We start from the raw sequence: 72,089 nt of genomic DNA, 5'->3' as shown, positions 1-72,089 counted from the left end.
ACACACGAAATTAGCCAAGTAAATTCTATAATTAAGGTGAGAAGGGTAATTATATATGCCACATACTTCCTGCTGATGTTACATTGGAAACTGTATGCTGATGTTCGACACCTGTTCAATCCAGTATGAGTCTAATGAATTCAGAGACTGACATTACTTAGAAAAATCACAAGCACAGATTGCCTGCAATAATGTCATTAGTTTTAGAAAATGTCTCTCTAAAACAAGGCAAAGAATTAGCAATTGCACACACACTTAAATTATTCCCATAGCCACCAGTTCATTCCAAATTATTAATATCCTGTTAAATTGACATGAAAGAATTAAAGGAATTTCTGTGAATTTACATCAGTGTAATAATGGAGATCAGTGATTGGCCCATAGACAAGACTGAAGTATCTCTGTACCAGGCTGAGATACCACTTTTTGGCATGATGCACCTGAATTAGTATAAGCCTATACTTTGTCTGCCACAAACATGATTTAATTTCACTGATATGCAGCAGCTGTCAGTTTCAAAAAACAGGCTTAGTACAGCCACAATCATAACAAAACATGACCTTGGCTTACATACAGTAGCCATGGTAGCAACAAAAAGGACACTTCCCACAATGAGTTAGGGGGAGGGCTTTTCTCTCTGTTTCCCATGATTGGGCGTCTCAGTTATATAGCACGGCTGAGAGAAAGTGTCCTCTAATCAAATAAGGTTACTCTGAGACAAGCAGTTTTGTGATGGGACCAGCGGAACGTTGCTTATCTCATATCTCTAGGGAAGGTCCTTAGTTTAGAAATTACGGTTAAAGCCACTTTTAGCATCAGGAAATTGCATCACTTCATTCATTTACCAAAACAGCAGGGTAGCCTGATTATCTGGAATTTTTTCTATATTTCCTGTTGGTCAAAGCAGGGGACTAGGAGTCAGGTCTCCTGGGTTTTGTTCTCAGTTCTGCCACTGACTTGCTGTGTGGTCTTGGGAAAGTTTTTCTGTCCCTTTATACTTTTCTCATGTGTAAAACAGGGATAATGCTACTTACTTCCCTCCCACAGATGTTGTGAGGCTTAATTAATTCTCCTTGTGAAATGTTTAGAGATGCTTTTCTGGGGTTGCCTCTAGAGGGTGCAATAAATGGCTCCCTTTTCCAGTTTAAACTACGTGGCTCTTTTGTATACGCTTGGGGGATCCAGAAAGCATGCGGGAATGAGAAACAAAACCAGGATGTGATCAAACAAGTCGACTGCCCTCTCACTGGGTGAAAAGGGATATACATGAAGAAAAGAAATAGTGGCCTCTGAGGGAATGTACATACAGTGGCACACACTACTTCACAGCAGTCCCTTAAAGCCCAAGTAGGTGAAGAAATGGAGTGAATTCCACCCCCTCCCCCAAACCTTATAGTCAGGCCACAGTACAGCAGTCTTCACAGGCTGAGAATAACAGTCATGCTCATCTACATAAGGTGTTGGGGTCACTGGAGCTGTGTAGTTATGAAGCTCCTGGTGCCACCTCCAAATCAGCACAGAGCTTCCTTTAGCAGCACACTGTGCAGACATTCCCCAGCCTACCTGTTTTCATGCGATTCAGGCTTATGTTTAGGCTCAGCTCGGCAGTCAGCTTGAAGCAGCTCCAACAATGGGCTGCATATTCTGCTTCCAGTTTGGCCTGAGAGACTCATAACCCTATCCTTGCAACTAGAGCTGGATGAATAATGGGGTTTTTGATTCACTGGCAATTCCAAAACAATGGGAAAAAATTGTGTTGTGTTGAACTGAAAATGAAAGAATTTTTAAGTGAAATCAAGAAGTCATAAACAATATTATTTAGGGTCCAGTAAAGTATTGTTTGATTTTGATCATTTTTAAATTGTTTTTTATTTTAAAAAAATAAAATTAAAGGAAATTTTGAAATGAAAAGTCATTACAACCCAGAAGCGAAATGTTTCCCTTTTAAAAAATATCAAAATGAAACTTTTTTTTTTTTACCAAAACATTTTGGCAAAATCAACATGAATTTGCAAAACATTTTGGTGTCATTGAGTACACATAGGAAGTTTTTTTCAGCAAAGTCAAAAATTTTCACTCAGCTCTACTTAAGACCATTTAAAAGGCTATTCAGTTACAGAACTAATCATTAGTGCCATAGCTAATAAGGAATTTCAAGATCATCTGGGCTGGATTCCTTCATTGCCTCTCTTCTTGGAGCGATGATACTGCTAGCAATTCCCCCTCCCATTGGAGGAGCAAAGTAGTTGCTAGCTGGAAGTGAGGAGATGAACTTTCGCTCTGTTCTGTCTACCGAGGCTTACACTCTCCGTACATAATCTGTGAGTCCAAGGATGTCACAAGTCACTGGTTTGGGACCTTTTAAACATCCCTTAGATATTAAGTGTCCATTTAAGAGCTGCCCCTTTTAGCTCTGACCTAGTTGCAGTGTAAACAAGCACCTTCCAGTAATTCATTCTAACACTGCAAGCAATCAGGGACATTGTGTGACAGTGTGGAGGAGGCCCTCTGTTATGATAATTTCTGTCTGTGAGACATTCCCCAAAGGGTGACTTGGTGGTACCAGGTCACTGTGGTGATTTGTGCAGATATTTTCAGGTACATCTGATCAGGGCTTATAGACTCTTTCAGGCAACATGCTTTTCATTTACTGGCAGTTCTGCAGAGTCAAAGCAAAGGGATTGGCCCCATTCCTTATAGTGAAGTGCACAATGGTTATGTATTAATTGTTGTCATCACTTGCGGGTGGGAGGTTTCCTGAGAATGGAAGCTACATGGAATTTCCCATGTTTTGGTGACTGCAGGAAAAAAGCTCAAAAACATGAATCCTAAAGGCCAAAAACCAAAAGAACACAATACTTATTATTTTTTTTAAAATAGCATAATTCAGAACCAATCACATGACTTTTTAGATTCTGACTCATGATTTTTGAATGCTTGGAGCTGGCAATACTGGGTACTGCAAAGCAAGAGGAGCTTTTTGGTCTCAGCCCTAGCTTGAAATCCACCCTGGATTGGTAGTGGCCAAAAGTTACTACTACTAGTAACTTTGTCCGCAGTCACTGAAGACGGGACATAGACCGTATATGTATGCAGAATGGACTACGTGACCTCAAGGAAATAAATAATAAATAGTGACACTCCTCTTATGCCATAGACACTAGGCTCCTCTTCTGGCCCTTTTCCTTGTTCTTCTGCACTGTGAATCCAGTAACTTTCATGAGCAATTACATTAACTTAAAAAAGATTAAAAGAGGTGTAGTCCATTTCCCTAGCATTAGTAAGTGTTAACATGTCCTAATGCATTTTGATATAAACAAATGAAATCAATGTTTCATCTTGTTACAATGAAAATGTTGTATTTTCTCTATCTGTTTAATGAGAGAATAAAAGTAATGTGATTTAACTGTGAACAAGCATGCAGCATTCTAATCTGTTTGACTTGGAGTGCATTAGGCTTCATGGTAGCCATTCTCGGATGAAGCACGAAGAAGTTCAGAACTTGCTTGTTATTTCAGGAGCGTATATAAATTTCAATTTCCAGCTAAGTCACACATCTGTGCTAGCTTGCTATTTGACTGGAAAGTTAAATTCACGTACAATCATCAGGTGAAGGCTCAATGCCCAAGACCTAAACCTTGATAGGTCACCTATAGAAAGAAATTTTGCTCTCATTTAACACATAGTAATGAGTCAATCACTGATCCACACTTGGAAGAAAATATTGCGACGCTATCCAGTGTGACTAAATGTTTTCTCTTATGGGTTCTTTAGCTTTGTTTGCCAAGTGTCACTTTCAAAACAGGGATCTTGCCAATAAAGTATGTAGGCTGAAGGGATCATTTTAATCTACGGTTTTCTTTCATAGGAAGTAGCCTTTGTTTGCCATAGGTTCTAAAGGGTATCATGAGTTTACCATTACTAGCTCTTATATCCTCTATGAGCTGGATCCAGCGTCCACTGAAGTAAAAGGAAAGAGCCTATACATTGACACAGTGGGCAGGCAAATTCTCCTATGAGCCTGGGGCTATTAGATTTTGTGGAGCCCCTGAATACAAGGCTTTTTCCTGGGAGGGAGTTTGGTGCAGAAGGGGGTGCAGGGTCTGGGAGGGAGTTTGGGTGCAGGAGGGGATTCTGATCTGGGGCAGGAGGTTCAGGTAGAGGAGAGGGTGTGAGGTGCAGGCTCCGGCCGGGAGATGCTTACCACAGGTGGGCTCCTGGACAGCAGCGTAGTAGGGCTCAGGCAGGCTGCCTGCCTAAGTGCTGCCTGCCATAGCCCCATGCTGCTGCCGGAAGCGGCTGGCTGCTAGCACCTCTCTGTGGCCTGTGGGAGAGATGGGGACAGCGTCTCTGTGCACTGCCTGCACCCACAAATGCTGCCCCATAGCTCTCATTGGCCAGTTTCCAGCCAATGGGAGCTACAGAGACAGTGCTGGGGGCAGGGGCAGTGTGCGGAGCCACCTCTCCCTCCCACCCACCATGGGCCACAGAGACGTGCTAGCAGCCAGGCGCTTCTGAGAGCAGCATGGGGCCACAGCATGAAGGCAGCCTGCCTGAGCACCCTGCTGCACTGTGGGACTTTTAGCAGCCTGGAGTTGGAGATCGCTGCCTGTGATTTATTTCTGCAGGGCCCTGGACTGCAGCCTCTAGAGCTCCTGCCTTAATCTGGCCCTGTCAGTGGGCATCGCATCAAGTCCCAGTTCCTTTAATAAAAATAAGCAATTCAGTTTAAAATAATAATACCCAGCTCTTAGTGGAGGTGGGAGGAAGTTCTTAGCCTCTCTTTCAAATGGACCTACCATCCTCAGTAAAAATGAGGCCATGCTGTTGCTGTATATTCCTAAAGAAATGGATTTCAGGGCACTGAGGCACTACAGGGAGGGGTGTCAATGTAAAACCCTGGAGCAGACAGAAGGAAGGTGTTTTTAAGGGAGCATTCTGTCAGGTTGTCCTTTTCTGTGTAAAGAACATTGGATCTGACGTAGGTCCATCCTGCCCAATAGCCTGATCCCAGCAGTAGCCAGCAACAGCTGCTTCAAAAGGAAGGTGCAGGCAGCTCTGAGCTAAGCTCCACTCAGGGAAAGTTTTTAGCTCAGCCTCTGCAGTTAGAGGCTGGTTCATCCCCTGAGGCAGGAGGGTTTAGAGCCCTTCAAACACCACAGGAGCTTTTAAAATATTAAGTTTAATTGGATAGTCTTCTTATCCATCTCAATGTCTAATCCCTCTTAACTCCTGTTAAACATTTGTCTTCAGTGATATCTTGTGGCAGCTAGTTCCACAGGCCACTTGTGCATTGTGTGAAAAAGCATTTCCTCTGCCCAGTTTTAAATATGCTGCCTGCCTTGCTTGTGGCTCATGGGAGATGATGAATAGCAGTACCTGGCCCACCATTACATACTTCTTCTTGGGCCCTCTCCTCACTAAGGGAACCTTCATAGAAATCAGAGGGTAGCTATGTTAGTCTGGATCTGTAAAAAGCGACAAAGAATCCTGTGGCACCTTATAGACTAACAGACGTTAGTCTATAAGGTGCCAAGGGTCTCTTTGTCGCTTCATAGAAATGTGGCATTGCCTAACCAGGCAGGAGAGCAGTTCCTCTGAGGAACGCACTGCCTTCTTGCATGCTCCAAGAGGTAGCATGCACTGACCTGTGATGAAGTGTAATGTACTAACTCAGAGGAAGAAGTGACATGTAGAGTGAACACCTTGGTGGGTGGGTCTCTGCCTACAGCCTCACTGGACAGTAAGAGCTTTAATTTGTGCAGGGACCCTCAGCTGAGGTAGAGAGTTATTTGTGGTATTGGAAGTAAACAGGCAATATTTGAGACAGCACGCCCTGGAGCATTCTTCCTGGGGGCTGTGTATGGGAGGGACAGCCTGACTGAGAGTTAAAGGTGATCTGCAAAAGGGAAAGAAATACTGGGCTTCTGCCCCTTTTTGCTTCTTTCCAACATAGACAGACTGGAAGGGGATAAAAATAAAGATTTATTGCTCATTTCTTGCATTAGAAATTCAGGTTGTTTCCCCTGAAGGACTATGGTAACTGGAGAACTAGTGACGTGAGAAGAGATTGAAAGCCAAGCCATTGTTATCATACAATAGTCCAGCCCAACATGACACAAGAAGTTTGTGGTACTGCCAGGAATATAATAAATTATCCTGGGTTCCAGTCCAGTGCCCCAACCCCAAGAGAACTCCTTGTTCCTCTTGCAACACACTACCCCTCTCACTATCCATCTGGTGACTGAGTGAAGCAAGGGGCCTAGGGAAAAAGCAGTATGTGCTCAGGTAATTTAAAGACTACCATAGTGTATGCATACAAGGGAGCAGAGTTAAGATTGTAGAGGCACCCTTAATACAGGCATTTCCTAATTTATGAGTGCTTGACTCTGCAGCCTGAACAGTTAAAACCATTACACTCAATGAACAGTGTTACTGTCATAAATCCCACCAATCGGAATTTAGTATTTTAGACAGGTCAGAAAGGAGAACCAGGAAATTATTCACTTTGTTTTTCTTTGTGTGTGTTGTTTCTTACAGTTGACCTGTGGTCCTGATGTTTATTTCTTTAAAAGGAACCAAAATATAGCGAAGTTAGTTCAAGGTCATCAGCACCCTAATATAAACATCTCCTTCCGACGACATAATCTTCACAAAAGAGAAATTTATTTATTCACTGCCTAGTAAAAGCTTAATCATTTACTTTCTCTACAGCCTTTCCATATCCGCCACACTGTTGTACTACTTTGATACTTGATAATTCCTTCTAACGCTCTCATTTTTCAATTGTGATAACAGTTTAAGTTTCTGGGAGTTGTAAACCAACATATTTTTAATTTCATGCTCCCTTGCTTGTGTTTTAGGGTGTGTAGTGGGAAAAACAGCTAAGTATATTGTTTACCTACCTGCCTCTTTGAGAAATGAAGCTTATTATTTTTAATGCACCTGAAACATTAATCAATGGAACTCTAATTTATTTCCTGGTTCACAGTTCATTCTCATCCACTTGTATCCAAAATGGAATAAAACTGAAGTGAGGAAACATCCTGGTAATAAGCCAAGTGCTGCAGGAAAGCAAGATACCCCCCCAGAATCTATTCCTAGTTATATTGCTATAATTAAAGATGAAATGCACAAACCCCTTTGTGTTTGTGCAGTGTTTTCACCTCTGATTTGCTTTCCTCCGGTGTTGAAACTAGTTATTAGCAAGTCTGCACATACTGGGTGATCTCATCTCACAATGTAAGTTTCTGAAGCAACAACATATAAAAATGGAACTAAGTGATAAAGGTTGGTGTTAAATCAGCACATTTATTTGTCCTAAATATATATATATATAGAGAGAGAGAGAGAGGTACGCAGAGCACATATTCAACTGTTAATGTAAATGGAATAAAAGAGTGGTTCCAGTACTTTTGATTGTAAGAAATGCTGAGCTTAGCTGAAAGCTACACACTTTCTCTGTAAATATTTTTCTCTAGATTTCCTTAACATCGGTTTTTGTTTGTAATCATATTTTTAGTATATCTGTATAGCACTTGCTATGCATTTTTTAAACAGTGTATGTTTGATTAAACATTTAGCTTATCCTGTTAAACTTTTCTCAGACTTTACAAAATGTAACACTAGTTTCCATCTCAATAGCAATAAGTTTCCTCTTCTTACACAGAATCTTGTAACCTGATTTTATAATACTGTGAGAAATTTCATAGTAAAGTACAAGATTTTAATTTTTTTAAAAGCAAGGTATTTCTACCAGGCCTTATCCTTTAAGGTGCTGAGCATCTGAGAAGAGTTCATCTCCTTTAGCTCCAAATGAAGAATGATATTTTAGGGTACTTCACCCCTTGCAGGACCAAACCATCAAGTGTATTGCACTATTTACATGGGATACTGATTGATGAATACTGCAATATACTACAACTGCATCTGCTCCAACCCCTCAGACAGAGACCAACACCTACAAAATCTTTACCAAGCATTCTCAAAACTACGATACCTGCACGAGGAAATAAGGAAACAGATCAACAGAGCCAGACGTGTACCCAGAAGCCTCCTACTGCAAGACAAGCCCAGGAAAGAAACCAACAGAACTCCACTGGCCATCGCATATAGTCCCCAGCTAAAACCAATCCAATGCATCATCAGGGATCTACAACCCATCCTGGACAATGATCCCTCACTTTCACAGACCTTAGGTGGTAGGCCAGTCCTCGCCCACAGACAACCCACCAACCTGAAGCATATTCTCACCAGTAACTACACACCGCACCATAGTAACTCTAACTCAGGAACCAATCCATGCAACAAACCTCGATGCCAACTCTGCCCACATATCTACACCAGTGACACCATCACAGGACCTAACCAGATCAGCCACACCATCACTTGTTCATTCACCTGCACGTCCACCAATGTAATATATGCAATCATATGCCAGCAATGCCCCTCTGCTATGTACATTGGCCAAACTGGACAGTCCTATGGAAAAGGATAAATGGACACAAATCAGATATTAGGAATGGCAATATACAAAAACCTGTAGGAGAACACTTCAATCTCCCTGGACACACAATAGCAGATGTAAAGGTAGCCATCCTGCAGCAAAAAAACTTCAGGACCTGACTTCAAAGAGAAACTGCGGAGCTTCAGTTCATCTGCAAATTTGACACCATCAGCTCAGGATTGAACAAAGACTGTGAATGGCTTGCCAACTACAAAAGCAGTTTCTCCTCCCTTGGTGTTCACACCTCAACTGCTAGAACAGGGCCTCATCCTCCCTGATTGAACTAACCTCGTTGTCTCCAGCCTGATTCTTGCTTGAATATATATATCTGCCTCTGGAAATTTCCACCACATGCATCCGATGAAGTGGGTATTCACCCACGAAAGCTCATGCTCCAATACGTCTGTTAGTCTATAAGGTGCCACAGGACTCTTTGCTGCTTTTACAGATCCAGATTAACATGGCTACCCTCTGATACTGCAATATGAGTACAGCTTTGGATCAGTATTATGAACTCTTTGAATAAATGATGTGCTTCTCTGTGTTACTGGCTAACTCTATACTTATAGAAACCTTTCTGTTATGCACCATTGTAGTGTTTAGCATGTGAGGAGATGATCTAGACAGCTCTTATCCTGTTTCCCGTCCAGAAACCCATTTAAATTAAAGGGTAGGAGAAAGGAGTACACATACGAGACAAGCTTCTGGTTTAAAGCCTGTTTAAGTGCTTTGCTTGATCAAGGTGTAGCTGATCACTGGCCATCTCTTGATAATTCACTATTTTCTATAGTTTGAGATGACAGACTTAGGTTTTGTACAAATGTACACAGTGTTTATCCCCGATGACTGCTCAACCCTGTCATTATTAGTCAGCTGATTTCTTGGAGTTGCTGTGGTAGAAATGGACTTTTCAGGAGAGATTTGAATGCACGTTAGGAGACCTGGCGGCTAGAACTGACTTGCTGTGAAACTTTGGGCAAGCCATGGAACCCCTATGAACCACATCTGCAAAATGGAAATATGACTACCGCACTATCTTTGTAAAGCACTTAGAGCTCCTGGGATGAACAATATTATTTGCAGGATATGAGAACCAGATTTGATATGGAGTATCCTACTAGACCATATGCTAATTTGGGAGGACAAACATTTACATGTCCCAAGAAAACCAACAAATGTTTCTTTTATTTAAAGAAAAACAGGACTGAAGTTGAGGAGAACTTAGATGCTTCATATATATAGATTAAAGTCTTTCTTTCTTACATACCTAACAGGAGGGCTGTGGAGATTATTTAGTTAAAGGACCTGATCCTACACCGACTGAAGTCCACTGGAGTAGGACTGGGACCTCAATGTCTGCAATGCTTTGAAAAAGTATGGAAAGCAGGGATAGGTGGAGCATGGGCCAAATCCCGACCGCCAAACACTTTTGCACGGACCATGAAATCTTTTTACTTATTATCATTATTATTATTTTTGAATGATTTTCTCTAGAGTCTGGACCTTGACTATACTTGACCAAGAAATTTGGACCTTGACAAAAAATAATTGATTGCCCTGATGTAAAGTATTACGGCTACTTAGTTGTACTGAAATTTTCCTTTTATGGAGCACTCTTTTGAAGAGTATTAACTCTGACTCTGTTTATTTTTCTACTGGTGTGTTTTTAAACCAGTTAAGATTGATTTGCTCAAAGTCTTTTTGTTCACATTGGGCCCAATCCTGGTGCCTTCCTCTATCAGAACTTGCAGAGAAACTGATGGAAGTTCTGACTGAATAAGGCCGGCAGGATTCAGTTGTTTGTTAGTAAGACTATGTGCATGTAACTTTGCATATACGCTATGCAGTATTCTAATTAAAATTTTGACACTGGCTTTGAAGATGCTCCAGCTGTACCCTGCTGGATGTGGGTGGGGGATGGGTGGGCGGGAAAGGGGAAAGCATTAGCTTGCTGGCTCTGCCCTTGCTTTTGGTTTATGGTAATTACTTTATTATATTCTGGCATGAATATCTGATGATGAGAGTCACAAAGTACAGTAACTTGCTGTTTTACAAGACTTTAAAAGTCATTCTGATGGTCAGCCAGAGCTTACAGGTTGTACCCAATGCAGTGATACTGCAAGGTAGTGAGCAGCCTCAACTCCCCTAGAAGACAGTGGGAATTGCAGACGCTCAGCACCTCACTGGAGTGCTCAGCATCTTATAGGATTGAGCCCCATGTGAATGGCCTCCCATTAATGGTCTGATTCCCTCTGTGTTTTCTGATGTAGCCTTGTATGTGCACAATAAAATGGGGCCCTTGGCAAGTACGCACTGTGCTGACATAACTCTTCAGGGTGCTGTAGTCAAGCGCTTTGTAAAGTGAGGGAATATGTTACAGCTCACCAACTAGTGGCTGGAGGTAGATTTATGAATGGTAGCGAATATAGATTCTTCTAGGGTTCAAATGGTAGACTTGGTGTCCTTGTAAGCAAGGGGCCTTGCTTCAAGTCTTAGGAAGAATGGATTTCTCCCTGTGAAGAAATGAATTACCTTCATGGACTACATTACATGAGTGTGGCCTTGTATCTTATGTGGCAAAGTACCTTCTCAGTCTCCCCAGCCTCTGCTGTTTTTAGCCCTGGGGAGACAGGCTTGGGCAATTGCAGTCCCCCTTAGGACTCAGGGGAAGTCTGTTCCCTGTCTTCCCACCAGCCTTATTTAAAGTAATTTTTTTCCTGCCTTGTGGGAGAGCGTACTGCCGCTCCTCCTGGGGAGGCTTGCTACTCCAACACTCCTGGTAGCCAGGCTCCTTCTCTCTCTCTGCTTCCCCCCCTCCTTCCTCCCAGGAAGGGGTTTAAAAAGGTCTCAGGCAGCCCCAAGTTGGAATCACCTGGTCCTAATTACCTTCAGGTAGCTCCCCCTTAGCTGATTCTAATTTGCTACCTTGGTAACCCTTTCTCAGCTGAACCTGATTGACCTGTAGTTGTCTCTCAGTTGATAAGGAGGAGGGCCTTTTAACCCTCTGGGACTGACTCCTACCCCCCCCCCCCCTTGCAACTGTCTGTCCTGAGTTTATCACACTTAATATGTTCTAGGTTGTGCTATTAAGGCACAAGCCTGTACTAATGGCATTGTACCATATTAGAAGAGCAGAGCTCTTCGGCATGTAGGGGAAGTGTGGCATACATTCTCCTTTAGCGAGGTGTGGCATACATTCTTCTCTGTGGTTGGCCAGCTCTGTGGGTTGATGGGAATGGTATCATTGCCACTGCTGTGCTCTGTTTGGCATGGCTTGCATGCCCAGGACACAGTGCTTGCGCTCCAGGAAAGTGCTTGAACAACTGTGGCTACACCACATACAGCTTCCACGCCCCGTCAGCGTTCTCACGATCCTCTTATGAATTTGAGCAAAGGGCAACCACAATATGGCCCTAAATTTGTAACCATTTCTCTTTCTTTTTGTACAATTCCTCTTTCCTCATCCAATTATTTTCATCATCTTGTCTGTCCAAGGTGGAGCATTAATGGATCTTTCCATTTCCTTTTTGACTCAGCCCCAGCTGTGAAAGAGTAAGGACCTTGCTTTTTCCCATGGATTGCTGTCTTAGCGTCCATGGGGAATTTTTCTTGTTTAACTGTAACTATCCCACAGTGGCTTGTCCAGATTGTTTGCCTTTTTTTATTGCTGTAAATGTTTACTAAACATTAATAAAATGCATGCCAGAAAGAAACTTGAGAGGACATCAAAAGAAAGGGCCCATGCTTATTTATTGATTAACAATAGTCCTGCAGACTTTTGAAGTAACCTGCTAGCACTCCCTGATTAGAATTCCCACAGTGCCTGGCATTTTTTCTTTCAAAATGCAGCTGCTTAGTTACAGGCCCGTAATATTTTTCCTCTTTATTTTGCAGCTTCTTCTCAGGCATTCTTTCACTGCTTAACTGAGCCTGCCTGTCTCCCTCACCCATAGTTTACAACATGTAGTGAACTTTCTTTGTCACGGAATCTCTCCAGTTTCTCAGCAGCCTTTATCTTGACATTATGGTCATTTGGTACTTCTGTTAAATACTTTTGAGGGATTTTAGCAACCAAAATAGATTAGGACTTAAGTTGTGCTACCAGCTGCTGTATCTTTATTTCACTGTGGTCTAAAGCTTGTTCCAGTTGCTTTATCTTTTCATGCTACAGTGAAACTTGAGTAGACAACTCCAGAATCAAACAAAGCCTACAGCCACCCTCTCCCACTGGTGTGAGATCACTAAAGAGCTCCTTCGTAGAGCCCTGTTCTAAAATAAGCAGAAAAGAAAAAAGAAAAGGGTCTTATTCATTTTAATTTGACTTGGCATAGCCGAGACATTTCCTTTATATCAAATCACATTTCTCACATTCTTAAAAAAGGTGAAAAATGGGTTAGTTACAGCTGGCTCTGACAGTTGTAGAATCTTCCTGGCACACTGCTGCAGCTAAACTTACACCAAACTATTTCTACTGACGTTTATTTATTGATTAATAATTATTTACCACTGAATGTTTTGGCTGAGAGTACGTGAAGATATTATCACCATTATTGCACGCTGCTAACCACCAAAATGATGCTGAAAGGAAGGTGTTTGTAATTGATCTCTAACAATCCCTAATGTGTACAGTAGAATGAAATTTGATCATTCTAGGAATTGTCAATTTCTCCAATGGACATAAAGGGGGAGACTTGCAAAGACACATGTGGGAGCGAGACATCTTTTCATATAGACTATCCATAGATTATACATTTGAGAAATACATTAATATATAGTTAAATATAGTGGTTTATGAGCTACTGTATTATTAATTATTACATTAATATAATGTATGTATAAAGTGAGAGATTTTTGGTTTGGGGCTTTTTTGTGAGTAAAATATCTTAAATGGATGTTCCATGAGAATAATACTCTATTTGTAGTTTGGCAAGCAAAGCATATAGCCAACCATTTGTGGCAGACCTTGTATGTGGACTTCCAGTTGAGTCAGATCAATGAATGTCATTAATGTGCACACACATAACATGATGTTTCTTTTTCAAAAGGGTTTCTTGTTTTGAAAGAACAACATGTATTTTGGACAGAGTTAAGGCTGTGATATAATATAGATTTATTTGTACTTGGTAAGATTAATGGCCAACATTTTCAAACTTGGGTTCCTGAATTTCAGCTTTAAAGTAAATGTGTCTTGCTTTTCAAAGATCTTGAGAACCTCCACTACAATGGGATTTGTAGATACTCAGCAACTCCGATAAAAAAAAAAAATCAGGCCTTTACTTAGGTGCCTTGATATGGATCTGAAAGCCTAACTTTGAAAGTTTTGGCCACTGTCCTTATCTTATGTGGGAAATTTAAAACTGATTAACTCCTTGACTATTCATTTCCTTGTTCTTAAGTGCTTGATTATCATAAGTGATACGATAGGCAAGTACATCATCATCACTAAGGGACAGATTTTAAAGGCATTTAGGCACCTAAATTAATGGTAGTTAGGAATCTAGGTGCTTTTGAAAATGCCACTAGGTGCCTATTTGCACCCTTAACTGTCTAAATGCCTTTAAAAATCTGGCCGTTAGAGAACATAACTAGTTTTTGAAACAAAGTGTTGTGATTTCAGAATTTCTGAAGTTTGTATTTACTTATTTATTTTAAAACAACCTTCTGTGAGTGAGTGTTGGGGTGGAGGAAAGAATAGGTAAATGAAGAAACATTTTCTAGCCTATGTGGCAACCCAGGACAAATGGCTACAAAGGGAGGGGTAGTAATTAGTCCCAGGGAGTTAAAAAGCCTCTCCCTATCCACTGAGGGGAGATAGCCATGGGGAAATAAGGTTCAGCTGGAAAAGGAGTTACCAGGGAACTAATTAGGTTCAGCTGGCCTCAACTGCTGGAGACCTTTTTAAACCCTCCCTGGCAGGGAAGCAGGGAGAGGAGCTGCCAGCAAGTTAGGGGCAGTAAGGCTCTGATCTCTTCCAGCAAGGAAGGCTGCACTCTGTCCCCCAGAAGGGGAGAAAAACAGCACAAGGGACTGACTGAGGGAAGGATCAGCCAGACCCGTGCTACCTGGAAGGATTTGCCTTTGCCCAAGCCTGTGTCTCCAAGGCTAAAAAGGACTGAGCCTGCTGAGGAGAAGCAGGTACTTTGCCACACCCTTTACGGCAGCTTTGCACTCGTATCTGGGCACACAGAAGCTGTAAGGCTGGTGGAACGGGCAAGTGCCATGGTAGCACCTTCTACAGCCCATAACTCCTACTGACATCAATGGGAACAGAACCGGGCCCAAAACTGTCACCAAAAATTGTTAATACTTTGGGGAAAATCTATGATTGGGACATCTCCAAGTATAGTGGTTACACAAATATTCAAGGAAATTTAAATATATGCAAAATCTGAAGGGATAGTAATCATCCATTTTAAATGAGATGGAGTCAAAGAAATAAGATTTGTTTTAAAATGATCTATAACTTTGTTTCTGCAAAGTCTGAAGAAAATTCCTTTGCCTTCAGAGTAAGTCTGGCAATTTTCAGGCTAGGTTAATTTTCTAAAGCAAAATTATAGAAGAGCAAATATAGGGCTGCATAATGGAAGCTGGCTGCACCCTAAACTATGAAGAGGTAAGAATATTATGGAGGTGGAGATACTGTGGACACCTCTGGCACCAATACTGTACTTGTATAGATATTGCCTTCCTAGCTGTGAGGAACATTAATGGCATAGTATGACAGTCACGGATTGTTCAATATAACAAGGGGGGAAATCTTTTAATAGCCTAAAGGAGAGTAACTCATCAGCTGTGGCAGTTTAATAGTTTCTGGGCCCTTGATCTTTTCTCTGTTTTTGAAGCCAATTAGTAAATGTTATGGCTATTTATTTTTGTATTGAAGTTGGACCTCGGAACCCCAGTCATGGACCAGGACCTCACTGTGCTAGGTGCTGAACAAACATAGAACAAAAAGGCAGTCCCTGCCCCAAAGAGCTGACAATCAAAATGAACAGAATAAATGGAACTCTCCCTAATGATGTGATTGAATCAATGTTTAACTCCACAACTGCTTCCCAGAAACATTGTTTGTCCTCTAAGCAGTACTGGTCTAGGTGTCTGACGGTGGTGGGGGGAGGAAGGAATCCTCCCAACGAGCCATAGATTAATATTTCTAAAATAGTCCTCCAATATAACATTCTGTTTCTGCTGACAGTCTACACCTCTTCTCTGCACCTTGCCCTGGACTCTGCCACGCAGGGAGCTGTGCAAAGCTAGTAGCTAGTGACTCAAAGGTTCACACATCCCTGCACAGCCCAACCAGTCTAGTTTGTCTTGTGCAGCAGAAGCACACCAATACCGTTGAAAGGGGGAGCTCTGCAGCTGCAAATAGACGGGCTGGATTCAGCATTAAATAATCACATAACTTCCTACAACATATTGTACTTCTGCAGAAAAATAATGGTCTTGAAGCATGACCCTTGCATGTCTGTTACTGGTGAGACTGTTGTGTATGATGTTTCATAATGCTACTGAGGATATTAGGCAAGGTCTTGTTTAATCTTTCATCACAGCTTTCTTGATAAGAGATGTCAGCACATGCAGTGGTCATTCTCATTTCTTGTAGCAAAACTCATGCCCAACCCCACAGTACTTCCATACCAAATTTATAATGAGCACGTGAAAATTTCAGTACTACAGGCTGCCTGAAATAAATTACTCAAATACACATCTCACCTTCTTAAAATCAGATTATCCCTTGAGGCTCAGTCTTCCTGCTGTTTTCTTTTGAAAAAGTTACTTATTTCCATGGTGCAAAATTACTAGTTTCAGAGGCATTAAGCTTTTCTGCAGATCACACTGAGAGCTCCATAACTATATGCTATTTGCTAGGTGATTACACTGAAGTGTATTTGCGAGCATTACTTAAAGGTACACTTAATACTTTCCATAGTACTGCCTTATAAAAGCAACACAGTCTGGTCCAAAAATTTCAGGAGCCTCAATGGGGCCTTTATCTGTGTGAGCACTTTTATATAAACCTTATGAACACTAACATCTACACATACAAACCCCATTTGTCCAAATGGGGACATGCATTTTGCAGATGTGAGTGTGTGTAGATGTATTTGCATGCTCAAAGTTGCAAATGGAAGCCACTGTATGAAAGCACACCCTGCATTTTTACTTGAATCTTCAGTCACAGTCTGTTGATTAATCAGTTTATTTCTATAAATGAAGCAACACCGAATATGCACCTCTCTCATACCAACAGGAGCACTCCTTACATCAGGACTGTACTTGGTAAGGGCAAAATTTCAGAAGTGTTGATCACCCACAAATCCCAGTTTAAAAAAAATAAAATTAAAAAAAAGACTGAAGAAATTCAGGTGCTAAGCACTTTTCAGGGTTTATCCTACCGGCCCAGTCCAGCTCCCTTGAAGACAGTGAAAGAGATTCCCAGGGGCTTCAATACGAGTTAGAGCACATAGTGATTGTTATCTCATCTTAATAATAAGTTTTCAGGACAGCCTGAGGTCTATACCGTCAGTTATTGGTTATTAAATAATAACCATGGAAGCTAGATTTGGTCAGTGGCTACAAGTCACATACTATTTATTCCTAAGGAAAAGGCAAGAAATTGGAAGATTATGCAGTTCCTACAAATCAAAATTAAAATGATGGCTGTTCCTCCTATAAACGAACCTACTGGCCATACAAGTCTGCCTTCCACCAAGTATCTCAACCAGCATCCAGAAAGCAGATAAGATACAACATACTGGATCACCAGTATCATGTAAATTTCCCTCAAAGTAAAAAATGAAACCATGGACTATACATCCTACAGGTCTCCTTGTTTTACGTATGCTTGCTGTCGGAAGTGCGACATAAGGAATGATCCACTAAGGAAAGAATTATGACACACAAATACCAGAGAGGCATAGAGACAAACCTACCACTAAAGGAACAGAAGAGACCCTTCTGAGAGAGTCACAATAATATAACATAACTTCATGGAGGGAAAAAAGAGTTACAGGGTGAAACAATGTAAGAATTTAATAAACTGTAACCAGTCTGCTCAAGTAGTCCTCCAGAGCTGAGGGCCCTGCAGCTCAAATACTTCCATATCAGGTCTCAGCATCAGAGAAATCCTCCCCTTTTTCTGGATCCTCTCTCTCAGAGTTCTCAGATACTGTTACTCTGGCCTTAAGTTTTTCTGATTAATCTAGTTACTAACAAATATAAGACTGTGCTCCAAAACAAGCTCTCAGCCATGCTGATATAGGAATGCATAACCTAAATCCAACTCCTGTGGTTGCCCACCAACTCACTTGGCAGTCAGGAAATAAAGAAATTCTGGACTTGCCAAATGTAATAACTCCTTTGTGCCATGCAGCTTTATTCCTTATTCTAAGTCATCTAAAGGTTTTGAGAACTGTCCAGCCTGCAGGCATTTCAGCTTACTTCCTCAGGAGAAGCTGCCGGCAGATTCCAGTTTAATAGACCTATTGTTATTCCCTATCCCTGGGGGTCCCAGCAGCTTTTAAAAGATAATATTTTAACATTTATATGGCAACTTTCATCCCAATGTACTTTTAAAACCTCCTACAAACAGCACCATTGAAATGTAGTTACTTCTGGGGTCAGCAGATGTACCCAACGCAACAGCAGGGGAGGGAAAATTTTGGCATGGATACTAGGACAAATCCCTTCTCTTATGATAAATGCCATGATATCTTTAATATCCAAGCTGAGCAGACTGAATATTGGTGTTTAAGGTTTCGCCTGAAGGCCCTAAACACACTGAAAATGATGGAGTGTATTAGGCTGGATCCTGGGTTGCCTCACTGTTCCATGGTACAAAGCTGCCTTAAAGCTGGTACCAACGGCCACCAAACCCCAGAATAACTGAGTGGAGTAGAGCTGCCATAATGGCTCTGACACCATCACTTCATCCTGTGGCCAGGGAAAGTGGACATGGCTAGGGCATCCCTACCCCCCAGGAAGCCATGGTTGCTGTATAAGCCCCTTGCAGATATAGGCCGCTGGTTCAAATTAGAAGGCCTTTGGACAGCTTTAAATTGTGTTTAGGGAATTGGACTGGGGCCAGGAGAATACAAAGGGGGTCTGAAGCCACCTTCGTGTACCGTCCAGCTGCCACCCCCCCCCATCCAAATCGGCACCAAATGCTTCTCAGATGCAATTCAAGATCTGAATCATTTAAGTTCTGAGCCATTTTACCTACCTTTATCTACATTCAGATGGATGAACTGAGTCAGTCCTCTTGGAATTTGAACCTAAGACCCCCAAGCTGTCCAGATAATACAAACCAAGGTGAGCCTGAGGTCATATGGGATCCTGGGTGACCATTAAAACCATCCACAAAACTGGAGACCTCCACCACTGTAAATCCTGCCTCTATTTTAGGAGTCTCTGGGAAATAAAATCCCCCTGCAGCTCTAAGCTAGCCCAGATCCATACCTTAGGATTCCAGCATCCTAGGAAGTTTATCCTCTGATTATTTTCCATGTCATCTAATTGGTGGCTGTGCTTTCTCTGATCAGCTCCCAAAACTACAAGATCTTATTTCCCAAACCTAACTCGGACATTTCTGATTCATGAACAAAACTGTCCCCTAGGTTCCAGTGTCTGAAAGGTTCCAGTGTCTGAATGATCACTTGGTTGCTGCACATAATTAATTCCTTTACTTCTTACAGATTTTCCTTCAGCTGTAGGGCCTTTAAGGGAAGCTCTATGAGGAGCATGGAATGGTGTGATCCAGTCTTACACAGCACATACAACTATTTTATCTCACTTCAACACTGAATACAGTAAATGTTTGTGTAGCTGTGTTGGTCCCAGGATATTAGAGAGACAAGGTGGGTGAGGTAATATCTTTCATTGGTGAGAGAGACATGCTTTCAAGCTTACACAGAGCAGAAGAAGAGCTCTGTATAAGCTTGAAAAACTTCTCTCACCAAAAGAAATTAGTCCAATAAAATATATTACCTCACCCATCTTGTCTCTCAAATATTTACTTTAGCCCCACTTTTCTTTTTCACCCTTTGCCTCTGGTACAGAGCCTCACGTTGAGAGGCTTTTTCTCTGAAGAACCCAAAATCCCAGCTGGTAGGGAACTCTCCAGTTTCCTCTAAATGGTTATTGTGTTTTCCCGATAGGATCTCTTAGGGAACTCCCCTAAAAGATATCTGTGAGAAGGAAGACATTATATGCATGGGAGAGGTTTACACAGCAAAACAGGGTTGTTTTAAGAATGGAAAAAGTGGTAAGAACCATAGTAAAAAAGTGTAGCTGAAACATAGTGGCACAATTGGGGAGCTGGGAATAGAGCCTCCAATTTTCTTTATGTGGTTCATGTAAGGGCTGGAAAGTATTGTGGTCCTTGTGCTCAAACGAGTGCAGGAATTGCTCCCTAACTACTTCCAGGGACATATGATGCTCCGAAGTGGAACAGGAGTATTGGAAAGTCAGTGAAGCAAGGGCTCTGACCCCCACACCATCCCTACACCAGCCAGGAAAGCTGGCCATCCAGGTGGGGCCAGGGAGAGGATGCTGCACCCATTAGAGAAGTGCAGAGGTTTGTGCCCATCACAATGCATTGGTGACCTCTGGCAGGCATTCTGCTGCTGAGGTAGAAAGGCTCCATTGCTCCTTCTGGGGCAATGCACTTCTGCACTACCCCTCCCACCCCACCCCCCAAAAAAACCAAAAAAAACCCACGGCTGTGTGTCCAAGGCACAGTGTAATCTAAGTGTGTGGGGTTGTTGTTTTTTTTGGCATGAGTGCTATCAACAATGGAGGTTGTAGTGGAGAGAAGTCACAAGTGTTTTGCTATCACTCTGTCATCTAACCCTGCTGATAGACGTCCCAGTGCAGGAAAACACATTTTCTAGTGTAGATCAAACCAAGGTGATTCGAGAGCTTATAGTACAAGATGAAGTACTCACCTAGAAAAAGACTTATACAAACTGGACAGGTAGATAAGGAGATACTATGTGAGAGAATTAATGGGCTAAATATTCAGAACACTGTGCACACAATTATAACACAATATGTGTACATGAATGCATGCCTAATTTGCACATGTAATTACTATGATTATGTATGCATCAATGACCAGTTACACATTAATTGGCTATTTGCATTCACAAATGAGCACAAAATCATGATAATTACATGCCCAAATTAGACCTACAAATAGTCTTGAAAATGTCTCATCATGTAGAGACACTAGAGTCTGTATAGTTAAGGTGAAAGCTAGCTTCCAATTCTGTTAGATAACAGATTCTTTCTCTGGACAAAGTTCTAGGTTATCAGGTGTGCAATACTATATATCTTATCTTCTAAAGCCAAAATAAGAAAAAAAACCAATGCAGTCAGATAAACAATTCAGGCTAAGTGATGTGCACATCCTCATTGTACCAGCAAGCTCCAGGAAGCTTCTGCCTGAAAAAGGCATCTAGAGTGCTCCTGGTGGAGCAACATGGTACTGCATGAACCCCAGCTCAGGACAAAAATGAATCCCTGGGGGTTTAAGTCAGAATAGGAGAATATGTTGAGGCAAGCAGCTCTGAGGTCACAGCAAGCTATCGTAACAGTTGCTGTCTTTGTTAGCTTGCTTGCACACAGTACTGCACCAAAATAGTAGGGTACCTGATTTTCTTCTCATGCCAATTTTACATTGATATAACTCCTCTGACTCTCAATTTACCCAAATATAAGTAAGAGGAGAATCAGCCTCCAAGCATCTATCTACAGTGTATGCTCTCAAGAAAATGGACACTTTGGCATGGGGAATTGTACATGAACCATTTTTTGAGAAAAGAGGATGTTTTATGCACAACTGCAGTACCCATGAATTGTTCCCATCTGCTAAGTTAATTTAAGCAGGATTCTTATATTCTTTTAAATCAAGCTTATAATAAACTAAATCATCACAGCATATGTAAAAGGAAAATCCCATGTCACTCATGTTCCATAGTAAGAATCCCATTGACTTAACAGGCTGTAGATCAGACCCCTACTTAATTTCTTAGATCCTGATTTACTGTTTGTCTCTCATGCAAGCCACTACTTTAATCAACCACAAGTGCATGTTCCCAAAGGGCTATAGTTTGGCAGAAGAGTACAGTTCTTTGGTCTATGGGGTCATGTAAAACATTGGGACTTGGATGTTCTAGTAATAATGAAATACAATTCTCTTGACCCTATTGCATGATCCAACTCCACAGCAGTGACATAGTCATGGAAATAATGTGGAGGTATTTCTCGTAATATTTCAGTGTTCTAACTTACCATTTGGTCAGTTCCTGGTGGCAGTTTAGGGCCAGATTCTGCCATCCCTACTCATACTTATTTTCAGTGGGGCTATGCACTGGATAAACAACTATTCAGGGAAAGTATTGGGGCAAAAATTAGGCCATTAATGGTTATTCTAGTTTATATCAGAAATACATATGCTCTACCTTGAAGGTTTCCATTTATTATCATCTCTAATTACTCCATGATAAACTTAATTAAAACATTATTAACTAGATTCTAAGTATGTCTTTAAGCCAGTTGGCAGCACTCAACTGTGCATCCTCTGGCATGAGTTAGAGCAGTTTCCCTGGACCCACTTGTGAGATTCTGTACAACCCCAAATCCAAGAAATACTGAGAGCTATGAGCAAGTCCCTGCATCTCCCAATCTGATTTTATATAGGACTTAGACTGCCCCTGTATTGGATGAATTCTCTCCAACTCATTGAGGCCCCTTTGTGGTCCTTGTACACTGCCAGAATGGCATGCAGGGGCCAGAACCCAGCACTTCAGAGTGTGGTCCTGCAGTCCTTAGCCTTGCAAAAGTCCTATTGATACCTTGAAGTTTAAGACTTTGATGAGGGTTTTCTTTCTGACAGGACTGCAGGATCAGGACCTTAATGGAGAATACAGAATGAACAACAAACACAGTGGAAATTCTTCAAGAGCCGCTGTTACTGCATAGGAGAAGTTTGAAAAAAAAACACCTATTTTGTTCTGAAACAATTCTGCTTTTGTATTGTATATTTCCTTTTTTTCTTCTCATTCTCTATTACTAAAGATATTTTAATGAAAATAGAATCTTTGCTTAAGGGTTCATCTGCCCTTTCTACTTATTACCCATCTGGCATCCTAATCCTTTGTTTGTGACATCGCTGTAGGGCTGCTATGGAAATTATGCTGCCAGCAAGCAGAGGACGATGACTACAGGTAGAGAATAAACAGATCTCTTGAGAAACAAAGTATCAGAGGGGTAGCCGTGTTAGTCTGGATCTGTAAAAGCAGCAAAGAGTCTTGTGGCACCTTAGAGACTAACAGACGTTTGGGAGCATGAGCTTTCGTGGGTGAATACCCACTTTGTCGGATATACTCACCCACGAAAGCTCATGCTCCCAAATGTCTGTTAGTCTCTAAGGTGCCACAAGACTCTTTGCTGCTTTTTGAGAAACAAAGATCCTTTTTTCATCCAAATATTTTCATTAATAATGAACGAAGGAAGGAAAATATATGGTATTTTTCTGAGGAGTGGCTGCTCTTTTAACCAGGCTTTTGGCAAGAGGAAGTGTGAAAGGGCCCTGTCACTCTGGGAAAAAAGGTTTTTAAACACGGCTAGACAGTTTGCTCTTATGATCTGTTTGCACTTCTTGATCATTTTTATTCTTTTACAGTCTGCAAGCAACAGTGTCAGGAAGAGTCACAGATTGCCATTTACTGCACATGCTTCCTAAATGAGCTCCAAAAGGCTGTTATACCCCTGAAATGCCTCGAAACAGTATTGCCAATCACAAACATTCAAAAATCATGAGTTTTTTAAAAAAGCAACACATTTTGCAATATTTTGATTTGCCTTCTTGTTTTTGAGCTTTTACAGTACATTTAGGTCATGTTTTCAAACTTTTCTCCACAGTATCTAGCTCCATGAGGGCTAGATGCTAATTTTATTTTTTAAATAAAAGTTGGGAGTCTCATCTAATCACTTGATTCCAGGAGCTGCAGCTTTTAAGGAAAACCCAAATATGACACTCATGATAAGAGCTGGCAACACTAGTAAATATAGTTTTTCAGATAATTACAGGTTAGATTATGTAAATTACAAAATCAGCCAGTTTTGGAGACAGAGCAGAGTCAGACCAATCCAGGGGGAGTAAATGGAGGGAATGAGGGATAATTTCTCTCCAAATACCTGAACACATATGTTAAGTGTGCAGGCTGCATCTTCTCAGCTCTTCTAGCTGGTGCAGAAGACATGGTCCCACCTTCTCCTTTGGAGAGGATGAACTAGCAAGGGTGCAAAAGGGGAACAGTTCCTTTGCTTCACTGAATGTCAGAATTGAGAATCCACCTGACCCTTATGAGAAGTCCAGGGACAGGAAGGGTGGGTCACAGAAAGGGTTTCTTGCACCCTTCCCCCAGTACATTTGTGCCACAGCTAATCAGGGAGGGTAAATACTGAAACAGTGTTCTAATAGAGTATCTCTAGCAAACAGGTTAAAGAGAACTTCATAAGCATAGTTTGAGGATGAGTGAGAAACATTTTTTCTTTCATGTCATGATCAGGTTCTAATCACAAAAGTGTTGTATACTACTTATCTGTGTGCATTACCTAGCTAACAAAGAGGGACTTTGCTCTGAACAATGGCTCTGCAAAAATAAGCTTGTTTATTGTCTTTCATTGTTCCGTCTCACATATGCTCAGTTTACAAGTAAAGAGATTTATTGTTTAGAGTTTCTGGCAAAATATTGAAAAGCAAAATATTTCAGTTCTGAAATGCTGCCATGATGTCTTGTGGGACTTTTAGTTCAAATGCCACATGCTTCAATTCTCCTCTTAAGGCTGGGCTTGCTGGTTGGACTACATCTTCCATCATGCAACACGGTCCTCCCTCTTGGTGATGGGAGGTGGTTCACCATGTCAGTCATATGGTCACCCTGCAGCATAAGAGATTAAGTCCAGGTGGGAAGGTTGGCACATTAAGAAGAATGGGAGCCTGAGTTACCTGAACTACAGCTTCTGTGAGGCACTGTGATGGCATTTCAGAATCAGAAATTTTTTCAGTTTGAAATTGGAATTTTCCTTGGAATCCAGACAAAATTCTTCCAAAAAAAATATATAATTAATTGAAAATCCAATTTGCGGTTGAGAAACAGTTACAATTGAAATATTTCAGCCACCTCTACTAAACGTTTTTGGCCCTAAAGTGAATAGAAATGAATCGCTACACAAGTTTAAAAAGAAGCTGCCATTTAAAAAAAGTTTTCATAGTAGTACACTTCAAGTTATAAAGGCTGAAGACAATGCTGGTATTCTGGGTTTTCAGAAGAACAACTCACAGTGTTATTTTTATTGGAAATATAGCACAAAAAATTCAGTCACAGTATGTTTTTGTGGTGTTTTCTCAAGATAAATTTTCTTTATGACACCTCAAAAAAAAATCAATAAAAATTCAGTTCTCTAATAAAGGGACAGATCTAGGAAAAGGAGAAAATTGTCTGATGATGCTCATTATATTCAGGGGGCTTGATCAAGTAATGTTATGCTCTGCAGGGTAGAGGATGGCGGTGTTAAGTAATTTTGAATTGTTATATTATTTGAAGGCTTTTCCTCCAACTTATTTGTAAACCTTCTATTATTCCACATGAATATGGTATCCAGTCACTAATAAACTTGTGCATGCATTACTGACACTTTTGATAAAAATCCGCAAGTAGAGACAAATAATGCATTAAGTATTCTTCCTGGAATGCAGACTGCTGCTTCTAAAAACAGAACATAACAAACGTTATTTTAGATTAATGGGATGTTTGCTTGACTTCTACAGTATTTTGCAAAATGAAAAAAAGAAAAACTACTTAAATTCTAGTAGATTATGATAGCACCAAGAAGCCTCAATCAGAGGTTAGGATCACACTGCTCTAGGCACTGTATAAACAAATTAAATAGACAGTCCTGCCCCACATGCTCACAATCTAGGATTGTGACAAGACCAAACAGGCACATAAAGAACAAATGGGGTCATATTGGGTGGGAGACAAGATATAAGGAAAGATGGGTAATTATTTTTCTATCTCTAGTACATGAGAAACACTGCACTTCTTATTTACTACACATAGTATGAAGAGGGGACACAATCAACATAATACAGAAAAATAATAGATGGGCTGGTTACTGACCAAGATTATCTGAATCAAAATCATCCATAAACTGTGTCAATACACTGCTGAAAACTGTCGCCACAAGCTGGCTATTTTTTGAAGCAGAACTAAAGACTATTCACAGCTGGCTATACTCTATTACAGAAATGCAGATTAAGGCATGTTTGAAAGCATTATGAATAATGCATCATTTTAAAAGTACAAAGTGAATATCGTAATCAGCTGTCAAAATTCAAGAAGCAATTTTCAATCTATGGGCCAGATTCTTCCTAGCAGTTGCAAGGGATTTCAATTTTTGGAGTAGGGAGAGGCTGTGCTGGGGGAGGGCCTTCATCTCCTGGAAGGGCTGTAGTGGTGATAGGGAGGGCAGTTTTAAATTCTGTCTGTTGCTCCACAGAAAGCATTGAAACTGCACCTGCCTGGAGATTGGAGGATGGATTCCATTCACTACAACCCTCATGTAGTTTCATGCATCCTTTAACTCAGGCTTTGTACAGAGAAAGGAGGAGGGAGTGTGAATGATGGTGGTTGAATTTCACCCCTCAATGTTGCACACAGATCCAAAGACAAATAAATACCTGTCAATTGCAATAGGTCTCTGTTCCATTCATAAGCCTTTGGGCTCTATAGGAATTTCAAATCTAAACACTCCCCAACAGCTCCCATCTGTAGTTAACGGCAGTGTCCTATATTTGGCATCTTTGGTGACTAAATAAAGCCTTGAATGTTAGCAATATTGGAGCTCTAACAGTACTGCCTCACTCTTATCATTCATATCTAGTAAATATTTATTCACCACATAACTAGGAGATGCTGCAGTTCTTCCTCAGGGAAAAACTGCCCTTCTACTAAATTTAAAGGAAATTGTTCTTACTCAGGTAGAACAGAATTAGCCTCATACACCCACACACTTTTTTTGTTGTTGTAAATTTTGGAAAATCTCCTACAGTGTGTTCTGCAACGTAGCAGTGGCATAATTTGTCCTGTAATCATGCAGTTTGAAGAAAGTGAATCAGTGTTCTGGTTCTAAAATTCTACACATCTTTGTATTGTTCCTAAGATTAAAAACTGCAGGCCCTTAATCCATCGTGTAAATTACTATCCCTGTGGTTAGTCCCTGTGGTGAAGGTAACTATGCCACAATATGCCTCCAGGTATCTGGGGAAATAACAAGAAGAAAAACAACAACATTGTTTCTGAGTTAAACATTCTCTTTTCTGTGTACAAATATTGGTTTTCTTTCTCCAAGCTAAAACTTTATATAGCTTTTCAAAAAAAATATTTTGTGATGGCTTTGATGGATATGTTTATCTGAATAAACAGTGCCTGGCTGCAGTTTTACACACAAGTATTATATTCTGTAAGAGCACTAATATCTACTGTGTCATTGACCAGTCAATAATCAGTTGTGACAATCTCCTTCAGAACTTTACTCTGGGCTCTAAACTTTGCCAGATGATTCATTACGTAATTGGTATAAGATTCAAATACTAGCTAATATTGTTTAAATATAGTCTGGAGCCTTCAGTGTAAACAATTAGGAAAAAAAACATTACAAAGACTAAGGATTATTGTCTGAATTCACATAAAACCATGACAGACCACTTCTTGGAACACTGTACAAACAGGGAAAATACAATTTACCAGACACCACTGAATGGCATTTGGTTTCATCACCTTTATCTCCTTTTTCTCCCTAAATAGACAGTATGCAAAATTTCAACAGACATAATTATGGTATCAAGAGTGACAGCTTAAAAATGAGCCATACCCCTGATATAACATTCACTGCCAAGTATGATGCATGTTCAGAGAGTGTGAAATTTCATAAATGGGGAGGGATCAATACTGAAAGAGAGGGTTCTCACAGGGTGAGTCTATGTAAACAGATTACAAAGAGGACTTCACACACACACAGTTTGAGGAAGGGTGGGAAGAATTTTTTTTATCTTTACACTGTGATCATCAAGTTCAAGACCCAAGAATGCAGGCTTTTTACAGCGTTTCCCCCTATTATGTCTTCTGTAAATCACTGGAGATTAAAACTTCCCCTTATTTCTCTCTTTTTCTTTTTGAAAGAAAGTTGATGTTCTTTAGAAAATGACCAATTGTTCTTTCACACGCTCCCGTGCCAAGTTTAGAAATCACAGCACTGATGGAAAGCAAAGTCATTTCATTCCACCTTTTATTTTTCAAAAACATGAAACAAGAAATATCTCATTTTACTTCATTGCCCTTGACATCGACATTGTGCATGGAGAGCAAATGAAATTCACTGCCATGCAGAGAATCAGCCTAAGGCCTACGCACCCACTGCGATCTCACCTCAAATTCTGAAGTTACCCTTACTCACTTTTTATTCCTTATGCAGGGAAATCTCATCAACTCCCATTCTATTCTAAGAACTGAGTAAAGGCTTTCTGGGGAAGGATCATCTCTGGGTTATGAGCCTGTGTACAGCGTCTAGTACAATGGAGTCATGATTCATGATGAATCCTGGTCACACGCCACCTGAGGCATGTTGCGCATATGCTAAGACAACGACAATGACTGGGGCCCCAAGGCGCCACCATAATGCAAAACAATAACACACGGGACACAGAACAATTTTTTCTCAGCTCCTAGGAGACATTTTTACAATGTTCTCTTTATTTTGGTTGCTGGGTTTCTCTTTCCCTCTACCTTCCATGGGGAAAAAATGCTGCTTACAACCTGTACTGTAGGCCCCTCTCCTCAAATGGTCTCCATCAATCCAGACAGCAAGACCACCTGATTTTGGTCTTCCATTTTGTAGCTCACAGAACTGCTTCTAAGCATCTGGTCCATAGGGCTCTCTCCACATTATGGTTAGACTCAGCTAGCAAAAACTTTTAGCATGGTTACAGTATAGACAGGTCTTTTTTTTGGCTAGAGATTAGCTTGAAGTGAAGGTTGGTTAGCAGGTCTTGGGGAAAAATAAATTCCTACCCACCATGGTCAAGGGGACTATTTTAGCAACAACGTAGCCATTTGCAGAGTTTCAACCACAGCATGGTAGAGCATAACTCTCAAGTACACATGTCTAGAAGTGTCTGTTTACTATTGTTCACTGCTAGCTGACTTCATCCATGCATACAAAGCAATCCTCGGGGGTGTTCGGGTAAGCAGCCCCTAAGTCTTTAGTGTTATGAGAACTTTTTCCCGAACAAAAACTATTTTAACTGATAAAGTTTGCTCCTTTTCTGATGTGCAATCATGAGTGGGATATCACAGGTGCTGCATATTTGCAATACCTCCAGACTCTCACAGATGAGCTGAGAGGCAGAAGATTTTCTGAAAGCTGTTTAACTATTTGCATTCATGTCAGCAAAAAGTCGAGTATTTTCTTATCACTTTCTAGGGGAATCTCAGCTGCCTTAGGATTTAGGACTTTTTAAATTATTTAAATAAAAAGAGGGCTCAAAGACATTTTGCTGATATGGTTGAGGACAATGTTTTTGTGAATTAAAGTGAACACTTGATTAATGATGCATCTCTTTGGATTGTTTATGCTCTTTGGAAAGAGCAAGTTACCTCCAAGTCATCATGTCACCTGAGACGACTCCTTGCTGTATAAAGATTTTCACTGAGTGCCATCATGCCTGATGGTTAGGGCAGAGCTGGTCAGACCACATACTCCCTGGGTGCTGCTGAGCTCAATCAACAACCCACTCATTATCCTAGCAGATATTTCTGCTTCTTAAGGCCAAGGTAACCTTTCCAGACCTCATATTTAAAACAAAGCAAAGCAAACCAAACACACAGAATTTGGAGCAAATATTAATTTAGTGATAATAACGTAGGCACTTCATTCGTTCCCAGGAATAAATCTGCCTTTCATTTTCTTAAAAGATAATGTTTTCCAGAAACATTTGAAATTCCCCACATATTTCTGAAATGCAGAGACAAAAGGACCTGATTCAAGACAACATCCCTCTTCAGGAAAGCATGTAAGCACATACTTAAGTCCCAGTGAAGGCAATGAGAGAGAGAGAGCCACATGCTTAAGTGCTTTCATGAATTGGAGCCAGAATGGCTGTCTTACAATAGGTAGTCAACACTTCACCCCCTCCCTCTCCTGAGATTTGGCTTCAACAACAATACAAGAGTTCAGTTCAAACTTTTCCATAGGCCTGTATGCCCTCAGGGTTCTTATCTCAGGACTGCTCAGATTGCATAATTCCTCTCTGTCACCTAGACACTGGCACCTCCCTTACATTTGGGTGGGGAAAGAAACCCCCTGGCTCAGTCAGACAGCAGAACCCACTTAATTCTTTTCCTCAGGTTCAACATGTGCAAACAGGGGGGTGGTTCAGACAAACACTGACAGCCTATTCCAGAATCAAAGTAAATTATGAGTTCTGGACATGAATTGGAAGCTTGTTCTATAATTGTGGGTAGGGAGAACACCTGTCCTGTACAATCTATATTTTAGGGCATCCCATACTTGTGCCCAGTATCCTGAGATCTGTATCCAGTAAGAAGCCATTAAGTAGTGGTTGATCAGTGTTTCCAATGATCAAACATGCTGTGGCTCAAACACTGATACTTACTGTGGATTTTGTTCCACAAATAAATCACCTTTTGCTTGTGTTTCTTGGAATATATATGGAAGGGCAGGCCATAACCAAGGAGACTAGATTCCAAATGCCATAGTTCCAATGTTTTCCAATTTATGTGGAGGACAAGTCAATACATCATCAGGTTGTGGCCTTACAGAGCAGTTAGTAACATACAAAGAAAATAAACTAAAGAGGTTCTGGACAAATATTCTAAGAACCTTACAGGTAATAAACAGTACTTTAAAAGCAGTGTGAAATTTTTCCAGCAATCAATGAAAAGATTTCAGTGCCAGAGTAACATTCAAACAGCACAGGGTCCTCAAGGACACTGACACTGCATTCTTAGCAAATGAGGGTGTCTTACAGCATGTATACCTTTTAAAGAAACAGTGTAAAGTATTGGACTCCTGATATTTCATCCCAACCATAAGTATAGCTCTGCCACTGCACTACTGAAATTGTCAGTGTTCAATTTTTCTTTAGATAATTATCTATTTTATAGTTATCTCAGCTAATCCATATATTACTAGTTTCCATGTGGACAAACTAGGTGGAGCCATGCTAGCCAATTTACTGAAACATAATTTTAATAGCATCTCTCGCAGTATCATACCTCACATCCATGTAAATTATGTAGCTGAAAGCAAGCCTTTCACACCCCTTGTAAATTAGCTTTGGGTTGCATTGCACTGAAACTGAAATCCCCAACAATTTCATATTCTCAAGAAATGTGTAAGATTACCTTATTTTGCATAACTTTGCTCTGTATATATATGCAGTACTTTAGATAGACCTGTAAATATTGTACACTTACAGTTAAAAGATATCTGGAAGTAAGCCCAATCCCCCCAATCTATACTTGGAAAAATTACTAACATTATGCCAATATGTGCCACTTCTCTCATTTGTAAGAAACTGTAAGAATCAGTCACAGATTGATTACTAGCCAGGACTTAGCCAGGTCTCCTTTTTATTATTAGTCAGTTTAAATAAGTACTTTATGCTTGTCTTTTCTCAGGTTCTCTTTTCAAAGAAGAGTTATTAAACAGTATAGTAAGTACCATGGGAAAAAACTAAAATAAAATCAGGTGAGTATGGGTTTATGAGGATAAATATTTTTAGGTATAAAAAGCCTATTACAAACTCCCACCCAAATGGCATTCTATCCTAAACAAAAGCCTGTATCGGAGGCAAGACTTTCTCTGTTGCTCCAGATTTCCTATTGATATAGATACAGCATAGTATTAATGCCCCTCTGGATTCTAAAAATTTGATATATAGTGATTTCTTTCCAGTTTTTATATCATACCCTTTAGATATTCAATGAATGCAAATACAGCCTATGCATAGATAAATATAGTCCTAACCACACTGTTTAAGAGTGTATGCATGTAGCTCCCACTCACTTCACTAGGTCTATAACTGCACATCTCTCAGCCAAATTTAGCCCACAAATTTTACTATAAGATCACTGCAGGAGACAAAGGGCCCTCCCATGTTAAAAGCCACAGGAGGGGACTTTTTGCAAAAGAATCTCCAGGAGAATTCCCTCACAGAGATTAGCCTACATCATCCAGTTTTGGGATTGGAGTGTTTCTCCTCCTTCTCCTCACCATGGAAAAGCCACCTTCCAAATCTGGTTGATCCTCAGGCATCCATGATAGGTGATGGCTATGTAGCTTCAATATAGCCTCATTACCACAGAAGCTCCTGAGGACTCCAAAGGGGCTATGCAAAATAAGTTAATACATCCTGGAACCATGTTTCAAGGTAATATCTGTGGGGTTAGAGAGTGAGGACAAAGTGGACACATTTCCCAGCCCTGACCTGTTTCCTTTACCCTGGCTCACTCATCTCCAACTCTTCTCTAGAACTGATTCTGGTCTATGCAGAGAGAGTTCATGGGGTTGAGGGAGGAGATGGGAGGGTGCCATGGAGACACTTAAGCCACACTTATGCCGTGAGGCGGGGGGAAGGGTCATGCATGGAGGAGGGACAGATCTGATCCTGAAGTTCCTTAGCCCTTTCAACAAAAATCTATGAAAATTTTTAGACCCTCCCCAGTGAATCTGGGCCATGTTTTAAATAGATAATTTAGGGTTCTAAAATGTCTTGCAGAAGAGTTCCTTACAGAAACCACTTATTTCTTGATTATTTGCACAGAATGAAATTGACAAACAAAATTGAGCCTTTCAGTTAGTTTCCTGTTGTGCCAGTTTTATACTCTAGGTTTGCCTCCCAATCATTTATTTTATGGCAAACTAATTAAATAAGCAAATAAACACACACTTTTTTTTAAAGTTACCTTGATCTCAGACTGAGATCCTGGTCTGATCCGATTAGTTAAAATAATCACATTGAGTCTCCTTCAGGAGCCTCCCTCGTGTTGTTTAGAATACATGCCAATTGTGAATTCATCAAAATAATGTGCAGTCGGAATAGCAGAAGAATGAGAACAAGTTCAGAAGGGTGCAGTTAACTTTTTTTAAAAACTGTGCCTCTTCGTTTATTAGCTTCAGCAGGGTATGCAAGTGGAAATACCGAACTACCTATTTTTCTTCTGACACAGCTGAAACGAGGAAATCCTGGAAATCTCGTGAGACTCTACTCTTGTGAGAGTTCCAACTCAGCTTCCAAACCAGACACATTAGGAGAAGGATTCAATAAGCATCTGAATCCCTGCGCTGCTACTTCTGCCCAGATCCTGGACTGGTAGAATTCTGCCCAGCACCAATTTTCAGATTATTTTTCAGCAACTGGAACTGAAGCCAGCTAAGACTATTTCCTAACACTGCTGGAGTTCTTTAAATGGAAGATTTTAAACGCTCATTGTACATTCCTTTAGGCCTAGAGTAATGGGCACTGGGACTTTAAAATGCTGTTTCCCCAGATTCCTGAAATGTGATTTCACTAGAAAATACATAGAGTATTTACAGTGAAGAGAAGGCTAGTGGCTCTCCCCAAGGCAGTCAGAGCTGTCATTCAAATCAAACCAGAGAAAGCTCTTGCCACCCTACTCCTCTATTTGCTGTAATATCTGATGACAATCCTACCAGTTTTCTATCTGCCGGTAACTGATGGTCATGTCCTCAAGTTTCATGCTTTGACCTTTCTTCAGGTCTTCACCACCATGAGCTATCCAGCACTGCTTGCTGCTGATAGGTTGGAAATAATGTATTTGAGGTGGATTCACTAATCTCTTACCATGCTGAGTTCTTCTTTTCCAGGTCTTATTTTTGAACATTTGTTATAGGAAGATTCTAGACAAACTTAATTCAGGTCCTTGGCTGACAAGTCTGCAGCATACTCAGGAGCAAAGGGCTAGGATGGCCATGTAGCAATCTCATTCCCTAGGTCTGATTTAACTCCTATATTGCAGCTGGGGCACAGGAAAGCCACATTACTTGCATCTGCACCATCAGAGAAAATTCAGGCACTGCAGGGAGAGAACTGTTTCTCACCTCTGTCGCACAACTTAAGTTATAGCCCCAAAGAAGTATTCCCTTCCTTTAAGCAAGCAACATAGCAGCAAGAGCATAGTTTGTACCGGTTTTAAGACCATTTTGCTTCATCACTACATTTTTGGAGGGTGTGAATTTTTAAGCATCGTGCACACTTACAGCATAGCAGCTTACCACATAATGGGAAATTGCAGCCTGATATTTTCCCCTCAGCTGACACAACCTCAAACCCTCCTCCCCCTTCGGGCTTCTCCAGGAAGCTTGAAAAACAAAAACCAAGCCCCCAGATAATGAATAATTTTCAGATTAAAATATATATCAGGAAAATACTATTTCTCTTACTTTAAGTGAATCCAGACAACAATTAGTTCAACATCTCAATAACTTTTCTCCCTGTAACCAACCTGGGCTCTGTCTTCTCTGGGGCAGTGGTTTACAACCTGTGGTCTGCAGACCTGTAGGAGTCCGCAGACTATGTCTAAGATTTCCAAAGGGGTCTGTACCTCCATTTGAAATTTTGTAGGGGTCTTCAAATGAACAAAGGTTGAAAACCACTGCTCCAGGCTATTCAGCATCACTTACACAGCTGAGTTAACTTCAGTCACTATCATGGCCTCACTGAAAGTCCTGAGATTTTGGAGCCAGTCCTGAGAAATCACTCTTGGGCCAAAAGTCTGAAACTAGCTAGATATGATTGAAAACAGTCATGTCATAGGAACATAAGGGGGGTTATTCTATCATTTTTTTAATTCAGTACAGCAATGAGACCAATACACCAACATTAAACCTTAATGCATCCCATCTTGGGACTCAGACATCAGACTGAAAATTCCCCTTGCCTTCGTTATCTAGTTCGTCCCCAGCCTAGTTCATGGGTCCTGCCCTTTGCTGCTGGCTTCAGTGCAGTGCAAATGAAAAATCTCAATTTCTAAAATTCAAGGCCTTGTCAACAGTATGGATTTTCTGAAATTTTCCCATTGTTGCTCAAGAAGTAGCATGGCTCCATCAGTGCTAAAGATGGTTGGAGGGCTAGTGCAGACTGGCTGACGGTGTGTTTACCACCATGCCATCCCACCCTGCTCAGAGTGCGTGCAAACAAGTGGTAAAAATGCAGATGGCTGGTCTATATCTACAGCATTACTGCAAATCTTCAGCCGAAGCAAAGATCAGGAGTATTTCTCCATTGCCCAACATACCGTTCTGTGGGTGTTAGAAGCGATGAAGTGAAAATGAAAAAGGAGCAGGCAAGAGAAAACAGAGCAGGAGGCTATTAAACCTCTCCTTGTCTGAGCAGGCATCACAAAACATAGCTCAGAAAAGCTGGCAAGAGGAGCATATGCAACGGCTTATCATCTTTGTCAGATGTTTGATCTATTAACACTGATGAGTCAGTAAAATCCACTACATCTTACTCAAAGCTGGGGAACAGACTCGTAAGAGACTCATGAGTGCTGCGCTATTCTATTAAGTCTATAAATTCAAGGTTTATATTCTGGGCTCGTATGGCCTCCTCCAACCCCCGTTGTAGACAACTGAAAGATTCCCATTGACCGGAATTCAGTGGCTCAGCTTCCCAAACTGCAGGACAAAAATGTTGACATAGAATCATGGAAATGTAGGTCTGGAAGGGACCTCGAGAAGTGTTTAAGTCCAGCCCCCATGAACTGAGGCAGGACCAAGTAAACCTAGACCATCCTTGACAGGTGTTTACCCAACCTGTTATTAAAATCCTCCCTTGGAAGCCTATTCCAGAGCTTAACTGTCCTAATGCATAGAAAAATTTTCACAGCATGTTTTCTGAAAGTGCATAGAGGATTTATCACTTACTGGTTAGACTGGGAATCTTCACTCCTGTGTGTTTTCTTGGCTCTGGCACTGGCCTTCAATATTGTTGACCTCTGATGAGACAAGCAACGTAACATTTACTAGTTTGTCACATATCTGTTCTCAGTCAATCACAAACCAGGATTTTCTTCTTGTGAATAATAACAATTCTGTTCATACCGTATGTAATTCTCTAATGCTTGCTGCATGGTAATTTCTTGTGTAGCAAAAGTGCTTAGAATTGTGTTTTGTCACTTCTTTTAAGGGCAAAGCCTATTGTAAAACAATTTGCAGAAAAGGAGAGCAAGAAACATGCATGAGCTAGAGGGCAAATGGCTTTTCTTAAGTTCCACAAGAATCATTGTGGTTTTAGAAACAATAATACACTCATTTATCCTAGTAATGGGGCCAGAGCCAGCATCCAACACACATTTCAATACTTGGGTGATGTTTGGATTCAGATTAGAATCTGGATCTAAATTTCTGGGCCAAATGATGATCTGCCCCTGCACAGGTGCACAAGGATTATGGGGAGGGCTCCTCTCACATTTGTGTGACTCAAGGACAGATCACATTAGCAGTTGCTGTAAGCAGGAACTGCTTGGACCTTCCTCTCTCTGGGAACCAACTCATGCAGGGCCAATGTATTGGGGAAGTAGTCTGCACTATCCTGAGGCACAGTCTCTCCTGTTGCCCTCTCAGGAGGAGCAGGGTTCTGCACCTCCCCTACACAGAACTGTGTGCAAATTACACAATTTAGCCTCCTCTGATTCGAGCCCATCTCTAATTTTCACCCTAAATATATACTTAGCTCTAAATTCTCTCTTAATAGCCATATATGAATAATGATGCTAGCGGAAAGGGTTGAGGTTGCCAGTGGAGAGAAGCCCTGTAGGGGGCTTAGATCCACAGGTCTCAGGGCTGGTCTACACTACGGGGGGAAATCGATCTAAGGGCAGGTCCATACTCACCGCGCGGGTCGACGCGGTGAGTTCGACTTCTCGGAGTTCGAACTATCGCGTCTGATCTAGACACGATAGTTCGAACTCCAGAAGCGCCGCGGTCGACTCCGGTACTCCACCACTGCAAATGGCGGTGGTGGAGTTGACGGGGGAGCCGCGGAGTTCGACCCGCCACGTCTGGACGGGTGAGTAGTTCGAATTAGGGTACTTCGAATTAGGGTACTTCCCGTAGCTGAATTTGCATACCCTAATTTGAACCCCCTTTTTAGTGTGGACCAGGTCTAAGATACGCAACTTCAGCTACGTGAATAAGGTAGCTGAAGTCGAAGTATCTTAGATCGAATTACCTACCATCCTCATGGCGCGGGATCGACGTCCGCGGCTCCCCATGTCGACTCCACTACCGCCGTTCGGGATGGTGGAGTTCCGGAGTCGACAGGAGCTCATTCGGGGATCGATATATCGCATCTAGATGAGACGCGATATATCAATCCCCGAGAAATCGATTGCTACCCGCTGATACGGTGGGTAGTGAAGACGTAGCCTCAGATGTTTCTCAGAATAGTTTGACTGATATAATGTTAGCAGCAGTTTACTGGAAGAGATTTACCCTGAGCTCATAGGCTCTTTAATCATCCATAGAGTTTGAGTAAAGATTTCAGATCTGAATTCACTTTCTCTCCCACTCTGCATTTTACCACATAATCCTGTCAGAAGATCTAACATAATAATAACTCTTTCACTGTATATAGAAAGTGGCCTCTGTTGGCAGTAGATGTGAATTACTGTGTTGTTGGACTATTCTGTATAATATGCTGTTACAAAGGGTCATATATTGCGCTTAAGCCACATACAGAACTCCCATTGACATAAATAGGATATGTCACAGTCTAGCACAGTCTATTTTTACTTGAATGGTTTATTGTGTGTGTGCAAAACATTGGATTTGGAAATTGAAAGATAATAAAATTAGATTAAAAGCCTAAGGAGTTTCTAATCATTAACACAATTTTACTGTTATTGATAAGATGATATAAAGTAACCCCTACTTTGTGAAAACAGCATTGTCCATAAAAATAATATTTGAGGGTATTTGATTGGTGCTCGTCTATTCCTACAGCTCGTTCCTCAACTGAGATAATATTACTTTGTGACATCACAATGTGTTATCATGGAAAGGATTATGATATCACAAAAAGGATTATTACTTTAAATAAGGAAAAGTAGAAGAACAGATCTACTCCTAAGCACCAAAGACCTTCTTATGTAAGAATTTCTAATAACACAGAAGTTGTATGATCAATAACCAGAATTATCTTCAAAAAATTTTATGAGATGTGAATGGGTTTCTATGTTCCCAGTATCAACTCAGTGGGCCTGATTCTGCTCTGAGTTGAATCAGAGCAACTATTTTAGTCAATAGCTTTACACCAGTGTAAATCTGGTATGAGATCAGAATCCTATCCTGGTTGCTTTTTTGATTGGTGGTGGTGGGTTCCTGCTGTTGTTGTAAGGATTTTATAATTCTGCTCTGCAAGTTCATTCCAGGCTGAAGTGCGGTTTGAGCCCATTAGCAAACCTCCTGCAAAAGTTACAAACAAACAAAACAAAAACCAAAAACAAAACGAACAGTTTGTCTCCTCTTGAAAGTTATTGACGTGCCTGGGGCGAGGCATTGACCAAGGTTCTCTCTTGGACCCATTGTTATCTATGCCCTTACATCATTTGTTTTTTTTTATTTTCCCTTGTTTTCAAAAGTAGTGTTGAAAACTAAATGAAGTTAACACAGAGACCCAATGTGTTTAAGTAACTTTAAGATTGTGACACACACCAACAAAAGGAAGGATGATGAAAGCTGTTTATTACTTTCTCTGTAACCTGCTCCCAGTGAGCTTCAGTACTACTGTGGTATCAGAACGGTAAGTGATTACAAACACCTTATGTGCTCTACCACCTCATCTATTGCAAACCAAATAAACCTTCACTTTGGTCAATGCATTGTACACTTACAATTACATGTTTTAAATTGCCTTTGGGTGAGAATATTCAACATGAATTTTGCACACAGTCTGCAAAGCAAAGACGGCTATCAAAGTTCTGACATTTGTACACAATGAAATTTGCTCTGTTGGGCAGCATATTGTAACACAGGAGTGCCCCAAACTTGTTATGATGTGTTTTCATCATCCCTATGTGGAGGAGGCTAAATCCTGTAATAACCATGTTACTGAATGCTGCTAAAGCCACGTAAAGACCAGCAGTGTAGTTCATCAATGGCATAACCAGGCACAACTCCTTGGCCTTCAGTGAAGCTGCCCCAACTCACATAATGGTGAATTTTTGATGGTGAATTCACCCAGGATTTTGTATGGTTCCTTAAAGTGCTAATAACAGGGTTTGGATCAATCTATTACAGTCCACAGCCCAAATATGGAAATGTAGATGCAGAGTGGTCATAAATGAAAGCTGGGCACATTCTGTAGAATGCAATTAATGTTATGGAGCATTGCAAACACCTAGAAGATATTACGGTGATAAGTAACATTCAGCATGGATTTGTCAAGAACAAATCATGTCAAACAAACTAATAGCTTTCACTGACAGAGCAACAATACTTGTGGATGGGGGGGGAAGTGGTAGATGTGGTATATCTTGACTTTAATAAGGCTTTTGATACTTTCTCGCATGACCTTTTCATAAACAAACTATGGAAATACAACCTAGATGGAGCTACTATAAGGTGGGTGAAAAACTGGTTGGAAAACTGTTCCCAGAGAGTAGTTATCAGTGGTTCAGAGTCATGCTGGAAGGGCATAACGAGTGGGATCCCACAGGAACCAGTTCAATATCATCATCACTGATTTAGATAATGGCATAGAGAGTACACTTATAAAGTTTTCAGACAATACCAAGCTGGGAGGGGTTGCAAGTACTTTGGAGGATAGGATTAAAATTAAAAATGATCTGGACAAACTGGAGAAATGATCTGAAGTAAATAGGATGAAATTCAATAAGGACAAATGAAAAGTACTCCACTTAGGAAGGAACAATCAATTGCATACACACAAAATGAGAAATGACTGCCTAGGAAGTGTACTGCAGAAAGGGATCTGGGGATCATAGTGGACCACAAGCTAACTATGAGGCAACAGTGTAACACCATTGCAAAAAAAGTAAACGTCATTCTGAGATGTATTAGCAGGAGTCTTGTAAGCAAGACACCAGAAGTAATTCTTCTGCTCCACTCCATGCTGATTAGGCCTCAGCTGGAGTATTGTGTCCACATTTCAGGAAAGATGTGGACAAAATGGAGAAAGTCCAGAGAACAACAACAAAAATGATTAAAGGTATAAAAAAACATGACCTGTGAGGGAAGATTTTAAAAAAATGGCTTTATTTAGTCTGGAGAAGAGAAGGCTGAGAGGGGACATGATAACAGTTTTCAAGTACATAAAAGGTTGTTACAAGGAGGAGGGAGAAAAATTGCTCTTGTTAACCTCTGACGACAGTACAAGAAGCAATGGGCTTAAATTGCCGCAAGGGGCACTTAGCTTGGACATTAGGAAAAACTTCCTGTCAGGGTAATTAAACACTGGAATAAATTGCCTAGGGAGGTTGTAGAATCTCCATCATTGGGGATTTTTAAGAGCAGGTTAGACAAACACCTGTCAGGGATGGTCTAGATAATACTAAGTCCTGCCACGAGTGCAGGGAACTGGACTAGACCACCTCTCGAGGTCCCTTCCAGTCCTACAATTCTTGATCCTATGCTCTTTTTGAGGTTTGTCAATGAATGCTCACCTCCCATTTCTATAACAGTTAGGAGTACTGAGGAATAAATGCAAGTCACTTCACTCCTTTCAGAATGAAAGATTTTCTAGGAGACACCCGTTTTCATTTAAAACATACGAGAGAGCTGCCCTTGACTTGCAGACTGTGTTAGCAACACCCAGACACAGTGACTAGCCCTTCAGCAGCTGTCACTGCTTGAATGGAGTTTTAGCCATTTAATAGGGAAGGATGCCCACTTTATTTAGCAAACATTGTCAAACCGTTCAAACCACTCTGATAGACCTGAGTTCCTTCTACTCACCAGCACCACTTTGTCCATAACCAGTCTATTTCCATCTCAGTGGCTGGCTCCCTCTACACTGGCTTTTGTACCTTACAAGGCCTATCATCCCACTTTACTTCTCTCTGTGTTATACTCCACTCCCTGTCGTGCCAGCTGATCTGTTCTTGGGCACTTCATTCCCTCCATGGGTCAGTCTGTCCATTTCATTCCTGCATTTTCCTTCAGGCATAGCCAAACCTCAGAGTTCACTTTCCACCCTAGCAACCTCACAACACATTGTGTCATAACACAACGATCACTTTTCCTATCTAGAAATATTTGTGGCTTCCAGACACCCTTGCCGTAGGGGTTAATTAAGGACAGAGGGCAGTTTAACTAGGAGTTTCTTTGCTATAGCTGGTTTATTGCATTCTTAACATGACTTAAGCCTAGATTGCCAGGTGTTAATGTTACTATGGTTATACTGACCTCTAGGGGTTTAACTTTCCATCACAGAGAGTCTTTATCTTCTCCTTTAATTCCAGAACAGTGATGGAAGCTTCCTGCATAGCTTGTGCCAAGTCAACCCATAGCTTTTTCACTTCTCTAGCATCTCTCGGTTTCTGTAAATGCAAGAAAAAACATGGCATTAAAACAGACGCCCGAGGAAAGAAAAAGTACACACCTGGTATTAGAGTTGTGTTCAGTTCAATTTGCAAATAGCATCTCACTATGCAAGATGCAAGGGCACCTTCAGGAGGCTGAAGAAAGGCCTGTGTAAAACATGCAGACTCTTTGAGGGCTGTCATTTATAAAAAATGGAGAAAATACTGTAAAAATGTATTGGGTATAAATGCTCATATTATGAGTCTCATTCTTCTTGCTTCACTCATCGGACTAGTCCCTCTGAAGTCAGTTACAGCCCCTAAATTGTTTTTCAAAGATTTTCTTTCCCAAAATGGGTAAGAGACAAAACAATTGTCAGGGCTAAGGCATTTACCACCATTTTTCCTTAGCAACTTAAATTTTTTCAGAGATGGTGAGTTGCATGAAAAAATCTGGCAAAAACCTCAAATAAAAGTTTGGTTGCTTTAAGCAATGTCAGTGTTGTTAAAAAAGACAACAAAATATTTTTGTGCTCTCACAAATATGAAACAACTGTTCAAAAAAAATTAAAATGTTGCATTCCGTAGTCTTGATTAGGGAATTTAGGCATATTGGAAACAAGCTTTAATCGAATTACAGAAGCTATTGAACACATGCAACAAATGATTTCAACAAAAGCTTACTAAAAATTTTTTATCGTGGTGCACTGGCATAACTAGTAGAACAACATATTCCATTAATTAAAACATCAGCCATATGAAGAAGATAGATATTTCTCTGCCAAATTTCTATTTTCTACCCGTCAGCTACTTCCGCGCTAGAATATATTATTTTCCTTTCTCATATTAAAAAAATAAAAGTTTGCTCAAACTTTCCAAAAAAGTTTACTTTCAAGCAGAGACCAAGGTGAAAGTTTTGAAAAGTTATGAGAGTCTGAAAACCATGGTTCTAATGGAAATACTCAGACAATGGCTATTACTATAATTATTGCTGTCACTAGTCCCCCAGCTATAATCACAACAACACAGTCTATCAGGGTCAAAAACATACTGTCTAAATTTGGAAATATATGCTGGCTTCATGCCCTAAATGGAACTCCCCCATTACAGCTTTTGCTGCATCTGGAATTGCCAGATAATCAGGAAATCCGTAGGTGGGGAGTGGGAAATCCTATATTTCTAATCTGATTTGATAAGGAATTCCACTGTGGAAAATCATGAAAATGGCCTTCCATGGATAGGTACAACAAAGAAAATAAACAACAGATTTAAAGTGACAATGAATTGTTGAGTTGTATCTGGAGCTTCTGCCTCTTTGCTCTTATATCACAACCTTGTGGCATTATCTTCTTTGATTAGGTTTCTTTTTGTGGCTTAACAAATGTGCAACTCAGTTCAGTTCTGTATTTTGTCTTATCACCACACTGTAAACAAGCTGCTACTTTTTAGTTTTTTGTTCCTCTTAATTATTATTTAAAAATATATGTATAAAAAAATAAATAAGAACTCTGTTGGTGCTTCAGCACATTTTGTCTTATTGCAAAATTCTCCTCTTAAAATACCTTAGTATTTATCAGGAGTAAATCTATTGAGGTAAATGGATTTACACCAGTGTAAAATTGGCATAAGAGGAGAATCAGGCCCATGGTTATAGAATTAAAATTGAACATGAACTTTGCCAGTCTAACAATCAACATAAAATACACAAGAGACCCATTCTGTGCAATTTAGCTGCTTTGAAATATGCAGATAACTTGAACTGAATGGGCAACCAGCAATAGGCTCAGGTATGAAACTGGAATTATCTGAACCTCTGAAATTTGCAGAGAAGGTAATACAGTCTGGGGCCTCCTGCTGCCTATGCAGTTCCCAACTCACAGAGAACCCTCTGTGAGTTCCCAGAAAAGGGACAAATGTGCCATAAGGAATGGTGCCACTAAGGAAGTGAGTGACCTCCACATGGAGTTTGCGAGATCCATGTGCAGAAGGTCCCTGTAGTCGGCCAGCTCTCAGCCTGGGCTCAGCCATCATCTCTTACCCCTGGGTTCTCTCCAAACCCCTGCTCCTGGGCAAACTCACTGTTCCTTGCAGGAATTGGGCTCATTCCCAGGGTTCTTTGTGAGTCTAATTGTCACCTGTGGCCAGCTTCACCTCTTTAAGCTCCCCTTCTCCAAGCAGCGTATGCTCTGCAGGTGTGCCTAATTGGCACTACCTGAGTGCAGGGATGCTGGTTAGGTTTGCTGTCAGTGGGATGGTCATATGTCCTGCCACAGTCCCCTGTGTATAATATGAGGGACATAGAGCCTTAGCTTCTATTGGTTTGTATCACAAGCTACAATAAACTCCGGAATAAACAATTGGGGCTCAGTCCTACAGGAGTTCCATATGTTAGAGAGCTAACAGAATGAGGTCCTATATAAAAAAAATATCTAAAAAAGCCTTTCCTCATCAAAAGGCTGAAAAAGTAGAGAGCAGCACAAATGCAGTTCACTTAGAATTCACTTGATGTTTTTAAACTCTTGTCTGTAAACATAAGAGGAATTTAGCCAGTAGCTCTAAACATATCCTGTTGCTAGGTGCAGTCTAAAACCAAATCCCAGAGCTGCCTCAGCTCATATTAGAGTTAGCTGTGCACTGACACAGCTTAATGAGCAGCTAGGAAGCTGTTCTCCACTCCAGTTCCATTTTCCCTAGGGCAGAGAGCTATCTGAAATGCTATATGAAGCAATTTTGCAGTTTCCCAGCCCCGCCTTTATAAGTATGAGTTATAAGTTGCCCAAAAAAACCAAACACACAAAAGGTGAATTTAAGTGAGTGACAGGATGAAAGAAAACAAGATTTGAATACACATAATGTGCCTGTTATAGCTGGTTGTGAATTTTCTGACAAAACAGAGTTTCAACAGAATATGCCAATTCTTTGAACCTGAAATGTTTCACAGAAACAGCTTAAATTTGAAAAACTTTTCTCAAATCACAGGCGAGGAGGATGGTAGAACACTTCCTGGTTTCCTGGCAGGCTCTTAGGGATGCCAGGGTTTCCAGGGTCCGTGTGACACTGGGGCCACCCTGCCACGTGGATTGCCATGGGCCAGGGACCCCAGGGCTTGCAGTCTCCCAGGCCAGCTGGATTCCTGAGTTGCACCACTCTGGAGTGGAAGCACTGGCAGTTGCAAAGTTAAATTGAATGAACAGCTATGGTGAAACTGAAAAGCATCATGTCAATTTCAGACTGCAGTTGCTGGGATCCAGCAGAGAATATATGGTTTCAGAAACACTGTGGGTCAGTGTTTCCAAAAGGAAAATTTCATGGAATTTTTGGTTCACAAGAAATTTAAGAAATAATTGATTTTGGTCCAAATCAGAACAAAATCAAATTTGAAAATATCGAGATTTCCTGCAAACTGGAAATTCAGAGTTTTGGCCAGCTTCAGTGGCAATAATGAAAAATATTTTATAAAGTACTCTGCTCTTATACTATAGCATGATAAACTACGAAGTTCTGTTTTCAGATACACAATTAATCATTTATTTACTAACTGTGTAGCCCTTTCAATCCCAGAGTGCTTTACAATCTATACATGATTGCTTCATCCAGATGGCAAATGCCTGAGAGCCTGGTTCTGCTCAGAGCTCTGCAGGATCCCCTTGCAGGAATCCAGGCTGCTGTTACAGCTCATAGCAATGTGATAAAGCAACTCAGACCAGACTTGGAATTTGTCCACGACATTGAGTTTGAGAGCTTTACTTTATGAAGAGCACCATGGAATCTCTAACAACCACACCTGGCCAGGAACTTTATAAAGCAAAATTTAGCATCGTGATGCCTCCTTGCATAATATAGGGACTACATTTCAGTACTGATTCAAAAGGGTCTGTTCTACTTATGTATATTTATTAGGACAATTTCCATGGTATCAGATAGTGCCACCTACTTTACTGCATCACCAATGTATAGATTGTGTCTATGCTAGCCAAGTTTCCTAAAATTTCTGTCCATTGTGGCTAGTGGTAAAGGTCCACAAGTGTTAGCAATGGTGGAAATGTTAATATAGACTAGAAGTTCGTGGTTACCAGCATTTTAGCCATCATGTCTTTAACTTGGAGTACTTTATAATTCACACACACACACACACAATATCCTCTCCCCCCCACTTCAAAAAAAAAGGGGTCTCCTCATATTAGCTAAGATCTAATAAATAGAGGATTCTCTAGAGTGAGCTCTCAGATTACCAAGAGGTTTTTTTGTTTGCAAAATATACCTCAGTATAGTGACCATGAATAACAAACTAAATTATGTCAAAATAAAAATGAACAAATTGCATTTTTGTGATGTATTAGCCTCTTTTTAAAAAGTTAGTTTGTCACTAGTGTGGCTAATTCACAAAACCCACTAATTCACAATGGGTATCTTGGACAGTAGCATTAGCAAGGTCATTCTGTAGAAGCTAAGCATGGGGTTTACTGTGTTTTCTTTTACCTTACAGGGACAAAAAGATAAAGTTATCTTCCCAAACAGTGCATGTTCCATTTATAAATTTATAAATAAATGCCTGATTAATGTCCAGACTGCAATAACCTTACTCACATTGAGTATAACCTTATTCCTTGCACAGACCTAACCATTTCTAGGGCCTACTAGAAGAGGAAGGCACTACTCAGTGACAGTTAGGGTATCTCAGTCTGTCCCTATATAGGGTGTTATGCTTCCTCATTCTTATTGATTTCACGCCTATTTCAATGAAAATAGAAGGTGCTCAGAAGCCTAACAAGATTGGGCCCCAAATGACTTGTGGTTAGGGCTCCATTTCTGTCACAGAGGTTGCGGAAGTCACGGATTCTGTGACTTTCCACGACCTCTTCAGCAGCTGATGTGGCTGACCCCAGGGCCAGCTGCACTGGATGCTGCTTGGACAGTTCCGGGCAGCTGGCTCCAGGGGGTGGCCAGAGCAGCCTCTGCTCGGTGACCCCTGGCAGCTGGCCCCCCATCCCGTACCCCAGCAGCTGCCCTCCCTGGTCCCCCCAGAGCAGTGCCCACCCCCTCATTCCCCCCCTCCCCACTAAGATTTAGTCAAGGGTATATAGTACAAGTCATGAACAGGTTACGGGCTGTGAATTTTTGTTTATTGCCCGTGACCTGTTCATGACTTTCACTAAAAATACCCATGACTAAATCATAGCCCTACTTATGGTTCATTCCTTTTACTATAAGGGCAATATACAACTAGCATGTTTAAATGTATGTATTGGAATCTTTGTGAATAAAAAAAAATTGAATTAGCTGTTTGTGAGACATCACTACCTTTTTACAAGTAAACAAATGGCAACTTGTATTGTGGTTATTTTCAAATGATGTTGTATAAATATTGAAAACAGTTTGATTTTGTCATTTCACTTGCTTTGCTTTATTACACCATGGCTATGCCTATGATCACAGAGGGCTCAATTCATCTCTAGGTTAAATATGGAATCAGTGGAATTACAATATGAAAGCATATGGCCCAGGAAATTCAATATTTGCATGGCCAGTATGCTACCTCAGATTATGATCTCACAAGTCAAGAAGAGGCCAATCTAAGCATTACTCGGATGGAGGATCTACAACCTCCCTTCTCCCCCGCTTCCCAGTACTAGCAATGTTGGTAATGGTGATTCAAAAGAGAATATCCTTTCATCTAAGGAAGTACTGAACCAATGTTCTACCACAATGCTAGGTGCCTTCAATGAGACAAGTATCAGAGGGGTAGCTGTGTTAGTCTGGATCTGTAAAAGCAGCAAAGAGTCCTGTGGCACCTTATAGACTAACAGACGTATTGGAGCATGAGCCAACGAAGTGGGTATTCACCCACGAAAGCTCATGCTGCAATACGTCTGTTAGTCTATAAGGTGCCACAGGACTCTTTGCTGCTTTCAATGAGACATAAATCTGAGATCCTGACCAGTACTGCAACAAGGTCCTGGTCTACAATTGGGACTCCTAAGTAAATAATAATAATTAGAAGTGACTGAAGATTCCACGGCACTTTTCATGATAATAGAAGGGTTAGTTCCAACATCCTAGCCACATCTCAGTTTAGTTAATATATAGTTTGCTTACCTAAATTCCCTATGCAGATTCACCTAGATAGAGTAATCCTTCCTTCCACTTCTAAACTGTTAAACAACTGCTATGTTCCACACCAGATGCAACTGCATTTAAGTGGCAGGTGAGATTTCTCTTGTATCTATTTGGCAAGATTCTCAGTTCTAAGAGCAGGATCTCACTCATTTTTAAAGCACTTTGAATACCTTTGGTTTGAAAGGTCTGAAAGGTTTGAATAATTATCCCATATCAATTCATACTAGCTTGATAATAACTCTGTATTTGCACTGCATAATGAAATTACATAATAAAAGCAAAGATGCAACACTCATGCATAGTGTTCTTTATATTACATAGGGGAAAATCCTATATTCAGTGCATAGGTGAATGAAATGGGCCATGCACAGGGTAGTGGTGGTGGTCTGTGATGGTAACAGTTGGAAGGAATCTTCCGCCTCAAGCTACAAAGTAGCACTACTACTCTGTAGTCACTATTGCAGTTTCAGGGCTGCAACAGGTTTCACATCTTTTGAACTCCTGCTGCTATGACCCATCTACCATGCTAAGACCAGACCAACCAGCCATGACCCAGCTCCTTCAACATCCCCAACATACTTCAGTGGAGGGACTGTCCATGAAGCTATGCTCCAGAGGATGCAACAGGTGTGTATATATTGTGCAAACTGCCTATATTCCTCTCACTACACTTCCCCATGCCGCAGAACTGCCAGCCGCCCTGCAAATGGGTGTTTGGACAAGATTAGCCACATATAGATTAAGTTGAGCTATGAAACACAGTTATGCTTTGAAGATACATTTTAAAAGGTGTTTATGTTTCTCTAGGCAGGGCACATTATCTCTCTTGGTTCTGCAGATAAGGTCAATCAAATATGCAATATTCCCAAATGAAAAACAAGTAAAGCTGCATTCTCAGTTTTATCAATACTTAAAAAACAAAAACAAAAAACCCGTCTTCCAAACCCGATCAGTTACCCCCATAAAATGATTGTAGAACTTCTTTCATACATATATAACACATCAAAGCACTGTGATCAACAGCAATCAACAAAGTCATAAACTGCTTTTATTTACCCCAATATTATGTGATTCACCTTTATAACTTGCTGCCACTTGCACTTAACCTTTGATTTTGCTACTGGAATATTCTCTGGAACATTTGCCAAAATAAACAATTCAAGTACAGCACAATCCTTTCCTATATCAGTTTACATTTTCACTCATTGAAACACATACTCCCTTTACTTTTACACAGGCCATTTCCTGTTTCCTCTTGCTGGTCAAGAGAGCCAATGAACCCTGGTAAGCTTGCCATGTTCTATTAAATTAATACAATTATCTTCATTATCAGATTCCTTCCCCCATTAAAAAAAAAAGTTGGGGTCTGGTCTGTAATGAAAGGGCAGATTTTTAAAAAATGAGATGTTTCATGCATTCCCATAAGCTAAGCCTCTGACTCCATCTATCCACACACATGGGGAAAGGAGGACTAAAAACCTGCACTTTCATCTCCAGAAAACTCAGGCCTTAGCTACTGCTAGTATTAGCCTCATGGGGTATGTCTACACTGCACATTAAGCTTCGGCTATGACTCAGATTTGAGCCCAAGCCCCATTTCCATCCACACCTGCTGGATGAGTGGGTCAGAGCTCAAATCCCACTGTGACTCAGAATTGAGTCCTGTCATTTTGCAGTGTGGATGCAAGTCAAGCTGCAGACCTGAGTACAGTGTTGGATTAGCCACTGGGTCAATGTGGCCATGTGCTCAGGAGCCCTGGAAAAATGGGCACCCCCATATGCTCTGCCTGCCTGGTGCTCCTGCTGGGGAGTGAGGTCAGGGCATGGGGGCTTGAGCATCAGCTCATCAGCAGAGGCGACGAGGGGACTGCAGGTGGAAGGGGTGGGGAAGGGGCCCCCACTTGCTCTGGCCCAGGGCCCCACAAAACTGTAATCCACCTCTGCCTGAGTCAGAAGGTCTATGTAGTGCAGCATGGACACGTTAGCATGGCTGAGAGATGTGGCTCAAGCATGGACTTGGAGACAGAGTCCAGAAGCTTGGGTCCACAGACCTGGGCTTAGTTTGCAGTGCAGACTCTCTGCAGGCCAGCCATTGAGGGACAAACACCACACACTCACACATAAGGCCAGTACATGACAAACTAAGCACATTAATGTAGCACTGTCAATATGCCAGTGCCACTCAGGCACAGAAAATGAGGCCTAAAACCAACATCCTAGTCTCCCTCACCCTAAACGCAGCAACTGACACTCACAAAATTCATAGTGAATCTGGACTAGCACAAAATTTCACACAAGATTGGACCTTTTTCAAAGAATGGAAATGAATGTGAAAACCTCCATTTTAAAAGTTTTTGAATTTCATTTTCAATTTTTCATATATGTCAGCTGTATATGTTGATACCCAAATGATGAACCCAAGCCCAGTTTGCTAGAGACTGGATGTATCAAGTTTTTATTGATGTTTCTGTGTTATCAGTTCAGCGTTAATAAGAATCTTCTTGTTAAGGGTGTCGGAGAGAGCTGAGGCTCTGTCTTTTTCCAAGCTACACAATGAGTATTAAATCATTTTTGTCATGGTATCTGTGAAGGAATCTGTTGGCTTCTTTTGTTTCTCTTGCTTTCAAAGAGGGTTTTTTCTATGAACATAGCTTGTTGAATGGTACGTGACCATTGCAACAGGACTTGTCCGTGTAAAATATCTGTGAAAGGGAACCTTCCTCCTTCCCCCATTCTGCCCCCACATAAACAGTAGCACAGCTTAGGAGGAGTGGATAGCTCAGAAAATTGGTAGTGGAACAAAGAGCTTTCCACCTCTAAAGCCCCCAAACTTGGAACTGCACATGGACAGGGAGCCTACTGGGTTTTTGTTAAAAACAAACAAACAAACAAACAAACAAACAAAGGTGGAGTGGTGGAATGCTGAAAAAGTAAGAGAAAAAAAGGAAAATTATTCCTATATCATTCTAAAGGTGCTTCAGTGCTACTAAATTACTTTAGTAATGCACATTTAGCTGACTGGGGGCCTTAACTATGGGGTTCTTTAAATAAAGTATCCCTAATTTAAATGACAGAGAACCCCCCCCCCCGAATATATATGTACAAAAATATGGAATAGTCATAACTTTAAACTAACTTAACTGACTTTATTCAAACCTGAATAATTTCCCTCCCTCTCCAAGAGCTATGCAGCATGCTGGAATTAACATTTCCAGCTTTGTCCATTTTTCAAAATGTAAGGGCAAACCTTTCAAGTGAAATATGTGAAAGATGTGTATTGTTTTCCTGCACACAAATACCTGAACAAGTTTTGCTGAAACTAAAGTAGTCACTAACTTGTGAATTGAGTTTATGCATACAAATGAGTAGCTGGATTTTTTTTTGGTATTGTTCATTCCTGAGTGGTTTAGGTCCACTTAAAGATACACTATCAGGTATTTTAATCCTAAAAGATGTATAAAGACTTTTCTAACTTACACAGCACAGCAATGTGTACTAGAGGAGTAGGATTTCTAAAGCACAACAATATGTTGCTCACTAACTGGCCGATGTAGACCTTGCTACAGCAAACTAGAAGTTCCCTAGTGTGCATTAACACTACATTAACGTGGTCTAGAGAACTTTCAGTTTGCACCAACAGGGTTTAGATGGGCCAGTTAGTGCCAAATATGTTGGTGTGCTTTCAAAATCACACCCCTCTCATGTCTATGGCCATGCCCTGTAGACAAACTGTAAGAAAAAGTTTGATACAATCCAGTATTAACAGAAATGCCTTTATGATATTTTAAAAGGGTCAATGAGAACAGCTTTTATCTGGATACCTATGGTATGGTAATAGCATAAAAGATCAGAAAGTGGAGCTAACTATTTGCTGATAATCTATTTTCATTTTTGTAGTTGAAAAGAAAAGTAACCAAGAGCAAAAATAGTGAAAGGTATATTTGATTCTGAAATTTGTCAATAATCTAAAGTTACCTTAGTGACATAGGAAATAATATTTTAATATTATTTTAATCTGTCTGTGACTCTTTATTAGCAGAGATGAAAAACAAACCATGTAACAGATTATACACCATACTTTACTATTATGCATAATACAGGCTGCATATTATGCTTGCCTTAATTCTGTAAGTAGTCCATTGACTTCAGTTAAACTGCTCATGTGAGTAAGGTAAGCAAGATTTAATCTTGGCATGAAGCAGAATTATATATTTTTGCTTACATAACTTGATTCAAGAGAATTTGCCTGTATATTATATTTTTAATATTTATATTATAATTGTATTTTCAATATTTAAACAAACAAATATTTGGCACTAGGAGAAATATTTGAATAAGGATCAAAGTGACTAAAATCTTTTCTGGATGGCTTCATATGACTCATTCCAAATGTAATGCCCCAGTTATATGTTTTCCCTTGTGAGCCTTCTGAAAAAATGCCTGAATGCAAATGTCTGTAGAAGAATTGAGAAAAGAAAGGGATCATGTCTGTTTATTTTACCCTGAGGAGTGTTATATGGTGGCACCATGCTGGCAAGTCCTGAACCCTTTTCTCTCTTTCCCATCATTATTTTGCATTTTGTGGCACCTGCTGACTCAGTCAGCTGCCAGAATCACTGCTGGCACCATGTTGTACAAAACAACAAAGAAAACAAATGCACGAGAACGTTGGCTTGTCTGTCTGATACACTGAATACACAAAGAACAACAATACTGTCTGCACCCTGCCAATAGCTAAAGCATCTCACTGAAGCATGACAATTTCTCTCTTTAATTTAAAGGTGTATTACAAAGAGGATGGGGAAGGGTGCACACATGTCCTTTCCTGCACCTTTCCCCTTACTCCTCCAAAGGAGGGCATTCTGGTTTTTTCCCCCCACAATAGTAATATTAAGTCATAGCTTTCATTTCTAATATATGTAGATAGTAAGCTTTTCAGAGCAGGGACCCAGAGTTACAACAATGATGTGTAAAGCTAAGATTTTGTCATGGATATTTTTAGTAAAAGTCAGGGACAGGTCACAGACTTCTGTGAATTTTTCTTTACTGCCCGTGACCTGTCTCTGACTTTTACTAAAAATATCCATATTACCACCCATAATAAAATGGGAAAGTGCTGGGCAGCTGTGGGGTGGCTATGAGCTCTGGGGCCCCAACACCCATGAGGGCTCAGAGCTCCAGGTTGCCCCATCGCCCACAGCAGCAGCCTGGGAGTTGTGGGGTACTCTACTGCCTATGGCAGCTCAGAACTTGGGGGCCTGCAGCGGGAGTATTTCACAGCTCCCTGCCACTGCGGGGTGGGGGGGGGTGTCGGGACCCTGAAGCTCCTAGCCACTTGGGCTGAAGTAACGGATTCTGAGACTTCTGCAACCTCCATGACAAACATCATAGCTTTAAGGAGGAGCGCAGTATAAGAACCTATTCAGACCAGATATCTGTTTGTTATGTGTTTGTACAGAACTTAGCAGAATGAGGCTCTGATCCATGACTAGGGCCTCTAGGCACTACCATAATAGAAATAATTAACAACAGTTTTAGTTTCTACTGGGAAACTCTTTGGAGGCCTGTAGAACTAGCATGAGACAGGGATATCCCGTTACGGTGAGAACCTGAACAGATGTTTTCCCAGTAGAGGGAGACGATGTGAAGTCTGTTTAAATCTTTGGTGTTTTGCATTAAAATCAATGTAATGGAGTTTCTGTCCAAAACACAGTCAAAATAAAGATTGTCTCTGGGTGAAATTGCCCTATGTCATTGTCTAAGCCCTGCTTAAGCATTTAACTCAGGGTTTTAATGGGGCTTAGATTACACCACTTAAGGGCCTACAGACTAAGTTTAATAAGTACCATCCGAATTGCCAAGAGAGAAGACACGGAACTTTTTATTAAGTGCAGGAGTAGTTAGCTAACTGAATAGTCTTTTTGAAAGCCCTAATTCACATGGGTCACGTACAGCGGTTCGGTACAGCTATTAACAGTCACTCCCATATAAGTGACATGATAGTTATACTTACAACAATACCATCTGCAGTGGGTGAATTTCAGCCCCTGGGAGAGATGAGAAACCTATGGCAGTTATCATCCTCTGAGGTGCTTGAGCTAATAGTCCCATATAATTTAATTGGAAAGGGCTGGCATAGGGGGTGTTCTTGGCAAAGGAGCCCAGCTCTAGCATTCTCTTTCAATCTCAGCTCAGCAGAGTCTGGACTGAATCAGAACATTTTGCAAGACCCACCTGTTTGTCCAGCCCCTCCCCTGTTGGAGGAGAGGGGAGAACGACATGGAGGCTGGATCCTAGGAGTAGATATGTTATTTTAGGAGTTCTGGTTTTTAGATCCAACAACAAAAGCACTCATATAAACAAAACTCAGGCATTTTTAACACCTACTTACACTCCTTGCTTACTCTCCTTGCTGGAAAATAGGGACAACATTTTTAATGTAAACAAGTTCCTTGTTATGGAGTTTGTGATGTGAGAGGTAACTGGGTTAAACAGCCTGGAGTGGCCAGTGGAGAACAAAATAATTACAATCAAGGCTAGTCTAAAAAGTGTTTCATGTTTTTCTACCTCATACATGTAGTGTGAAAGCTTGTTCCCATGAGTAGTCTTTGGAGAAAAAAAAAAGGTTTAATATAGTTCCAGGCCATTTATTGTTTGGAGGGAAGGAAAGGAAGAGAGTACGGTGGCAAAGGAAGGGTGTGTTAATCCCTGTCAAAAACACCCACCCCCCACATATCAACGAACCAACAGCCCTGCAAGAGACTACAGTGTGCAGTATATTGGATCTGATCATTTTAAGGCTTCACAGTGTGGAAACAATACATTAGCAAAGAAAGCACAACCCATCTGGGCAGCCAGCAACCATTAGCAAAGATAGTTTTATTGCTGTTTACATAGTGACTAACAGTAGCTTAAATTACAAAGTAACGTCAGCAGGATGGAGGATAATACTGGAAGGAAAGTAGTTCATAGCAAAAATCCAACTGAATAAAACCAGAAAATATTTAATATAAAAATACCTAGCAACAAAAATCAAAGTGCACTTTCCCAAATATGTCTGTACAACTAGTGCCCCTCTCTGTTTTCTGACAATTTGCCTACTGTGGTGCAGTGAAAATGCACTTAGGACCCAGTCCTGAAGCCTTTCATGCAGGTTAGTAGCCATATTGACTTCATTATAGGATTACCCACATCCTGAAGGGCTGCAGATGAGCCCCAAAGCCTTTTCACAAGAGAACAAAGGAGGAAAGGCAGTTTCACATGGTGACCTTTCCCTTGCTTGTCAGTGGCTGGCAATTGGGAAAGCTGACAGGACACCAGTCTTGCAGCATTTCCTCCAGGGATTTAAAAAAACAAAAAACTGTGACCAAAGGCTCCAGGCACCATAAATAAATACTTAGATCGTTACTCTGCAGAATGTTAGGCCCAAATGAAGAACTGTCCCAGATTGAGGAGTTAGTAGAGGTGGTTTTGGAACAAACTGGTAAATTAAACAGTAATAAGTCACCAGGACCAGATGGTATTCACCCAAGAGTTCTGAAGGAACTCAAATATGAAATAGCAGAGCTACTAATTGTGCCATGTAACCTATCATTTAAATCAACTTCTGTACCAAATGACTGGAGGATAGTTAACGTGACACCAATTTTTTAAAAAGTCTCCAGAGGCAATCCTAGAAATTACAGGCTCATGAGTCTAACTTCAGTACCAGGCAAAATTGGTTGAAAAAATAGTAAAGAACAGAATTATTGGACACATAGATGAACACCATTTGTTGGGGAAGCATCAACATGGCTTTTTAAAGGGAAATGATGCTTAATCAATCCATTAGAATTCTTTAAGGGGGTCAACAAGCATATAGACAAGAGCAATCCAGTGGCTATAGTGTACTTGGACTTTCAGAAAGCCTTTGACAAGGTCCCTCACCAAAGGATCTTAAGCAAAGTAAGCTGTCATGGGATAAGAGGGAAGGTCCTCTCATGGATGGGTAACTGGTTAAAAGATAGAAAACCAAGAGAATGAATAAATGGTCAGTTTTCTGAATAGACAGTAGTGTCCCCCAGGGGCCTGTACTGGGACCAGTGCTGTTCAACATATTCATAAATGGTCAGGAGAAAGAGATAAAACAGTGAGGTAGCAAAATTTGCAGAAGATACAAAACTACTCAAGATAGTTAAGTCCAAAACAGACTGTGAAGTGTTACAAAGGGATCTCACAAAACTGGGTGACTGGACAACAAAATGGCAGATGAATTCAATATTGATAAATGAAAATAATGCACATTGGAAAATATAATCCCAGCTATACGTACAAAATGATGGCATCTAAATTAGCTGTTACTCCTCAAGAAAGATCTTGGAGTCATTGCGGATAGTTCTCTGAAAACATTTTCTCAAGATGCAGTGGCAGTCACAAAAACTAACAGAGTATTAGGAACCATAAGGAAAGTGATAGATAATAAGACATTAAATATCATAATGCTACTATATCAAGTCAAGGTACATCCATACCTTGAATACTGCATGCAATTCTGGTCACACCATCTCATAAAATATATATTAGAACTGGAAAAGATACAGAGAATGGCAACAAAAATTATTAAGGATATGGACCAGTTTCCATATGATGAGAGATTATGGGACTTGTCAGCTTGGAAAAGAGACAACTAAGGGGAGATATGATAGAGGCCTATAAAATCATGAATGGTGAGGAGAAAGTAAATTAGGAAGCGTTATTTACCCTTTCACGTAACACAAGAACCAAGGGTCACCCAATGAAATTAATAGGCAACAGGTTTTAAACAAACAAAAGGAGGTACTACTTCACCCAATGAACAGTCAGTCTGTAGAACTTGTGGCCCGAGGATGTTGTGAAGGCCAAAACTATAACGGGGTTCAAAAAAGAATTAGATAAGTTCATGGAGGATAGGTCCATCGATGGCTATTAGTGAAAATGGTCAGAGATGCAACCCCATGCTCTCGGTGTCCCAAGACTCTGACTGCCAGAAGCTGGGAGTGGATGACAGGGGATGGATCACTTGATTCCCTGTTCTGTTCATTCCCTCTGGGGCACCTGGCATTGGCCATTACTGGAAGACAGGGTACTGAGCTAGATGAACCATTGATCTGACCCAGTATGGCTATTCTTATGTTCTCAGAAAGAGCTATGTGGTAAATTATAACTGTGGGCAATACACTTGTCATATCCTCTGGAGAGAAAGCAAAGCACAGGTGCTGGCCTTTTAGGCAAATTGGCTTGCTGGGGATATCATAATGTAGATCAGGAAGCTGTGCAGACTTTAAAACTCCTGCTCAGGAGTGAGTGAAATGTATCTCTGCCAAGGAGAGGTGACAACTGGGAACTAAAAACCTTTAAGTGGATGCCCTTGAGGGACCATATAGAGTGGAAAACAGGTGCAGTTACCCTGAAACTGTGACAGGAATCAGGTATATACTTAGATTAAACTTGACTAGAACAGTAGATGAACTAAATTATCACAATAGTATTTATCTAGTTATTGCTTTCATTATGTGAGGTAAGAAATGTAGCATATTTAGACTCAGTTTTAAGAGCTTATTTATGAAAGACTCTTTTTCAAGATAGCCTAAGGCCACAGCTATGATTGGTGTCAGCAATCAGAGTAGCTATTATCTCCTTTAACTTTGGTGGTATTATCACAAGTTATTTTCCATCAGAAGTCAAAAGAGCACACTTATCTAACCTCAAACAGCTTTGGACCTTTTTAACGATGAATGCCCTAACATGAAAGTCAGCTGGCTTCTCCACCAGGGCATTTAGTTAAAAAGGTTGATGATCCTTAAGACACAGGTGGAGTTTCTGACTTTTCCTTGATGAGGAACTGTTAGTCCTTTCATCAGCAATTTCACAATTAACAGGGATAGCATTATTTGTGCAGCTTGGGGTTACCTCCTTAACGACTTAATTGAAACATTGCTAGAGGGTTGAACAAGGTCAAAGAAGGCTGCTGCTAGGAGAGAGAGAGAGAGAGATACCAGCATGCATGAGGTACCTGCAGCATGTCTGGGATTAATTATGTTTTGTGACAGGGGCAAAAGGATTTCTGAAATGTTCTGCAAAAGAACATAATATATAATTATAAAATATCACTAATAAAAGCCATATCAACTAATATAAATAAGTAAAAGCAAACAAAGAAATGTACAGAAAAAGGACAGTTTTGTTCAGAGAGTGCCCTTAGAGATGTGCTTCTTTCCATGGTAAGGAGAAAGTTTCTACAGCACCACAGTATGTTATTTTCACAAGAGTGCACTTATTTATTTTTAAAGTAAGCATTGTGCTTCATATCACAGATAATCAGGATGTGTCAGACTTTATAGTATGAGATAGCTGATCAAGTCTTCTTTGGATAGTGGAACAGGCAAGTTGGATCAGATATTTAAAAAAGTGTCTTGCAATAAAACAAAAATATATTAGCTATTTCCAGATCTGTCTTGTCCCAGGCCTTATTACAATCTGTATGCAACCAGGCATAAGGAAGACTAATCATAGGATTTCCAGTCATTTTAAATAGATTTGATGGATTTGAGGACAAAAATATTGTATTATAGAGAAATCCAAAAAAGCAATAAAAATGCCCATTTGGAGGAGATTAAGACATTTAGAGAGAAATCCACTCATATGTTGTTGCTCATTGTTGAGAAGTAATATAATTTTTGTATACATTTAGTACTACATCTGGATAATTCTCTCATATTGAAGATTCACTGACGCTAACCAGAGTAGCATTTCAATCTTCTGGAATTTTGATTGCCAAATGGATATTCAAAGCTTAGTAGGAGGTCACATGGTGACCAGCAAGAGAAAGAATGGAATTGGGTTACAAATGGTTTACAATCAGTTTATTCTAGCAGCTCCAACTATGCTTTGTCAGAATTCAGATTTTATAAAACGAATGCTGTCTGCAAGTTGGACTGTCCTGTTCAAAATATCCTGTGACTAGTCTCAACATTTTGTGTCCAGATGTCCTCTGCTCAGCTGATAGTACAAGGACACCATATTAGCTAGTCAAAGGCACTGATCATCCCTTCCCTCATCATGTACCATTGAATCCAGGTTTGTTTACATACATCCAAAGGAAGATAAACTTTTCCCAGAACAGGTGAACAAAGTACCAGATATTTCAATATTGAAATGCGGTTGGATACAGGATTTGAACTTGCAAATTCTTTGCAAACATGTACAGAAGAGAGGACCTTGTCAAAGAGCTTTTTATCATAGGAGTATATCTTTAATTATAAGTTACTCTAAGTTCAGGAACATCTGGCACCCTTTCAGCTGGAGTGGGAAACTGATACCTGCTGGAAAGGTCAGGCCACTGGCAAGGTTTATTGTATTATTCTGTACATTTCTGTTTTAATGAAGGATTTTGATCAATGTCTGTATGACTACATCCAACATGAGAAATAACGTCAGTGTTAATGATACTTTGCAGCACAACAAGTTCTTCCACTAGCCTCGCCCAGTTCTTTTACAGTGATTAAATATTTAAGAGCAGAAAGGTTCTTTCCACTCTAAGTCATAGGTTTTTAAAAATCACAGGGCTCAAAGGATTCCAGGTAATCCATCATCAGAATGAGAAAAACAAGCTAAGCTGCTGTCGCCATGACCAACACATTCAGTGCCTGCCATCAAGAACTCTCTTGGAGCGAAACAAAGATATTTGAAAGCCATAATGTTAAATGTCTTTGTTCTTGTGTCATATATAGATAGGGTTTAGTATGCCATAAGTTTCTGAAGATGTGGGAGGATTTCAAAGTTTTATCAAAGCAAAGTTTTAACAATGGTCTTGGCGCAGCAGACCAATCTTGTTGGTCATTAATCTTGTTAAGCAAGTAGGAAGTACTCACCACAGTGACCTGTATTTAGAGATAGTTTGTGATTATTATTGATCTTTTGAGTTGCCTAAATGTGGTGACTAATTGTCAGGCAATGCTGCCACTAAGCTCTTTTTTTCATGCCCATTAGCTTGGTCATGTCCATCTCCCTTTTTGAATCCCTATACCAGCTCCCCATTAACTCGCACATCATATGTAAGCTTCGTCACCACCTTTAAGCTCTACAGAATTCTCTCTCCCCTCATTCATCCTTATGCATCAGGTTTTACATTCTCCTTGTTCCCTGAACTGTGCCAACATTCGCAGCCTCGCCCAGCCATTTTTGTCAGCTTCTCATACCATCTCGTGCCTTCTTCCACATAGTCCCATTAATCATGGAACAACTTCCCTGAGTTCTTCCACAACCCCCATTACTCCATTCACATTTAAGTCCCTTTCAGATCACCACTCTTGCTGTGCTGCTGACAGTGATTTGAGTTGATGCATAGGTACATAAATTGCCTATTGTTCCCTTTCCCTTAACTTCTGTCTAATTGTCTAGCTGTCCTTAGATTGAGCTCCTGAGAGCAGGAGTCATCCTTCTTTGGTGTCTGAACTGCTTAGTGCATAGTGGGTGCTACAAAAATAATGAATTCACAATTCAACACAATGACAGACTGGGAGCTTAATGTCAGATGACAAAAAAAAGACTTTATTCCAATTAATTACTGATGTATCTGAGAATAAATATGCTTACTCTCTAATAGCAGGATAGTACCCACCAGGATGAGGCTTAAAAATGCCAATGTCTGGATGATTCAGTGGAACTGCTATTGGGATATAGAGCCTCTCCCCTTTGGTCCAAGATGGCAGAGGTCAAAAGTAATTAAGGACCCGTCAAGATACTTAATCCAATTCACTGTAATGTGACAACTTGCATTCTTCAAGAAATGTACATGCCCAAGCATTTTGCTAGAATGGGAAAGATGGTTGGTTATTTGTCATAGGTTAAAAAAGGGGGAAGTCATGGCTTTGTAATTTAACCATGCCAAAGTCATAATTTTAGTTAAAAAGAGTGAAAGCTGTGACAAGGTGTTTTAATTAAATTTTATATCATGGGAAATTATGAGGAGAAACAATTTTATGGTAAAGAAAAATCTAATAATCCATTTAATGTTTAATACTATAAAATCATTAAAAATTCCTGGTAACTCTCCCATAGTGTGCTAAACAAGACAAATACCAGACAATCAAATTAGTAAAAGTTAATGGAGGAGTCTTGCCTGAGTTTCAGGCTGGCGGGGAAGAAAAGGCCAAGTCAGTCTCCCTTCTCTCCCCACCTCTCAGAAATCATGGCAGTGGCAAACCCACAGTCTAAGTAATAACCATGGGATGGGACTTTGATTAAATGAGTTGGTGGCCTGAGTCTCCTCTGTCAAAATAAATGTGACGAAAACAATTTTCCGGTCCCAATATCTACATTTCAAAATGAGGTTTAAGCCTTAAAAACCTAATGTCTTGACCCTAAAGATTTCTGAGCTAGGGCTGATTCACCTTCCAGCTCCACTGAAGTTAGCCTCAAGACTCCTATTGACTTCAAAGGGGGCTGGATCAGATCCCCTGGCTAACTGCAATCTTAGCAGGCTGTTTGCTGATGATGTCACACCACTGACTCATCAGCATGCTGGGAGTTAAGATTTTCCCAATTCTGGCTTGCAATAAAATGTTCTAGAAGTGCCCACTGAACATCCTAGCAGGGAGAGATGCGATGGAAAAAGTAATATTGGAGCTAGGACTAGTGGGGAGAAACAGCAGCTCATTCAGTCTATCCAGGCATGCAGGCATGGAACTTGAACAGAACCCAGGCCCATCCACCAGGGAGCTGCAGCTACTATTTAAACTCCACTCCTGATTAAATTTTGCTAATCACAAATTACTGTAGACCCTAAACGAAGCAGTAGTCCATTAGGAACAGCTCTATAGATGCACATTAACTCATTTGGGTTAGACATTCAGTTTAACTTTTCTACCTTCTCTTTGGAACAATCACCAACTGCTACATACAATTTATCAACCTTTATTAAAATAAAAACTGCTATTTAAAATAATCTGTATTTTTATATCCAGGGCTAAGATTAATGGGAGGGTATTTTAGCCACAACTACACACACCACAGAACTTCTGCCTGAATTGCTTCACTTGATTTTCCCTCTGAGTTTAACAGAAACCAGAGTTCAGATGGGCTGTTTATACTTAGGAACTTTTAAAACACAACAAAATCCAGCCACACTACCATGCTGACTGCTCCCAAGCACACACTAACTCATTATACGACCTTCACTCCTTGAGGGCGGGAGTGTGTCTAGCCCAAGCACAAGAGTTAGAATCACCCCTGTGAAGAAAACCAACAAAAGATCTATATACAGTCCCATTTAAATACTCATAGGAGGCTGTGAACTGGATGTAAATGGTTCACTGGCCTTGTGCTAAGCACAGCGAGCATTCCCAAGGACAGGGGTAGAGGTCCAATAAGTCTCTTTTCCCCCTCACCCGCAACCCATGCATTCACTGCCCAGGACCAAGCCACAGTTGCAGTCTCTGCATTCTTGTGACTATATATACATACACACTGTGCCTTGAAAAAGGTCTCTTGGGACACATCACTCTTCCTTCCACCGATGAAGCTGGCTGGCCACAGACAGGCATGCGTGCTGCACCCCAATAAGAGGCCTCATGGAGTATGTTTTCACTATAGTTTTAATCCAGGCTCTTAGTCAAGTGTTGAGCTCTAGGCCTCTTCCCATCCACACACAAAAACCTCTCACCCAAGTTAAATACCTGGGCTAGGTGGCCTGACTGGGTTAGAGCCCTCATTCTTTTGGGATGGCAACCCATCCACTTTGCAGTGAGGACACAAGCTAAGTCACTCGAGTTCTGATAGTTCCCCAATGCCGTCCCAAAATCCCCCCCACTGTGCTCAGGAGACAACATTTCTCCAGTTTGCTGAGAAAAGAATCACATTGCCTTTCAGCTTATTGCTGCACAAAGAACCATGGAATATGCTTTCAGCACTCCTAGCGACACACACAGGAGATTAGAACACAGCACCTGGAAGAAAACAGTGACAGAGGTATGGCTTTGAAGTGTGGCTACTTGCACACAGACTAGACTAATCCAGGTGACAATCATCAGGTTAACTTTGCAGCGAAGACATATGCACTCACTGGGTTGCCATTCTTCTGACATTGGAAGTGCTGCTTTCTCAAACCGGTACTGAGATACAGGTGTATGCGAATCAGTGGATTAAGATGACCATTTCAGAACAGCACACTAGTATCTTCCAGCAATGTAGAGCCATCTTAACCACTGACTGAGGGACAAAAACAGACATGTGGAACTTCCTTCCTTGTTATGACATCATAACTCTTAGTATACTGAAAATCCATGGTGTATAGTCCCACATATAACAAACAGGATTTTGAAAGTAAACTATAACAGGTGTGAGAAAGTGAAAGGTGAAACCCAAGGACTGAAGTGAGACATTACCCCCCCTAAGGATATATCTACAAAGCAAAAGCTGTGCAGAGACTAGCCTACGGAGCTAGCTTGAATCCAGCTAGCACAGGTAACAACAGCAGAGAAGACTTCAGAGCAGGCTAGTGAGCCAAGTACTATCTTCACTGGCATTGTTCCCATGCTAGCTGGATTCAAACTAGCATGGGAAGACATAGCCACAAGTAAAAATAAATTCTTTAAGCTTCCCTGTCAGTTTGTGAGCTACTTTCTGCTTCAGCTTACCTCCACAAGGTATAAATCAGGGTAGAAGTCTACCCTATATGTTTTATACTCAAGAACACATTTGTCAAAAGAAATCAGTGGGGTTGCATGTAGTGTCAGTCAGGACAGAATCTAGCCTCTTGTATGGTATACTTATTGCTGTCTCTTGTTTTTTCCTTAACAGCCTGCGGAGGTCAGAAGGTGTTATTACATGCAGCTCAACAGATATTTGATTAAATCATTCACCGAATGCTTCTTCTGCATGATTTACATCCTGGCAGAGCAATGACACCAGCACATCACTGAACCAATCAAATGGAAAAGAATCCAAAACAAAGTGAATCATTTGCCTAGAGAAATCAGCAAAGAACCAGAAATAAACACTGTCTGGTCAACAATATGATAAGAAAGAAGCATGGCCGATTAAGCCAAGGGAAAACCAAGACATTACTCATGTGAATTCCACATGAGAAACAGCTCTTTGTGGTGATCAGTGCATTGAAAATATATCCTGCTTGGCCTCTCCCAATGTAGCCTGAGGACAGGAATAGATTGATATAGCCAGGCTGCAAATATTAACATCCAAATTCCAGGCATGGGTAAGAAAGAAGCAGGAGCACAGCAATGGAAGATGTTTCTGTTACAGTATGAACTCCAATCCGTCAAGAGACGGTAGCTATATCAATGGAATAATTCTTCTGTTGACCTATTGGTGTCTCCAGTGCTGGAAAGTTTTCACATCCCTGAGAAACGTTGCAGGGTCGAACTAAGTTCTAGATGTAGCCCAGGCCTTATAGAGAGTCCTCCAGTGTTTCTCTTGCTGTCTTCCTGGTACATTGTAGTATATATGTTCAGTGTTATCCAAGTTGAGGCTCTTGTGCACATCCAAGTCTTGTTTCAGGATGCATTCACTGACTATTTCATTTGTTTTGTTTCTCAGAAATCAGTATTCCATTAGTTTTCCTTCTGTCCTAAGTGCTCTTAAAATGAAGCAGCCAGAGAGTAGATGGAAAAGGAAGAAGGCATCAAGTCTTCTCATACAGTGCAGAGCTTTCTGAGAGTCACTCATCATCTTTGGCTACCATCCTGTAACCATTTCCTGATCAGATCAGCTGAAGCAATTTGGAATGGCATGAGACCACATATCCACTGCTGTTGTTATAAGGTTCAGCTACTGAAATTATTATTATTTATATTACCATCGTAGCACCTAAGAGCCAATTGTGTGAGGGTGCTGAACAAATAGAGAATAAAAAGACAGTCCCTGCCCTCCAAAAACTTAATTAGGTTATAACTGCAGATCTACAGACTACAGGACAGGGATAAATGCCGGGGTTATGGCTTAACCCAAACTGATGCTTATCTGGGAAAAGTCTCTAGCTGTATTACTTCCTTGCAGCCTTACGTTCAATACACACAAAACCAGACAAACACACACAAACAAAAACAAACCATACCAAGTAGAGTAATCCCAGGCTTCTTTCTATTCAATAGAACTCCCAGTGCTCTTTTCTCTCAGAGGAGCATTTTGTTGTTGTTGGTGATGGTGGTTTAAAAAAAGAAAGTGCTCAATAGGCTCATCTCAATCAGCTGGTGATGCTTCTGTGAGCTGCATCTGAATTCTGATCAGGAATTAATTCCTGAAGCCCAGATCCACAAAAGGATTTAGATGCCTATCCAAAATTTAGGCACCACTGAGATCCGCAATGGAACACTCAACAGGTGGCTTTTCCTCAGTCTCTCATCAGAATATTCCATAGCCCAGTGGTTAGTGTGAGAGTGCTGTTCAGATCCATTTTCTTCACCAGGCAGAGGGGGAAATTGAACCCCAGTCTTCCACATCCTGGGTGAGTGCTCGAAAATTTATAAAGGGCGGCACCTCCTCCTCCAGTGTTTTTGCAAAAACTGGCTTAGGCACCTAACTTCAGGAGAGGATTCCCAGCAGTAGACCCCAGGCAGATATAGGTGCTTTCCTCCAGCCTGAGTTTAGGTGCCTAACTCCTGAAAGGGCAAGGCATAGGACACACCCCTTTTGTCAGCATCTGCTATAGACTAGCTTAAGCAGGGAGCTGCCTAGCGTGCTGGATTTGGGGATCCCATTCTTAGGCATCTTTCTCCCCGCATTCGTTATATAAGGAGCCTGGGCACCTAACTCAGGCTTTGTGGATTCAGTGATTTTCTAGGCACCTAAAAGATGGACATTGCAATGCTGAGCATTGCTCTGTCTAACTCCCCTTGTTGTCATGGACTGAAACCCCAGGCCATTTTCTGTCTTGTGCGGAGAGCGAGAGATGGGTCTCCTCCAAGAGACACCAGTGAGGTGGGAGCATCTAGGATTCATGGTTCCCACCAGGGGTGTGAAAAATACTTGTACCCCTCCCCCCCCATCAGTATTCAGATTGCTTAAGATAGCTGGGTCCTTTAAAGAGTAAAAAGCCTGGCAGCAGTGTTTATAGGGTAGGGTAGCAGTGGGAAAAAACAGAGACCTGGCTTGCATACATGCACTGAGGAAAACAAAAAACTGTTGATAATAACTCTGTGATTTTTGAATTTGAAGTGCACATTAACAATATCACATAATGACCCCTGAATTAGTGGCTAAGACTTGCCTTTCTTCCCACTGAGACTGCTAGACTTTCTACAGAAGCATTGGAGTGGTACGTAACGTAACCTTTGGACTGACAGCTTGCCAGGAACCTGAGAGCTGTATCTGACTTGCACATGTATTGTAGATTTTTCAAGTGCTGTGAGTGTACACAGATCTTTACAAAACATATAGAAAATTAAATATGCTGTAAGGATCAATTGGAAGACTGACACTGCTTCTCTAAAAAGAGATTCTGGAAATCCTGTTTTATTGATGTGGCAAGGGGGGAAAGGGAAATATGAATGTAAGGCAACTATGTTTTCTTGATTTATTTAGATTGATTTAGGAAGTTTCTCTTCATAATTATAAGTGGGCTTGGCAGAATGGGATTTTTTTATGATTTTGACAGATATTGATGTTTATTTTTAAACACTTCAGCTATTTAAATTTTCAGATGTACATAATTATGGGTTTTAAGGATTTTTATTTTTAATCAATTTAAGTTTTCACAGTTGGAAATTATGGAGGGCTCAGACAATAATTACTTAATGACAAACATTGAGATTCAAAAAGTTAAAGCTTTATAATTGTTAAAACAAATGGTCAACTTGACATGTCAAAACATACAAAGTAAATATTCTTAAATCAAACTCTAAGTTATCAAGAAGAATTCTTATGTTGCCTGTCTGTAAATTTCAATTATTATCAATGAAAATATTTTATCAGTTTGTGTATATGGCAAAAATCAACATTTACTGACAAAAATCTAATCTTTCCAAGCCTAAATATAAGCACTTCCAGGGAGACTTGCAAAAAAAAAAAAAAAAAAAAGGCAACCCTCATATTAACCCTGAATTGCAGAAATGTATAGAAATCCACTACATTTCTATAATACATTCTAGGTGTGTTTAGGCCTCATCTTTGAATTCAGCTGAGAATGACCCTGCCAACAACCTGAACCTTGTCAGTTTTAAAAGTTTCTGAACTGTTTTTCATATAAATCACTAAGCTTCATGAGCAAAACTTGGAATTTCTTTCCTGCAGGTAATTCTGATATTTTTTGTCATTTGTATTTGTCCAGAATCAGGACAAAATCCAAATATAATTTTTTTTCATGGAATTTCAATTTGGAAGTAGTGAAATAGTTTGTTTCAACATTTTCAATCAAAACAAAATATCTAGACATTCCCGAATGGAAACATTTCATTTTAGTTTGCTGAACTGACTCAAAATGTTTCATTTCAAGTTGGTTAAAAAAACAAACAAACAAAAAAACAAAAACCCTGTATTATCCTGTGCTATTGCAGTGCCTCAGGGGGGGCTATAGTTCATTTTGCTCATGCTCCCATTCTACTCCATGGGCTGGGTCCCTTGGCTAGACTATATCTTGCATGATGCCCCATGTTAGAGATTCCCATGGTGCACTGAGGTGGATCAATCAGACATGAGACCACAGTGTATCGTGGGAGATGGAATCCAATAGGCCTGGGGATTTTCCTACAGAAAGTTTTGATGGGGGGGGAATAAATAAATAAATAAATATGTCTAAAAACCTTTTGATAGGAAATTTCTGACCAGTTCCATCGTATCCAACCCTGAAAAGCCTCTCATACTCTTACTTCTTGGGCATTTGTAGAAAAAGCTGCAAAGTATGAAAGATCATCTGACTCTAGCTGTCCCTGAAAGACCTTCATTGTTGCTTGGAAAGCAATGTTTCCTTCCTAGGAAGAAGAGGAGAGGAATTTGCCCAGAAGCTGGAGATTCAGGCTGTTCAGGTGTGATTTATTATCTTTCAGAAATGCAAGGCCAGAGAGGCTTGTAATCTGATAAGAATATCAACAAGTCACTCCTTCTGAGTGATCTCTTCCAGAAGTGCAACAAACTCCATGAAAAACTTCCTGCCAATAAGCCTCAGATTAGTACACTTATCACTGAGATTCTGAGTTAAATGAATGGAGACAATTCATCTGCTTTTCAGGGGAAAGATGGGGAGTGGTTTCATAGTCTGTCTTTACTGCTATTCAGACTGTGAGGAATTCTTATTTGCTAACAGTTTGGGCGCAGCTTGCAAATATTCTGTAATTAATAGCTGCCTATTTGTAAAAGAGGGCATTCATGTTGAGGCCTCCCCCACCCCTTGTCTGGTTCAATTTTAGGTCCCAATCCTACAAGAATGTATGTCATGCTTAACCTTACACACTGTGAATAGGGAAACTGTAGGCAATTAAACTACTTACAGTACATATGTAGCCCCTGTCGTGGGGATTCATTGATCACCAAGAGTGGCAAAGTCTCCTTTTTCCTTTCTCCTCACTGAAGGATCTTAGCACCAGTAGGCCCCAGGGCTCTTTGCACTCAGTGCCTCCACCCAGTGGCTGGGTGCATAAACTAATAGATAACCCCCACTTTCTCTAGGATATTACAATGTATAAGTACAAGAAGTCAAGGATCATTAGATAAAGCCAAACGTTGTTTAATTCCAAGGACAGGAAAGGGAACAAGTACAGAAATCAGATACTTGATTAACCAACCAAATCTCACAGCAATTAGCACTACATGCTTATAAATGACTTAAACCAACAAGAATGTCCACAAAGTCTCCTTAGAGGCCTTAGGTCGGTGGTAGCGTGGCAGGGCAGCTGAGTTTGGGGCTCTCCTTTGTGGGCTTCAAGTCAGTCTCTATTTCTCTACCTAAGAGACAAACATGGAATCTCCTCCCCTCCTAAGACAAATAGTAACTCTGAGGCTGCTTCTCCTTGGGATGCTTTAACAACACTCTACAGGCAGCTCTCTCCACGAAACTGTCACTGCCTAGGTTCAACTCACATTTACAAGTAATCCCAGCTCTCCAGGGCCTGCAGTTGTTCATGCAGGCACATCAGTCAGGCTCTGGGACAGTAACTCCTCATTCTCCCAAACATGGGTCTGTCTGGGAGCAGGGCACATTCCAGGGCAATCCGAGCCAGGCGCAGGCACTCCTGGGCCTGCAGTTGGTTTTCCAGAGCGCTTGTCAAGGAGATCCCTGCTCCTGCCTCCATGGGCTCTTTGTCTCCCTTTCAAGCGTGTGAGGAAGGAGCCTCAGATTCAGTTTCTGTCTCTGGGCTGCTCTTTGTGGGAACTGCTTCTGTCAAGTTCCCAGACTGGCAACGTGTTACACACACACTTAATTTTAGGTGTAAGTGTTTGGAGAATCAAGGTCTTAGGCACATTTTGAAAAACAAACACAAAGCAAAACTTCCCCCCTCCCCTACATGATACAGAAACACAAGTTCCATTGATAGTCAATTGGATTTGTGCTCCTAAGTCACATGGGTGCTTTTGAAAAATCCCACCCTCAATACATTCAGGATTTTGTATTTGACAGTTATATTATCATGGTATTATACTGATAAATTATCATCTAATTTCAATATTTTACACTGATTGATATTTTTCATTTAAAATAATTATGCATATTATAGAATGGTTGTAGTATACAGATAGGCAATCACATTAATATTGAAAACATCTTTCAGGTTATTGAGCATGAAAGCAATAGTGATTGGTCTGTCGTTCTAGAATGACAGGGCTAATTTTTTCTCACGGTATTTATATTAAATATTATCTCACAAAAGATGCATTATAATATATTTGAAAAAAATCTACAGATAAAAGTAGTTTAAATATAACTGATTCCATTTTTTCTAAAAATCAGAACATTAAGTAAGGAAACAATAGTATTAAGTTTACTGTAAATAATAAAAATGTATCATCGCTACATAGTAAAGCCAAGAATACAATTTTTAAAAAAAATAGGACATAAACATAAACTGGCCCTGTACTTAGTGTGCAAGTTAATGCTCTGTCAGTCTGGTTGTTGCCAAAGCTCAGAGGCTGTATATGGTAGCAGCATGAGAGAATTAGATCAGAATTTTCACATGTGAGTGTCTCAAGTTAGGCACCTAAAAAGGTTTTATTTAGGCACTGATATAAGTGGGTGTAATTTTAAGGTATCAAGCACATGCAACTCTTGTTCATTGAAAACACTGAAATCAATGAGTGTAACTGAGAGCTGAACCAGCCTTAAAGGCGGGATTTGCAAGAGTGCTTCAGACTGACCTAGCCCTGATCCCAGTGAAGTCATTGAGAATTTTACCATGCTCCCCACCCTTCTCAGGGAGGACTCTGCAGGAAACTCTACAAGCTGAAACTTACAGTGTTTCCTCTCTCCTGCCCAGGAGCAGCCCATGCAGTGGATGATAAGTCCCTAAATTATAAAACAAATCCATGAAATATATACAAAAATGATTTACATGAATTGAGCCCTTATCAGGAGAATATTTCTGTTAACATTGCACTAGCCTGACAGACAACCCAGGCAATAAGACAATAGGGTAACTATGCTGAAAAGTGCAAGGCACAGAGCAAGACTGGAGTGCCTCAAACCCTCCAAAGCATGGAAGCATTCTATATAAGACACACATTGAAGTATTATTGTGGTAATAAAAGTTTTATTATATTTAGCTACTGTACGTATGATCAAAGATCATATATTGGGTGCGTAGTAGAAGATGATTCACTCAACTCTCACCCGTACTCTGTACTAGTTCTGTCCTATTCTAATAGGATATAATCAGATCCTTCAGTCACAAGTAGGCCTTTAGAAACAAAAACTTACACAGAACCTTAAAAAAAAAAAAAAAACACCCGCACCACCACAAGTCATAGAAACAAATGAACGTGACCAGAGAGAGATGGCAGGCCAAGTGTCTGTTTTTTACTAAATTAAACAATGTTAAGCTTTTAAAGAGAGTTATATAGGTAAATTCTATTCACTTCACTATTTAAGATTAAATAATTAATCTTTTAAAACAAAACAAAAATACTATAGGCTAAGGTTTCTCCCAGACCTGCAGTGGGATTGATGCAAAATGTGATCTTAACACAAGACTGGTGCAGGTCTCTCAGACCTATACACTGAAGTCAGATCAGCTTCTAATTTAAAAGGGAGAGAATGCTGGAGAGAAAAGGGCAGAAAGACAAAGGGGGAACAAGGAGCTCCAGAAGGTCATCTGAAATGTCCACAGGATGCAAAAATATAATGGGAGGCCACAGAACAGGGAAAAAGTGGTGCTGGGGAGTGCTGGCGTAGTGTGGACATGCAAAAGTGGTTTAATTACAGTTGCGGTTGCTGTATATCAGCATAATTTATGTCAATAAAACTCTGTAGTATAGACATGGCCTAAGGCCTGGTCTACACTAGGACTTTAATTCGAATTTAGCAGCATTAATTCGAATTAACCGCGCACCCGTCCACACCAGGAAGCCATTTAATTCGACCTAGAGGGCTCTTTAGTTCGAATTCGGTACTCCACCCCGACGAGGGGAGTAGCGCTAAATTCGACATGGCTATGTCGAATTAGGCTAGGTGTGGATGCAAATCGAACTTACTAGCTCCGGGAGCTATCCCACACTGCACCACTCTGTTGACGCTCTGGACAGCAGTCCGAGCTTGGATGCTCTGACCAGCCACACAGGAAAAGTCCCGGGAAAATTTGAATTCCTTTTCCTGTCTGGACAGTTATAATCTCATTTCGTGGTTGGACATCGGGGCGAGCTCAGCAGCACCGGCAGCGATGCAGAGCTCTCCAGCAGAGGAGTTCATGTAATCTCTGAATAGAAAGAGGGACCCAGCATAGACTGACCGGGAACTCTTGGATCTGATCGGTGGGTGGGGCGAGGAGTCTGTGCTTTCGGAGCTGCGCTCCAAAAAACGGAATGCAAAGACCTACGAGAAGGTCTCCAAAGCCATGAGAGACAGAGGATACAACCGGGATGCAACTCAGCGCCGCGTGAAAATCAAGGACCCCAGACAAGGCTACCAAAAAATCAAAGCGACAAACGGACGCTACGGAGCCTGCCACCACTGCCCCACCAGTGACCATGGACTCTGACGATGGGACAGTGTCGATGGCCAGTTCCTCGGCGATGTTTGCGGACGGGGAAGATGAGGAAGGGTTTGTGGAGGACGAGGCAGGCGACAGCGCTTACAACGCTGGTTTCCCCGACAGCCAGGATCTCTTCATCACCCTCCCGGAGATCCCCTACCAACCCTCCCTGGCCGTTAACCCGGATCCTGAATCAGGGGAAGGAGGAGTCGGTAAGTGCTTTAACCATGTAAACTTTTATTCTTAATATAACAGGAATCTGAAGTATGTGAAAAAGGAGGTCTCTCTATATATGGGGATAGAACAGAAATCCTCCTGGGAGATCTCCACGAAGCTCTCCTGGAGGTAATCGAAAAGCCTCCGCAGGAGGTTCCTGGGGAGAGCTGCCTTATTGGGTGCTCCGTGGTAGCACACTTTTCCGCGCGAGGCTTTCATGAGGTACTCAGGGAGCATTGCCTCCCCTTGCACGGCTGCGTAGGGCCCTGGTTTGTGCTGGCTTTCACGCAGCATGCGCTCTCTATCTCCTTCAGTGACCGTCCTCAGGGTGATCTCGCTCGGAGACTCCTGCATCTAATTAGGGGAATTACTGTAATGTTACGCCTGGTCCAAAGTATTTTTAAAAAATCTCCGGACAGACGGCATAGCACAGACTCAGCACGC

At 40.8% G+C, this 72,089-nt stretch overlaps 1 long non-coding RNA gene across 1 annotated transcript; it reads right to left on the bottom strand.

Annotated features, from left to right (window-relative positions):
- Positions 1-24,207: 24,207 nt before the first annotated feature.
- Positions 24,208-43,284, bottom strand: LOC123373442. Its single transcript, XR_006580725.1, has 4 exons — positions 43,205-43,284; positions 41,051-41,184; positions 35,549-35,619; positions 24,208-24,456 (listed from the first exon to the last, which is right to left on the bottom strand). It is a non-coding gene; the product is annotated as an uncharacterized LOC123373442 (long non-coding RNA).
- Positions 43,285-72,089: the final 28,805 nt, after the last annotated feature.

This window comes from Mauremys mutica, chromosome 6 (assembly GCF_020497125.1).
Source record: "Mauremys mutica isolate MM-2020 ecotype Southern chromosome 6, ASM2049712v1, whole genome shotgun sequence".
Classification (NCBI taxonomy): domain Eukaryota; kingdom Metazoa; phylum Chordata; order Testudines; family Geoemydidae; genus Mauremys; species Mauremys mutica.
Note: the sequence above shows the minus strand (reverse complement) of the source record. Positions and strands in the feature narration are given on the sequence as shown.